Raw genomic sequence first — 72,089 nt, 5'->3', positions numbered from 1 at the left:
GTGACTGGCGAGAAACACTTTCATGGAAAGGGGTGGCTTCCCAAAATTACGAATCTCCAGAAATCTCAGCAAATATTTTTTCACGAAAACTGGATGATACTTTCAGGTAATGATCAGTACACTAAGGCGACTTGGTTCCCCAAATATCGTTATTCTATGTTGAAGCGTTCGTTTCCAGTAACAGTTTGAATTTTAGGTTTCACTCTGTTTTCTCCTATATTGATATATGTATTTGGAACTCTGAATCCAACAAGGTTTGTGCTAGGTTCTTGAAACTTGACACAATAAAGTAGTTTCACGTTCTATCTATATGTTTTGTTTCCTCTTGATGTAGCCCTAACAGTGACTGGCGAGAAACACTTTCATGGATAGGGGTTGCCAGGCTTCCCAAATATATGAATCTCCAGAAATCTCAGTAAATATTTTTTCACCCAAACAGGATGATACTTTCAGGTAATGATCAGTACACTAAGGCGACTTGGTTTCCCAAATTTCGTTTTTCTATGTTAAAGCGTTCGTTTCCAGTAACAGTTTGAATTTTTAGGTTTCACTCTGTTTTCTCCTATATTGATAGATGTATTTGGAAGTCTAAATCCAACACGGTTTGTGCTAGCTTCTTGAAACTTGACACAATAAAGTAGTTTCACGTTCTATCTCTATGTTTTGTTTCCTCTTGATGTAGCCCTAAGCAGTGACTGGCGAGAAACACTTTCATGGAAAGGGGTTGCCAGGCTTCCCAAAATTACGAATCTCCAGAAATCTCAGCAAATATTTTTTCACCCAAACTGGATGATACTTTCAGGTAATGATCAGTACACTAAGGCGACTTGGTTCCCCAAATTTCGTTTTTCTATGTTAAAGCGTTCGTTTCCAGTAACAGTTTGAATTTTTAGGTTTCACTCTGTTTTCTCCTATATTGATAGATGTATTTGGGAGTCTAAAACCAACACGGTTTGTGCTAGCTTCTTGAAACTTGACACAATAAAGTAGTTTCACGTTCTATCTCTATGATTTGTTTCCTCTTGATGTAGCCCTAAGCAGTGACTGGCGAGAACCACTTTCATGGAAAGGGGTGGCTTCCCAAAATTACGAATCTCCAGAAATCTCAGCAAATATTTTTTCACCCAAACTGGATGATACTTTCAGGTAATGATCAGTACACTAAGGCGACTTGGTTCTCCAAATTTCGTTTTTCTATGTTGAAGCGTTAGTTTCCAGTAACAGTTTGAATTTTTAGGTTTCACTCTGTTTTCTCCTATATTGATAGATATATTTGGAACTCTAAATCCAACACGGTTTGTGCTAGCTTCTTGAAACTTGACACAATAAAGTAGTTTCACGTTCTATCTCTAGGTTTTGTTTCCTCTTGATGTAGCCCTAACAGTGACTGGCGAGAAACACTTTCATGGAAAGTGGTTGCCAGGCTTCCCAAATATACGAATCTCCAGAAATCTCAGCAAATATTTTTTCACCCAAACTGGATGATACTTTCAGGTAATGATCAGTACACTAAGGCGACTTGGTTCCCCAAATGTCGTTCTTCTATGTTGAAGCGTTCGTTTCCAGTAACAGTTTGAATTTTTAGGTTTCACTCTGTTTTCTCCTATATTGATAGATGTATTTGGAACTCTAAATCCAACACGGTTTGTGCTAGCTTCTTGAAACTTGACACAATAAAGTAGTTTCACGTTCTATCTCTACGTTTTGTTTCCTCTTGATGTAGCCCTAACAGTGACTGGCGAGAAACACTTTCATGGAAAGGGGTTGCCAGGCTTCCCAAATATACGAATCTCCAGAAATCTCAGGAAATATTTTTTCACCCAAACAGGATGATACTTTCAGGTAATGATCAGTACACTAAGGCGACTTGGTTCCCCAAATTTCGTTATTCTATGTTAAAGCGTTCGTTTCCAGTAACAGTTTGAATTTTTAGGTTTCACACTGTTTTCTCCTATATTGATAGATGTATTTGGAACTGTGAATCCAACACGGTTTGTGCTAGCTTCTTGAAACTTGACACAATAAAGTAGTTTCACGTTCTATCTCTATGTTTTGTTTCCTCTTGATGTAGCCCTAAGCAGTGACTGGCGAGAAACACTTTCATGGAAAGGGGTGGCTTCCCAAAATTACGAATCTCCAGAAATCTCAGCAAATATTTTTTCACCCAAACTGGATGATACTTTCAGGTAATGATCAGTACACTAAGGCGACTTGGTTCCCCAAATTTCGTTCTTCTATGTTGAAGCGTTCGTTTCCAGTAACAGTTTGAATTTTAGGTTTCACTCTGTTTTCTCCTATATTGATATATGTATTTGGAACTCTGAATCCAACAATATTTGTGCTAGGTTCTTGAAACTTGACACAATAAAGTAGTTTCACGTTCTATCTATATGTATTGTTTCCTCTTGATGTAGCCCTAACAGTGACTGGCGAGAAACACTTTCATGGATAGGGGTTGCCAGGCTTCCCAAATATATGAATCTCCAGAAATCTCAGTAAATATTTTTTCACCCAAACAGGATGATACTTTCAGGTAATGATCAGTACACTAAGGCGACTTGGTTCCCCAAATTTCGTTATTCTATGTTAAAGCGTTCGTTTCCAGTAACAGTTTGAATTTTTAGGTTTCACACTGTTTTCTCCTATATTGATAGATGTATTTGGAACTCTAAATCCAACACGGTTTGTGCTAGCTTCTTGAAACTTGACACAATAAAGTAGTTTCACGTTCTATCTCTATGTTTTGTTTCCTCTTGATGTAGCCCTAAGCAGTGACTGGCGAGAAACACTTTCATGGAAAGGGGTGGCTTCCCAAAATTACGAATCTCCAGAAATCTCAGCAAATATTTTTTCACGAAAACTGGATGATACTTTCAGGTAATGATCAGTACACTAAGGCGACTTGGTTCCCCAAATATCGTTATTCTATGTTGAAGCGTTCGTTTCCAGTAACAGTTTGAATTTTAGGTTTCACTCTGTTTTCTCCTATATTGATATATGTATTTGGAACTCTGAATCCAACAAGGTTTGTGCTAGGTTCTTGAAACTTGACACAATAAAGTAGTTTCACGTTCTATCTATATGTTTTGTTTCCTCTTGATGTAGCCCTAACAGTGACTGGCGAGAAACACTTTCATGGATAGGGGTTGCCAGGCTTCCCAAATATATGAATCTCCAGAAATCTCAGTAAATATTTTTTCACCCAAACAGGATGATACTTTCAGGTAATGATCAGTACACTAAGGCGACTTGGTTTCCCAAATTTCGTTTTTCTATGTTAAAGCGTTCGTTTCCAGTAACAGTTTGAATTTTTAGGTTTCACTCTGTTTTCTCCTATATTGATAGATGTATTTGGAAGTCTAAATCCAACACGGTTTGTGCTAGCTTCTTGAAACTTGACACAATAAAGTAGTTTCACGTTCTATCTCTATGTTTTGTTTCCTCTTGATGTAGCCCTAAGCAGTGACTGGCGAGAAACACTTTCATGGAAAGGGGTTGCCAGGCTTCCCAAAATTACGAATCTCCAGAAATCTCAGCAAATATTTTTTCACCCAAACTGGATGATACTTTCAGGTAATGATCAGTACACTAAGGCGACTTGGTTCCCCAAATTTCGTTTTTCTATGTTAAAGCGTTCGTTTCCAGTAACAGTTTGAATTTTTAGGTTTCACTCTGTTTTCTCCTATATTGATAGATGTATTTGGGAGTCTAAAACCAACACGGTTTGTGCTAGCTTCTTGAAACTTGACACAATAAAGTAGTTTCACGTTCTATCTCTATGTTTTGTTTCCTCTTGATGTAGCCCTAAGCAGTGACTGGCGAGAACCACTTTCATGGAAAGGGGTGGCTTCCCAAAATTACGAATCTCCAGAAATCTCAGCAAATATTTTTTCACCCAAACTGGATGATACTTTCAGGTAATGATCAGTACACTAAGGCGACTTGGTTCTCCAAATTTCGTTCTTCTATGTTGAAGCGTTCGTTTCCAGTAACAGTTTGAATTTTAGGTTTCACTCTGTTTTCTCCTATATTGATAGATGTATTTGGAACTCTGAATCCAACAAGGTTTGTGCTAGGTTCTTGAAACTTGACACAATAAAGTAGTTTCACGTTCTATCTCTATGTTTTGTTTCCTCTTGATGTAGCCCTAACAGTGACTGGCGAGAAACACTTTCATGGAAAGGGGTTGCCAGGCTTCCCAAATATAAGAATCTCCAGAAGTCTCAGGAAATATTTTTTCACCCAAACAGGATGATACTTTCAGGTAATGATCAGTACACTACGGCGACTTGGTTCCCCAAATTTCGTTTTTCTATGTTAAAGCGTTCGTTTCCAGTAACAGTTTGAATTTTTAGCTTTCACTCTGTTTTCTCCTATATTGAAAGATGTATTTGGAAGTCTTAATCCAACACGGTTTGTGCTAGCTTCTTGAAACTTGACACAATAAAGTAGTTTCACGTTCTATCTCTATGTTTTGTTTCCTCTTGATGTAGCCCTAAGCAGTGACTGGCGAGAAACACTTTCATGGAAAGGGGTTGCCAGGCTTCTCAAAATTACGAATCTCCAGAAATCTCAGCAAATATTTTTTCACCCAAACTGGATGATACTTTCAGGTAATGATCAGTACACTAAGGCGACTTGGTTCCCCAAATGTCGTTCTTCTATGTTGAAGCGTTCGTTTCCAGTAACAGTTTGAATTTTTAGGTTTCACTCTGTTTTCTCCTATATTGATAGATGTATTTGGAACTCTAAATCCAACACGGTTTGTGCTAGCTTCTTGAAACTTGACACAATAAAGTAGTTTCACGTTCTATCTCTATGTTTTGTTTCCTCTTGATGTAGCCCTAACAGTGACTGGCGAGAAACACTTTCATGGAAAGGGGTTGCCAGGCTTCCCAAATATACGAATCTCCAGAAATTTCAGGAAATATTTTTTCACCCAAACAGGATGATACTTTCAGGTAATGATCAGTACACTAAGGCGACTTGGTTCCCCAAATTTTGTTTTTCTATGTTAAAGCGTTCGTTTCCAGTAACAGTTTGAATTTATAGGTTTCACTCTGTTTTCTCCTATATTGATAGATGTATTTGGAACTCTAAATCCAACACGGTTTGTGGTAGCTTCTTGAAACTTGACACAATAAAGTAGTTTCAAGTAATATCTCTATGTTTTGTTTCCTCTTGATGTAGCCGTAAGCAGTGACTGGCGAGAAACACTTTCATGGAAAGGGGTTGCCAGGCTTACCAAAATTACGAATCTCCAGAAATCTCAGCAAATATTTTTTCACCCAAACTGGATGATACTTTCAGGTAATGATCACTACACTAACGCGACTTGGTTCCCCAAATTTCGTTCTTCTATGTTGAAGCGTTCATTTCCAGTAACAGTTTGAATTTTTAGGTTTCACTCTGTTTTCTCCTATATTGATAGATGTATTTGGAACTCTAAATCCAACACGGTTTGTGCTAGCTTCTTGAAACTTGACACAATAAAGTAGTTTCACGTTCTATCTCTATGTTTTGTTTCCTCTTGATGTAGCCCTAAGCAGTGACTGGCGAGAAACACTTTCATGGAAAGGGGTGGCTTCCCAAAATTACGAATCTCCAGAAATCTCAGCAAATATTTTTTCACCCAAACTGGATGATACTTTCAGGTAATGATCAGTACACTAAGGCGACTTGGTTCACCAAATTTCGTTCTTCTATGTTGAAGCGTTCGTTTCCAGTAACAGTTTGAATTTTAGGTTTCACTCTGTTTTCTCCTATATTGATAGATGTATTTGGAACTCTGAATCCAACAAGGTTTGTGCTAGGTTCTTGAAACTTGACACAATAAAGTAGTTTCACGTTCTATCTCTATGTTCTGTTTCCTCTTGATGTAGCCCTAACAGTGACTGGCGAGAAACACTTTCATGGAAAGGGGTTGCCAGGCTTCCCAAATATATGAATCACCAGAAATCTCAGGAAATATTTTTTCATTAAAACAGGATGATACTTTCAGGTAATGATCAGTACTTTAAGGCGACTTGGTTCCCCAAATTTCGTTCTTCTATGTTGAAGCGTTCGTTTCCAGTAACAGTTTGAATTTTAGGTTTCACTCTGTTTTCTCCTATACTGATAGATGTATTTGGAACTCTGAATCCAACAAGGCTTGTGCTAGGTTCTTGAAACTTGACACAATAAAGTAGTTTCACGTTCTATCTCTATGTTTTGTTTCCTCTTGATGTAGCCCTAACAGTGACTGGCGAGAAACACTTTCATGGAAAGGGGTTGCCAGGCTTCCCAAATATATGAATCTCCAGAAATCTCAGGAAATATTTTTTCACCCAAACAGGATGATACTTTCAGGTAATGATCAGTACACTAAGGCGACTTGGTTCCCCAAATTTCGTTTTTCTATGTTAAAGCGTTCGTTTCCAGTAACAGTTTGAATTTTTAGATTTCACTCTGTTTTCTCCTATATTGATAGATGTATTTGGAACTCTGAATCCAACACGGTTTGTGCTAGCTTCTTGAAACTTGACACAATAAAGTAGTTTCACGTTCTATCTCTATGTTTTGTTTCCTCTTGATGTAGCCCTAAGCAGTGACTGGCGAGAAACACTTTCATGGAAAGGGGTTGCCAGGCTTCTCAAATATACGAATCTCCAGAAATCTCAGCAAATATTTTTTCACCCAAACTGGATGATACTTTCAGGTAATGATCAGTACACTAAGGCGACTTGGTTCCCCAAATGTCGTTCTTCTATGTTGAAGCGTTCGTTTCCAGTAACAGTTTGAATTTTTAGGTTTCACTCTGTTTTCTCCTATATTGATAGATGTATTTGGAACTCTAAATCCAACACGGTTTGTGCTAGCTTCTTGAAACTTGACACAATAAAGTAGTTTCACGTTCTATCTCTATGTTTTGTTTCCTCTTGATGTAGCCCTAAGCAGTGACTGGCGAGAAACACTTTCATGGAAAGGGGTTGCCAGGCTTCCCAAAATTACGAATCTCCAGAAATCTCAGCAAATATTTTTTCACCCAAACTGGATGATACTTTCAGGTAATGATCACTACACTAACGCGACTTGGTTCCCCAAATTTCGTTCTTCTATGTTGAAGCGTTCATTTCCAGTAACAGTTTGAATTTTTAGGTTTCACTCTGTTTTCTCCTATATTGATAGATGTATTTGGAACTCTAAATCCAACACGGTTTGTGCTAGCTTCTTGAAACTTGACACAATAAAGTAGTTTCACGTTCTATCTCTATGTTTTGTTTCCTCTTGATGTAGCCCTAAGCAGTGACTGGCGAGAAACACTTTCATGGAAAGGGGTGGCTTCCCAAAATTACGAATCTCCAGAAATCTCAGCAAGTATTTTTTCACCCAAACTGGATGATACTTTCAGGTAATGATCAGTACACTAAGGCGACTTGGTTCACCAAATTTCGTTCTTCTATGTTGAAGCGTTCGTTTCCAGTAACAGTTTGAATTTTAGGTTTCACTCTGTTTTCTCCTATATTGATAGATGTATTTGGAACTCTGAATCCAACAAGGTTTGTGCTAGGTTCTTGAAACTTGACACAATAAATTAGTTTCACGTTCTATCTCTATGTTCTGTTTCCTCTTGATGTAGCCCTAACAGTGACTGGCGAGAAACACTTTCATTGAAAGGGGTTGCCAGGCTTCCCAAATATATGAATCTCCAGAAATCTCAGGAAATATTTTTTCATTAAAACAGGATGATACTTTCAGGTAATGATCAGTACTTTAAGGCGACTTGGTTCCCCAAATTTCGTTCTTCTATGTTGAAGCGTTCGTTTCCAGTAACAGTTTGAATTTTAGGTTTCACTCTGTTTTCTCCTATATTGATAGATGTATTTGGAACTCTGAATCCAACAAGGTTTGTGCTAGGTTCTTGAAACTTGACACAATAAAGTAGTTTCACGTTCTATCTCTATGTTTTGTTTCCTCTTGATGTAGCCCTAACAGTGACTGGCGAGAAACACTTTCATCGAAAGGGGTTGCCAGGCTTCCCAAAATTACGAATCTCCAGAAATCTCAGCAAATATTTTTTCACCCAAACTGGATGATACTTTCAGGTAATGATCAGTACACTAAGGCGACTTGGTTCCCCAAATTTCGTTCTTCTATGTTGAAGCGTTCGTTTCCAGTAACAGTTTGAATTTTTAGGTTTCACTCTGTTTTCTCCTATATTGATAGATGTATTTGGAACTCTAAATCCAACACGGTTTGTGCTAGCTTCTTGAAACTTGACACAATAAAGTAGATTCACATTCTATCTCTATGTTTTTTTTTTCCTCTTGATGTAGCCCTAAGCAGTGACTGGCGAGAAACACTTTCATGGAAACGGTTTGCTTCCCAAAATTACGAATCTCCAGAAATCTCAGCAAATATTTTTTCACCCAAACTGGATGATACTTTCAGGTAATGATCAGTACTTTAAGGCGACTTGGATCCCCAAATTTCGTTCTTCTATGTTGAAGCGTTCGTTTCCAGTAACAGTTTGAATTTTAGGTTTCACTCTGTTTTCTCCTATACTGATAGATGTATTTGGAACTCTGAATCCAACAAGGTTTGTGCTAGGTTCTTGAAACTTGACACAATAAAGTAGTTTCACGTTCTATCTATATGTTTTGTTTCCACTTGATGTAGCCCTAACAGTGACTGGCGAGAAACACTTTCATGGAAAGGGGTTGCCAGCCTTCCCAAATATATGAATCTCCAGAAATCTCAGGAAATATTTTTTCACCCAAACAGGATGATACTTTCAGGTAATGATCAGTACACTAAGGCGACTTGGTTCCCCAAATTTCGTTTTTCTATGTTAAAGCGTTCGTTTCCAGTAACAGTTTGAATTTTTAGATTTCACTCTGTTTTCTCCTATATTGATAGATGTATTTGGAACTGTGAATCCAACACGGTTTGTGCTAGCTTCTTGAAACTTGACACAATAAAGTAGTTTCACGTTCTATCTCTATGTTTTGTTTCCTCTTGATGTAGCCCTAAGCAGTGACTGGCGAGAAACACTTTCATGGAAAGGGGTTGCCAGGCTTCTCAAATATACGAATCTCCAGAAATCTCAGCAAATATTTTTTCACCCAAACTGGATGATACTTTCAGGTAATGATCAGTACACTAAGGCGACTTGGTTCCCCAAATGTCGTTCTTCTATGTTGAAGCGTTCGTTTCCAGTAACAGTATGAATTTTTAGGTTTCACTCTGTTTTCTCCTATATTGATAGATGTATTTGGAACTCTAAATCCAACACGGTTTGTGCTAGCTTCTTGAAACTTGACACAATAAAGTAGTTTCACGTTCTATCTCTATGTTTTGTTTCCTCTTGATGTAGCCCTAAGCAGTGACTGGCGAGAAACACTTTCATGGAAAGGGGTTGCCAGGCTTACCAAAATTACGAATCTCCAGAAATCTCAGCAAATATTTTTTCACCCAAACTGGATGATACTTTCAGGTAATGATCACTACACTAACGCGACTTGGTTCCCCAAATTTCGTTCTTCTATGTTGAAGCGTTCATTTCCAGTAACAGTTTGAATTTTTAGGTTTCACTCTGTTTTCTCCTATATTGATAGATGTATTTGGAACTCTAAATCCAACACGGTTTGTGCTAGCTTCTTGAAACTTGACACAATAAAGTAGTTTCACGTTCTATCTCTATGTTTTGTTTCCTCTTGATGTAGCCCTAAGCAGTGACTGGCGAGAAACACTTTCATGGAAAGGGGTGGCTTCCCAAAATTACGAATCTCCAGAAATCTCAGCAAGTATTTTTTCACCCAAACTGGATGATACTTTCAGGTAATGATCAGTACACTAAGGCGACTTGGTTCACCAAATTTCGTTCTTCTATGTTGAAGCGTTTGTTTCCAGTAACAGTTTGAATTTTAGGTTTCACTCTGTTTTCTCCTATATTGATAGATGTATTTGGAACTCTGAATCCAACAAGGTTTGTGCTAGGTTCTTGAAACTTGACACAATAAATTAGTTTCACGTTCTATCTCTATGTTCTGTTTCCGCTTGATGTAGCCCTAACAGTGACTGGCGAGAAACACTTTCATGGAAAGGGGTTGCCAGGCTTCCCAAATATATGAATCTCCAGAAATCTCAGGAAATATTTTTTCATTAAAACAGGATGATACTTTCAGGTAATGATCAGTACTTTAAGGCGACTTGGTTCCCCAAATTTCGTTCTTCTATGTTGAAGCGTTCGTTTCCAGTAACAGTTTGAATTTTAGGTTTCACTCTGTTTTCTCCTATATTGATAGATGTATTTGGAACTCTGAATCCAACAAGGTTTGTGCTAGGTTCTTGAAACTTGACACAATAAAGTAGTTTCACGTTCTATCTCTATGTTTTGTTTCCTCTTGATGTAGCCCTAACCGTGACTGGCGAGAAACACTTTCATGGAAAGGGGTTGCCAGGCTTCCCAAAATTACGAATCTCCAGAAATCTCAGCAAATATTTTTTCACCCAAACTGGATGATACTTTCAGGTAATGATCAGTACACTAAGGCGACTTGGTTCCCCAAATTTCGTTCTTCTATGTTGAAGCGTTCGTTTCCAGTAACAGTTTGAAATTTTAGGTTTCACTCTGTTTTCTCCTATATTGATAGATGTATTTGGAACTCTAAATCCAACACGGTTTGTGCTAGCTTCTTGAAACTTGACACAATAAAGTAGATTCACATTCTATCTCTATGTTTTTTTTTTCCTCTTGATGTAGCCCTAAGCAGTGACTGGCGAGAAACACTTTCATGGAAACGGTTTGCTTCCCAAAATTACGAATCTCCAGAAATCTCAGCAAATATTTTTTCACCCAAACTGGATGATACTTTCAGGTAATGATCAGTACTTTAAGGCGACTTGGATCCCCAAATTTCGTTCTTCTATGTTGAAGCGTTCGTTTCCAGTAACAGTTTGAATTTTAGGTTTCACTCTGTTTTCTCCTATACTGATAGATGTATTTGGAACTCTGAATCCAACAAGGTTTGTGCTAGGTTCTTGAAACTTGACACAATAAAGTAGTTTCACGTTCTATCTATATGTTTTGTTTCCTCTTGATGTAGCCCTAACAGTGACTGGAGAGAAACACTTTCATGGAAAGGGGTTGCCAGGCTTCCCAAATATATGAATCTCCAGAAATCTCAGGAAATATTTTTTCACCCAAACAGGATGATACTTTCAGGTAATGATCAGTACACTAAGGCGACTTGGTTCCCCAAATTTCGTTTTTCTATGTTAAAGCGTTCGTTTCCAGTAACAGTTTGAATTTTTAGATTTCACTCTGTTTTCTCCTATATTGATAGATGTATTTGGAACTCTGAATCCAACACGGTTTGTGCTAGCTTCTTGAAACTTGACACAATAAAGTAGTTTCACGTTCTATCTCTATGTTTTGTTTCCTCTTGATGTAGCCCTAAGCAGTGACTGGCGAGAAACACTTTCATGGAAAGTGGTTGCCAGGCTTCTCAAATATACGAATCTCCAGAAATCTCAGCAAATATTTTTTCACCCAAACTGGATGATACTTTCAGGTAATGATCAGTACACTAAGGCGACTTGGTTCCCCAAATGTCGTTCTTCTATGTTGAAGCGTTCGTTTCCAGTAACAGTTTGAATTTTTAGGTTTCACTCTGTTTTCTCCTATATTGATAGATGTATTTGGAACTCTAAATCCAACACGGTTTGTGCTAGCTTCTTGAAACTTGACACAATAAAGTAGTTTCACGTTCTATCTCTATGTTTTGTTTCCTCTTGATGTAGCCCTAAGCAGTGACTGGCGAGAAACACTTTCATGGAAAGGGGTGGCTTCCCAAAATTACGAATCTCCAGAAATCTCAGCAAGTATTTTTTCACCCAAACTGGATGATACTTTCAGGTAATGATCAGTACACTAAGGCGACTTGGTTCACCAAATTTCGTTCTTCTATGTTGAAGCGTTCGTTTCCAGTAACAGTTTGAATTTTAGGTTTCACTCTGTTTTCTCCTATATTGATAGATGTATTTGGAACTCTGAATCCAACAAGGTTTGTGCTAGGTTCTTGAAACTTGACACAATAAAGTAGTTTCACGTTCTATCTATATGTTTTGTTTCCTCTTGATGTAGCCCTAACAGTGACTGGCGAGAAACACTTTCATGGAGAGGGGTTGCCAGGCTTCCCAAATATATGAATCTCCAGAAATCTCAGGAAATATTTTTTCACCCAAACAGGATGATACTTACAGGTAATGATCAGTACACTAAGGCGACTTGGTTCCCCAAATTTCGTTTTTCTATGTTAAAGCGTTCGTTTCCAGTAACAGTTTGAATTTTTAGATTTCACTCTGTTTTCTCCTATATTGATAGATGTATTTGGAACTCTGAATCCAACACGGTTTCTGCTAGCTTCTTGAAACTTGACACAATAAAGTAGTTTCACGTTCTATCTCTATGTTTTGTTTCCTCTTGATGTAGCCCTAAGCAGTGACTGGCGAGAAACACTTTCATGGAAAGGGGTTGCCAAGCTTCTCAAATATACGAATCTCCAGAAATCTCAGCAAATATTTTTTCACCCAAACTGGATGATACTTTCAGGTAATGATCAGTACACTAAGGCGACTTGGTTCCCCAAATGTCGTTCTTCTATGTTGAAGCGTTCGTTTCCAGTAACAGTTTGAATTTTTAGGTTTCACTCTGTTTTCTCCTATATTGATAGATGTATTTGGAACTCTAAATCCAACACGGTTTGTGCTAGCTTCTTGAAACTTGACACAATAAAGTAGTTTCACGTTCTATCTCTATGTTTTGTTTCCTCTTGATGTAGCCCTAAGCAGTGACTGGCGAGAAACACTTTCATGGAAAGGGGTTGCCAGGCTTACCAAAATTACGAATCTCCAGAAATCTCAGCAAATATTTTTTCACCCAAACTGGATGATACTTTCAGGTAATGATCACTACACTAACGCGACTTGGTTCCCCAAATTTCGTTCTTCTATGTTGAAGCGTTCATTTCCAGTAACAGTTTGAATTTTTAGGTTTCACTCTGTTTTCTCCTATATTGATAGATGTATTTGGAACTCTAAATCCAACACGGTTTGTGCTAGCTTCTTGAAACTTGACACAATAAAGTAGTTTCACGTTCTATCTCTATGTTTTGTTTCCTCTTGATGTAGCCCTAAGCAGTGACTGGCGAGAAACACTTTCATGGAAAGGGGTGGCTTCCCAAAATTACGAATCTCCAGAAATCTCAGCAAGTATTTTTTCACCCAAACTGGATGATACTTTCAGGTAATGATCAGTACACTAAGGCGACTTGGTTCACCAAATTTCGTTCTTCTATGTTGAAGCGTTCGTTTCCAGTAACAGTTTGAATTTTAGGTTTCACTCTGTTTTCTCCTATATTGATATATGTATTTGGAACTCTGAATCCAACAAGGTTTAAGCTAGGTTCTTGAAACTTGACACAATAAAGTAGTTTCACGTTCTATCTATATGTATTGTTTCCTCTTGATGTAGCCCTAACAGTGACTGGCGAGAAACACTTTCATGGATAGGGGTTGCCAGGCTTCCCAAATATATGAATCTCCAGAAATCTCAGTAAATATTTTTTCACCCAAACAGGATGACACTTTCAGGTAATGATCAGTACACTAAGGCGACTTGGTTCCCCAAATTTCGTTATTCTATGTTAAAGCGTTCGTTTCCAGTAACAGTTTGAATTTTTAGGTTTCACACTGTTTTCTCCTATATTGATAGATGTATTTGGAACTCTAAATCCAACACGGTTTGTGCTAGCTTCTTGAAACTTGACACAATAAAGTAGTTTCACGTTCTATCTCTATGTTTTGTTTCCTCTTGATGTAGCCCTAAGCAGTGACTGGCGAGAAACACTCTCATGGAAAGGGGTGGCTTCCCAAAATTACGAATCTCCAGAAATCTCAGCAAATATTTTTTCACGAAAACTGGATGATACTTTCAGGTAATGATCAGTACACTAAGGCGACTTGGTTCCCCAAATATCGTTATTCTATGTTGAAGCGTTCGTTTCCAGTAACAGTTTGAATTTTAGGTTTCACTCTGTTTTCTCCTATATTGATATATGTATTTGGAACTCTGAATCCAACAAGGTTTGTGCTAGGTTCTTGAAACTTGACACAATAAAGTAGTTTCACGTTCTATCTATATGTTTTGTTTCCTCTTGATGTAGCCCTAACAGTGACTGGCGAGAAACACTTTCATGGATAGGGGTTGCCAGGCTTCCCAAATATATGAATCTCCTGAAATCTCAGTAAATATTTTTTCACCCAAACAGGATGATACTTTCAGGTAATGATCAGTACACTAAGGCGACTTGGTTCCCCAAATTTCGTTTTTCTATGTTAAAGCGTTCGTTTCCAGTAACAGTTTGAATTTTTAGCTTTCACTCTGTTTTCTCCTATATTGATAGATGTATTTGGAAGTCTTAATCCAACACGGTTTGTGCTAGCTTCTTGAAACTTGACACAATAAAGTAGTTTCACGTTCTATCTCTATGTTTTGTTTCCTCTTGATGTAGCCCTAAGCAGTGACTGGCGAGAAACACTTTCATGGAAAGGGGTTGCCAGGCTTCTCAAAATTACGAATCTCCAGAAATCTCAGCAAATATTTTTTCACCCAAACTGGATGATACTTTCAGGTAATGATCAGTACACTAAGGCGACTTGGTTCCCCAAATGTCGTTCTTCTATGTTGAAGCGTTCGTTTCCAGTAACAGTTTGAATTTTTAGGTTTCACTCTGTTTTCTCCTATATTGATAGATGTATTTGGAACTCTAAATCCAACACGGTTTGTGCTAGCTTCTTGAAACTTGACACAATAAAGTAGTTTCACGTTCTATCTCTATGTTTTGTTTCCTCTTGATGTAGCCCTAACAGTGACTGGCGAGAAACACTTTCATGGAAAGGGGTTGCCAGGCTTCCCAAATATACGAATCTCCAGAAATTTCAGGAAATATTTTTTCACCCAAACAGGATGATACTTTCAGGTAATGATCAGTACACTAAGGCGACTTGGTTCCCCAAATTTTGTTTTTCTATGTTAAAGCGTTCGTTTCCAGTAACAGTTTGAATTTATAGGTTTCACTCTGTTTTCTCCTATATTGATAGATGTATTTGGAACTCTAAATCCAACACGGTTTGTGCTAGCTTCTTGAAACTTGACACAATAAAGTAGTTTCACGTAATATCTCTATGTTTTGTTTCCTCTTGATGTAGCCGTAAGCAGTGACTGGCGAGAAACACTTTCATGGAAAGGGGTTGCCAGGCTTACCAAAATTACGAATCTCCAGAAATCTCAGCAAATATTTTTTCACCCAAACTGGATGATACTTTCAGGTAATGATCACTACACTAACGCGACTTGGTTCCCCAAATTTCGTTCTTCTATGTTGAAGCGTTCATTTCCAGTAACAGTTTGAATTTTTAGGTTTCACTCTGTTTTCTCCTATATTGATAGATGTATTTGGAACTCTAAATCCAACACGGTTTGTGCTAGCTTCTTGAAACTTGACACAATAAAGTAGTTTCACGTTCTATCTCTATGTTTTGTTTCCTCTTGATGTAGCCCTAAGCAGTGACTGGCGAGAAACACTTTCATGGAAAGGGGTGGCTTCCCAAAATTACGAATCTCCAGAAATCTCAGCAAATATTTTTTCACCCAAACTGGATGATACTTTCAGGTAATGATCAGTACACTAAGGCGACTTGGTTCACCAAATTTCGTTCTTCTATGTTGAAGCGTTCGTTTCCAGTAACAGTTTGAATTTTAGGTTTCACTCTGTTTTCTCCTATACTGATAGATGTATTTGGAACTCTGAATCCAACAAGGTTTGTGCTAGGTTCTTGAAACTTGACACAATAAAGTAGTTTCACGTTCTATCTATATGTTTTGTTTCCTCTTGATGTAGCCCTAACAGTGACTGGCGAGAAACACTTTCATGGAAAGGGGTTGCCAGGCTTCCCAAATATATGAATCTCCAGAAATCTCAGGAAATATTTTTTCACCCAAACAGGATGATACTTTCAGGTAATGATCAGTACATTAAGGCGACTTGGTTCCCCAAATTTCGTTTTTCTATGTTAAAGCGTTCGTTTCCAGTAACAGTTTGAATTTTTAGATTTCACTCTGTTTTCTCCTATATTGATAGATGTATTTGGAACTCTGAATCCAACACGGTTTGTGCTAGCTTCTTGAAACTTGACACAATAAAGTAGTTTCACGTTCTATCTCTATGTTTTGTTTCCTCTTGATGTAGCCCTAAGCAGTGACTGGCGAGAAACACTTTCATGGAAAGGGGTTGCCAGGCTTCTCAAATATACGAATCTCCAGAAATCTCAGCAAATATTTTTTCACCCAAACTGGATGATACTTTCAGGTAATGATCAGTACACTAAGGCGACTTGGTTCCCCAAATGTCGTTCTTCTATGTTGAAGCGTTCGTTTCCAGTAACAGTTTGAATTTTTAGGTTTCACTCTGTTTTCTCCTATATTGATAGATGTATTTGGAACTCTAAATCCAACACGGTTTGTGCTAGCTTCTTGAAACTTGACACAATAAAGTAGTTTCACGTTCTATCTCTATGTTTTGTTTCCTCTTGATGTAGCCCTAAGCAGTGACTGGCGAGAAACACTTTCATGGAAAGGGGTTGCCAGGCTTACCAAAATTACGAATCTCCAGAAATCTCAGCAAATATTTTTTCACCCAAACTGGATGATACTTTCAGGTAATGATCACTACACTAACGCGACTTGGTTCCCTAAATTTCGTTCTTCTATGTTGAAGCGTTCATTTCCAGTAACAGTTTGAATTTTTAGGTTTCACTCTGTTTTCTCCTATATTGATAGATGTATTTGGAACTCTAAATCCAACACGGTTTGTGCTAGCTTCTTGAAACTTGACACAATAAAGTAGTTTCACGTTCTATCTCTATGTTTTGTTTCCTCTTGATGTAGCCCTAAGCAGTGACTGGCGAGAAACACTTTCATGGAAAGGGGTGGCTTCCCAAAATTACGAATCTCCAGAAATCTCAGCAAGTATTTTTTCACCCAAACTGGATGATACTTTCAGGTAATGATCAGTACACTAAGGCGACTTGGTTCACCAAATTTCGTTCTTCTATGTTGAAGCGTTCGTTTCCAGTAACAGTTTGAATTTTAGGTTTCACTCTGTTTTCTCCTATATTGATATATGTATTTGGAACTCTGAATCCAACAAGGTTTGTGCTAGGTTCTTGAAACTTGACACAATAAAGTAGTTTCACGTTCTATCTATATGTTTTGTTTCCTCTTGATGTAGCCCTAACAGTGACTGGCGAGAAACACTTTCATGGATAGGGGTTGCCAGGCTTCCCAAATATATGAATCTCCAGAAATCTCAGTAAATATTTTTTCACCCAAACAGAATGATACTTTCAGGTAATGATCAGTACACTAAGGCGACTTGGTTCCCCAAATTTCGTTTTTCTATGTTAAAGCGTTCGTTTCCAGTAACAGTTTGAATTTTTAGCTTTCACTCTGTTTTCTCCTATATTGATAGATGTATTTGGAAGTCTTAATCCAACACGGTTTGTGCTAGCTTCTTGAAACTTGACACAATAAAGTAGTTTCACGTTCTATCTCTATGTTTTGTTTCCTCTTGATGTAGCCCTAAGCAGTGACTGGCGAGAAACACTTTCATGGAAAGGGGTTGCCAGGCTTCTCAAAATTACGAATCTCCAGAAATCTCAGCAAATATTTTTTCACCCAAACTGGATGATACTTTCAGGTAATGATCAGTACACTAAGGCGACTTGGTTCCCCAAATGTCGTTCTTCTATGTTGAAGCGTTCGTTTCCAGTAACAGTTTGAATTTTTAGGTTTCACTCTGTTTTCTCCTATATTGATAGATGTATTTGGAACTCTAAATCCAACACGGTTTGTGCTAGCTTCTTGAAACTTGACACAATAAAGTAGTTTCACGTTCTATCTCTATGTTTTGTTTCCTCTTGATGTAGCCCTAACAGTGACTGGCGAGAAACACTTTCATGGAAAGGGGTGGCTTCCCAAAATTACGAATCTCCAGAAATCTCAGCAAATATTTTTTCACCCAAACTGGATGATACTTTCAGGTAATGATCAGTACACTAAGGCGACTTGGTTCACCAAATTTCGTTCTTCTATGTTGAAGCGTTCGTTTCCAGTAACAGTTTGAATTTTAGGTTTCACTCTGTTTTCTCCTATATTGATAGATGTATTTGGAACTCTGAATCCAACAAGGTTTTTGCTAGGTTCTTGAAACTTGACACAATAAAGTAGTTTCACGTTCTATCTCTATGTTCTGTTTCCTCTTGATGTAGCCCTAACAGTGACTGGCGAGAAACACTTTCATGGAAAGGGGTTGCCAGGCTTCCCAAATATATGAATCACCAGAAATCTCAGTAAATATTTTTTCATTAAAACAGGATGATACTTTCAGGTAATGATCAGTACTTTAAGGCGACTTGGTTCCCCAAATTTCGTTCTTCTATGTTGAAGCGTTCGTTTCCAGTAACAGTTTGAATTTTAGGTTTCACTCTGTTTTCTCCTATACTGATAGATGTATTTGGAACTCTGAATCCAACAAGGTTTGTGCTAGGTTCTTGAAACTTGACACAATAAAGTAGTTTCACGTTCTATCTATATGTTTTGTTTCCTCTTGATGTAGCCCTAACAGTGACTGGCGAGAAACACTTTCATGGAAAGGGGTTGCCAGGCTTCCCAAATATATGAATCTCCAGAAATCTCAGGAAATATTTTTTCACCCAAACAGGATGATACTTTCAGGTAATGATCAGTACACTAAGGCGACTTGGTTCCCCAAATTTCGTTTTTCTATGTTAAAGCGTTCGTTTCCAGTAACAGTTTGAATTTTTAGATTTCACTCTGTTTTCTCCTATATTGATAGATGTATTTGGAACTCTGAATCCAACACGGTTTGTGCTAGCTTCTTGAAACTTGACACAATAAAGTAGTTTCACGTTCTATCTCTATGTTTTGTTTCCTCTTGATGTAGCCCTAAGCAGTGACTGGCGAGAAACACTTTCATGGAAAGGGGTTGCCAGGCTTCTCAAATATACGAATCTCCAGAAATCTCAGCAAATATTTTTTCACCCAAACTGGATGATACTTTCAGGTAATGATCAGTACACTAAGGCGACTTGGTTCCCCAAATGTCGTTCTTCTATGTTGAAGCGTTCGTTTCCAGTAACAGTTTGAATTTTTAGGTTTCACTCTGTTTTCTCCTATATTGATAGATGTATTTGGAACTCTAAATCCAACACGGTTTGTGCTAGCTTCTTGAAACTTGACACAATAAAGTAGTTTCACGTTCTATCTCTATGTTTTGTTTCCTCTTGATGTAGCCCTAAGCAGTGACTGGCGAGAAACACTTTCATGGAAAGGGGTTGCCAGGCTTACCAAAATTACGAATCTCCAGAAATCTCAGCAAATATTTTTTCACCCAAACTGGATGATACTTTCAGGTAATGATCACTACACTAACGCGACTTGGTTCCCTAAATTTCGTTCTTCTATGTTGAAGCGTTCATTTCCAGTAACAGTTTGAATTTTTAGGTTTCACTCTGTTTTCTCCTATATTGATAGATGTATTTGGAACTCTAAATCCAACACGGTTTGTGCTAGCTTCTTGAAACTTGACACAATAAAGTAGTTTCACGTTCTATCTCTATGTTTTGTTTCCTCTTGATGTAGCCCTAAGCAGTGACTGGCGAGAAACACTTTCATGGAAAGGGGTGGCTTCCCAAAATTACGAATCTCCAGAAATCTCAGCAAGTATTTTTTCACCCAAACTGGATGATACTTTCAGGTAATGATCAGTACACTAAGGCGACTTGGTTCACCAAATTTCGTTCTTCTATGTTGAAGCGTTCGTTTCCAGTAACAGTTTGAATTTTAGGTTTCACTCTGTTTTCTCCTATATTGATAGATGTATTTGGAACTCTGAATCCAACAAGGTTTGTGCTAGGTTCTTGAAACTTGACACAATAAATTAGTTTCACATTCTATCTCTATGTTCTGTTTCCTCTTGATGTAGCCCTAACAGTGACTGGCGAGAAACACTTTCATGGAAAGGGGTTGCCAGGCTTCCCAAATATATGAATCTCCAGAAATCTCAGGAAATATTTTTTCATTAAAACAGGATGATACTTTCAGGTAATGATCAGTACTTTAAGGCGACTTGGTTCCCCAAATTTCGTTCTTCTATGTTGAAGCGTTCGTTTCCAGTAACAGTTTGAATTTTAGGTTTCACTCTGTTTTCTCCTATATTGATAGATGTATTTGGAACTCTGAATCCAACAAGGTTTGTGCTAGGTTCTTGAAACTTGACACAATAAAGTAGTTTCACGTTCTATCTCTATGTTTTGTTTCCTCTTGATGTAGCCCTAACAGTGACTGGCGAGAAACACTTTCATCGAAAGGGGTTGCCAGGCTTCCCAAAATTACGAATCTCCAGAAATCTCAGCAAATATTTTTTCACCCAAACTGGATGATACTTTCAGGTAATGATCAGTACACTAAGGCGACTTGGTTCCCCAAATTTCGTTCTTCTATGTTGAAGCGTTCGTTTCCAGTAACAGTTTGAATTTTTAGGTTTCACTCTGTTTTCTCCTATATTGATAGATGTATTTGGAACTCTAAATCCAACACGGTTTGTGCTAGCTTCTTGAAACTTGACACAATAAAGTAGATTCACATTCTATCTCTATGTTTTTTTTTTCCTCTTGATGTAGCCCTAAGCAGTGACTGGCGAGAAACACTTTCATGGAAACGGTTTGCTTCCCAAAATTACGAATCTCCAGAAATCTCAGCAAATATTTTTTCACCCAAACTGGATGATACTTTCAGGTAATGATCAGTACTTTAAGGCGACTTGGATCCCCAAATTTCGTTCTTCTATGTTGAAGCGTTCGTTTCCAGTAACAGTTTGAATTTTAGGTTTCACTCTGTTTTCTCCTATACTGATAGATGTATTTGGAACTCTGAATCCAACAAGGTTTGTGCTAGGTTCTTGAAACTTGACACAATAAAGTAGTTTCACGTTCTATCTATATGTTTTGTTTCCTCTTGATGTAGCCCTAACAGTGACTGGAGAGAAACACTTTCATGGAAAGGGGTTGCCAGGCTTCCCAAATATATGTATCTCCAGAAATCTCAGGAAATATTTTTTCACCCAAAAAGGATGATACTTTCAGGTAATGATCAGTACACTAAGGCGACTTGGTTCCCCAAATTTCGTTTTTCTATGTTAAAGCGTTCGTTTCCAGTAACAGTTTGAATTTTTAGATTTCACTCTGTTTTCTCCTATATTGATAGATGTATTTGGAACTCTGAATCCAACACGGTTTGTGCTAGCTTCTTGAAACTTGACACAATAAAGTAGTTTCACGTTCTATCTCTATGTTTTGTTTCCTCTTGATGTAGCCCTAAGCAGTGACTGGCGAGAAACACTTTCATGGAAAGGGGTTGCCAGGCTTCTCAAATATACGAATCTCCAGAAATCTCAGCAAATATTTTTTCACCCAAACTGGATGATACTTTCAGGTAATGATCAGTACACTAAGGCGACTTGGTTCCCCAAATGTCGTTCTTCTATGTTGAAGCGTTCGTTTCCAGTAACAGTTTGAATTTTTAGGTTTCACTCTGTTTTCTCCTATATTGATAGATGTATTTGGAACTCTAAATCCAACACGGTTTGTGCTAGCTTCTTGAAACTTGACACAATAAAGTAGTTTCACGTTCTATCTCTATGTTTTGTTTCCTCTTGATGTAGCCCTAAGCAGTGACTGGCGAGAAACACTTTCATGGAAAGGGGTGGCTTCCCAAAATTACGAATCTCCAGAAATCTCAGCAAGTATTTTTTCACCCAAACTGGATGATACTTTCAGGTAATGATCAGTACACTAAGGCGACTTGGTTCACCAAATTTCGTTCTTCTATGTTGAAGCGTTCGTTTCCAGTAACAGTTTGAATTTTAGGTTTCACTCTGTTTTCTCCTATATTGATAGATGTATTTGGAACTCTGAATCCAACAAGGTTTGTGCTAGGTTCTTGAAAATTGACACAATAAAGTAGTTTCACGTTCTATCTATATGTTTTGTTTCCTCTTGATGTAGCCCTAACAGTGACTGGCGAGAAACACTTTCAAGGAAAGGGGTTGCCAGGCTTCCCAAATATATGAATCTCCAGAAATCTCAGGAAATATTTTTTCACCCAAACAGGATGATACTTTCAGGTAATGATCAGTACACTAAGGCGACTTGGTTCCCCAAATTTCGTTTTTCTATGTTAAAGCGTTCGTTTCCAGTAACAGTTTGAATTTTTAGATTTCACTCTGTTTTCTCCTATATTGATAGATGTATTTGGAACTCTGAATCCAACACGGTTTCTGCTAGCTTCTTGAAACTTGACACAATAAAGTAGTTTCACGTTCTATCTCTATGTTTTGTTTCCTCTTGATGTAGCCCTAAGCAGTGACTGGCGAGAAACACTTTCATGGAAAGGGGTTGCCAGGCTTCTCAAATATACGAATCTCCAGAAATCTCAGCAAATATTTTTTCACCCAAACTGGATGATACTTTCAGGTAATGATCAGTACACTAAGGCGACTTGGTTCCCCAAATGTCGTTCTTCTATGTTGAAGCGTTCGTTTCCAGTAACAGTTTGAATTTTTAGGTTTCACTCTGTTTTCTCCTATATTGATAGATGTATTTGGAACTCTAAATCCAACACGGTTTGTGCTAGCTTCTTGAAACTTGACACAATAAAGTAGTTTCACGTTCTATCTCTATGTTTTGTTTCCTCTTGATGTAGCCCTAAGCAGTGACTGGCGAGAAACACTTTCATGGAAAGGGGTTGCCAGGCTTACCAAAATTACGAATCTCCAGAAATCTCAGCAAATATTTTTTCACCCAAACTGGATGATACTTTCAGGTAATGATCACTACACTAACGCGACTTGGTTCCCCAAATTTCGTTCTTCTATGTTGAAGCGTTCATTTCCAGTAACAGTTTGAATTTTTAGGTTTCACTCTGTTTTCTCCTATATTGATAGATGTATTTGGAACTCTAAATCCAACACGGTTTGTGCTAGCTTCTTGAAACTTGACACAATAAAGTAGTTTCACGTTCTATCTCTATGTTTTGTTTCCTCTTGATGTAGCCCTAAGCAGTGACTGGCGAGAAACACTTTCATGGAAAGGGGTGGCTTCCCAAAATTACGAATCTCCAGAAATCTCAGCAAGTATTTTTTCACCCAAACTGGATGATACTTTCAGGTAATGATCAGTACACTAAGGCGACTTGGTTCACCAAATTTCGTTCTTCTATGTTGAAGCGTTCGTTTCCAGTAACAGTTTGAATTTTAGGTTTCACTCTGTTTTCTCCTATATTGATAGATGTATTTGGAACTCTGAATCCAACAAGGTTTGTGCTAGGTTCTTGAAACTTGACACAATAAAGTAGTTTCACGTTCTATCTCTATGTTCTGTTTCCTCTTGATGTAGCCCTAACAGTGACTGGCGAGAAACACTTTCATGGAAAGGGGTTGCCAGGCTTCCCAAATATATGAATCTCCAGAAATCTCAGGAAATATTTTTTCATTAAAACACGATGATACTTTCAGGTAATGATCAGTACTTTAAGGCGACTTGGTTCCCCAAATTTCGTTCTTCTATGTTGAAGGGTTCGTTTCCAGTAACAGTTTGAATTTTAGGTTTCACTCTGTTTTCTCCTATATTGATAGATATATTTGGAACTCTGAATCCAACAAGGTTTGTGCTAGGTTCTTGAAACTTGACACAATAAAGTAGTTTCACGTTCTATCTCTATGTTTTGTTTCCTCTTGATGTAGCCCTAACAGTGACTGGCGAGAAACACTTTCATCGAAAGGGGTTGCCAGGCTTCCCAAAATTACGAATCTCCAGAAATCTCAGCAAATATTTTTTCACCCAAACTGGATGATACTTTCAGGTAATGATCAGTACACTAAGGCGACTTGGTTCCCCAAATGTCGTTCTTCTATGTTGAAGCGTTCGTTTCCAGTAACAGTTTGAATTTTTAGGTTTCACTCTGTTTTCTCCTATATTGATAGATGTATTTGGAACTCTAAATCCAACACGGTTTGTGCTAGCTTCTTGAAACTTGACACAATAAAATAGATTCACATTCTATCTCTATGTTTTTTTTTTCCTCTTGATGTAGCCCTAAGCAGTGACTGGCGAGAAACACTTTCATGGAAACGGTTTGCTTCCCAAAATTACGAATCTCCAGAAATCTCAGCAAATATTTTTTCACCCAAACTGGATGATACTTTCAGGTAATGATCAGTACACTAAGGCGACTTGGTTCCCCAAATTTTGTTCTTCTATGTTGAAGCATTAGTTTCCAGTAACAGTTTGAATTTTAGGTTTCACTCTGTTTTCTCCTATATTGATAGATGTATTTGGAACTCTAAATCCAACAAGGTTTGTGCTAGGTTCTTGAAACTTGACACAATAAAGTAGTTTCACGATCTATCTATATGTTTTGTTTCCTCTTGATGTAGCCCTAACAGTGACTGGCGAGAAACACTTTCAGGGAAAGAAGTTGCCAGGCTTCCCAAATATATGAATCTCCAGAAATCTCAGGAAATATTTTTTCACCCAAACAGGATGATACTTTCAGGTAACGATCAGTACACTAATGCGACTTGGTTCCCCGACTTTCGTTTTTCTATGTTAAAGCGTTCGTTTCCAGTAACAGTTTGAATTTTTAGGTTTCACTCTGTTTTCTCCTATATTGATAGATGTATTTGGAAGTCTAAATCCAACACGGTTTGTGCTAGCTTCTTGAAACTTGACACAATAAAGTAGTTTCACGTTCTATCTCTATGTTTTGTTTCCTCTTGATGTAGCCATAGGCAGTGACTGGCGAGAAACACTTTCATGGAAAGGGGTTGCCAGGCTTCCCAAAATTACGAATCTCCAGAAATCTCAGCAAATATTTTTTCACCCAAACTGGATGATACTTTCAGGTAATGATCACTACACTAACGCGACTTGGTTCCCCAAATTTCGTTCTTCTATGTTGAAGCGTTCGTTTCCAGTAACAGTTTGAATTTTTAGGTTTCACTCTGTTCTCTCCTATATTGATAGATGTATTTGGAACTCTAAATCCAACACGGTTTGTGCTAGCTTCTTGAAACTTGACACAATAAAGTAGTTTCACGTTCTATCTCTATGTTTTGTTTCCTCTTGATGTAGCCCTAAGCAGTGACTGGCGAGAAACACTTTCATGGAAAGGGGTTGCCAGGATTCCCAAAATTACGAATCTCCAGAAATCTCAGCAAATATTTTTTCAACCAAACTGGATGATACTTTCAGGTAATGATCAGTACAATAAGGTGACTTGGTTCCCCAAATGTCGTTTTTCTATGTTGAAGCGTTCGTTTCCAGTAACAGTTTGAATTTTTAGGTTTCACTCTGTTTTCTCCTATATTGATAGATGTATTTGGAACTCTAAATCCAACACGGTTTGTGCTAGCTTCTTGAAACTTGACACAATAAAGTAGTTTCACGTTCTATCTCTATGTTTTGTTTCCTCTTGATGTAGCCCTAAGCAGTGACTGGCGAGAAACACTTTCATGGAAAGGGGTGGCTTCCCAAAATTACGAATCTCCAGAAATCTCAGCAAGTATTTTTTCACCCAAACTGGATGATACTTTCAGGTAATGATCAGTACACTAAGGCGACTTGGTTCACCAAATTTCGTTCTTCTATGTTGAAGCGTTCGTTTCCAGTAACAGTTTGAATTTTAGGTTTCACTCTGTTTTCTCCTATATTGATAGATGTATTTGGAACTCTGAATCCAACAAGGTTTGTGCTAGGTTCTTGAAACTTGACACAATAAAGTAGTTTCACGTTCTATCTCTATGTTCTGTTTCCTCTTGATGTAGCCCTAACAGTGACTGGCGAGAAACACTTTCATGGAAAGGGGTTGCCAGGCTTCCCAAATATATGAATCTCCAGAAATCTCAGGAAATATTTTTTCATTAAAACACGATGATACTTTCAGGTAATGATCAGTACTTTAAGGCGACTTGGTTCCCCAAATTTCGTTCTTCTATGTTGAAGGGTTCGTTTCCAGTAACAGTTTGAATTTTAGGTTTCACTCTGTTTTCTCCTATATTGATAGATATATTTGGAACTCTGAATCCAACAAGGTTTGTGCTAGGTTCTTGAAACTTGACACAATAAAGTAGTTTCACGTTCTATCTCTATGTTTTGTTTCCTCTTGATGTAGCCCTAACAGTGACTGGCGAGAAACACTTTCATCGAAAGGGGTTGCCAGGCTTCCCAAAATTACGAATCTCCAGAAATCTCAGCAAATATTTTTTCACCCAAACTGGATGATACTTTCAGGTAATGATCAGTACACTAAGGCGACTTGGTTCCCCAAATGTCGTTCTTCTATGTTGAAGCGTTCGTTTCCAGTAACAGTTTGAATTTTTAGGTTTCACTCTGTTTTCTCCTATATTGATAGATGTATTTGGAACTCTAAATCCAACACGGTTTGTGCTAGCTTCTTGAAACTTGACACAATAAAATAGATTCACATTCTATCTCTATGTTTTTTTTTTCCTCTTGATGTAGCCCTAAGCAGTGACTGGCGAGAAACACTTTCATGGAAACGGTTTGCTTCCCAAAATTACGAATCTCCAGAAATCTCAGCAAATATTTTTTCACCCAAACTGGATGATACTTTCAGGTAATGATCAGTACACTAAGGCGACTTGGTTCCCCAAATTTTGTTCTTCTATGTTGAAGCATTAGTTTCCAGTAACAGTTTGAATTTTAGGTTTCACTCTGTTTTCTCCTATATTGATAGATGTATTTGGAACTCTAAATCCAACAAGGTTTGTGCTAGGTTCTTGAAACTTGACACAATAAAGTAGTTTCACGATCTATCTATATGTTTTGTTTCCTCTTGATGTAGCCCTAACAGTGACTGGCGAGAAACACTTTCAGGGAAAGAAGTTGCCAGGCTTCCCAAATATATGAATCTCCAGAAATCTCAGGAAATATTTTTTCACCCAAACAGGATGATACTTTCAGGTAACGATCAGTACACTAATGCGACTTGGTTCCCCGACTTTCGTTTTTCTATGTTAAAGCGTTCGTTTCCAGTAACAGTTTGAATTTTTAGGTTTCACTCTGTTTTCTCCTATATTGATAGATGTATTTGGAAGTCTAAATCCAACACGGTTTGTGCTAGCTTCTTGAAACTTGACACAATAAAGTAGTTTCACGTTCTATCTCTATGTTTTGTTTCCTCTTGATGTAGCCATAGGCAGTGACTGGCGAGAAACACTTTCATGGAAAGGGGTTGCCAGGCTTCCCAAAATTACGAATCTCCAGAAATCTCAGCAAATATTTTTTCACCCAAACTGGATGATACTTTCAGGTAATGATCACTACACTAACGCGACTTGGTTCCCCAAATTTCGTTCTTCTATGTTGAAGCGTTCGTTTCCAGTAACAGTTTGAATTTTTAGGTTTCACTCTGTTCTCTCCTATATTGATAGATGTATTTGGAACTCTAAATCCAACACGGTTTGTGCTAGCTTCTTGAAACTTGACACAATAAAGTAGTTTCACGTTCTATCTCTATGTTTTGTTTCCTCTTGATGTAGCCCTAAGCAGTGACTGGCGAGAAACACTTTCATGGAAAGGGGTTGCCAGGATTCCCAAAATTACGAATCTCCAGAAATCTCAGCAAATATTTTTTCAACCAAACTGGATGATACTTTCAGGTAATGATCAGTACAATAAGGTGACTTGGTTCCCCAAATGTCGTTTTTCTATGTTGAAGCGTTCGTTTCCAGTAACAGTTTGAATTTTTAGGTTTCACTCTGTTTTCTCCTATATTGATAGATGTATTTGGAACTCTAAATCCAACACGGTTTGTGCTAGCTTCTTGAAACTTGACACAATAAAGTAGTTTCACGTTCTATCTCTATGTTTTGTTTCCTCTTGATGTAGCACTAACAGTGACTGGCGAGAAACACTTTCATGGAAAGGGGTTGCCAGGCTTCCCAAATATACGAATCTCCAGAAATCTCAGCAAATATTTTTTCTCCCAAACTGGATGATACTTTCAGGTAATGATCAGTACACTAAGGTGACTTGGTTCCCCAAATGTCGTTCTTCTATGTTGAAGCGTTCGTTTCCAGTAACAGTTTGAATTTTTAGGTTTCACTCTGTTTTCTCCTATATTGATAGATGTATTTGGAACTCTAAATCCAACACGGTTTGTGCTAGCTTCTTGAAACTTGACACAGTAAAGTAGTTTCATGTTCTATCTCTATGTTTTGTTTCCTCTTTATGTAGCCCTAAGCAGTGACTGGCGAGAAACACTTTCATGGAAATTGGTTGCCAGGTTTCCCAAAATTACGAATCTCCAGAAATCTCAGCAAATATTTTTTCACCCAAACTGGATGATACTTTCAGGTAATGATCAGTACACTAAGACGACTTGGTTCCCCAAATGTCGTTCTTCTATGTTGAAGCGTTCGTTTCCAGTAACAGTTTGAATTTTTAGGTTTTACTCTGTTTTCTCCTATATTGATAGATGTATTTGGAACTCTAAATCCAACACGGTTTGTGCTAGCTTCTTGAAGCTTGACACAATAAAGTAGTTTCACGTTCTATCTCTATGTTTTGTTTCCTCTTGATGTAGCCCTGACAGTGACTGGCGAGAAACACTTTCATGGAAAGGGGTTGCCAGGCTTCCCAAATATATGAATCTCCAGAAATCTCAGGAAATATTTTTTCACCCAAACAGGATGATACTTTCAGGTAATGATCAGTACACTAAGGCGACTTGGTTCCCCAAATTTCGTTCTTCTATGTTAAAGCGTTCGTTTCCAGTAAAAGTTTGAATTTTTAGGTTTCACTCTGTTTTCTCCTATATTGATAGATGTATTTGGAACTCTAAATCCAACACGGTTTGTGCTAGCTTCTTGAAACTTGACACAATAAAGTAGTTTCACGTTCTATCTCTATGTTTTGTTTCCTCTTGATGTAGCCCTAACAGTGACTGGCGAGAAACACTTTCATGGAAAGGGGTTGCCAGGCTTCCCAAATATACGAATCTCCAGAAATCTCAGCAAGTATTTTTTCACCCAAACTGGATGATACTTTCAGGTAATGATCAGTACACTAAGGCGACTTGGTTCCCCAAATGTCGTTTTTCTATGTTAAAGCGTTCATTTCCAGTAACAGTTTGAATTTTTAGGTTTCACTCTGTTTTCTCCTATATTGATAGATGTATTTGGAACTCTAAATCCAACACGGTTTGTGCTAGCTTCTTGAAACTTGACACAATAAAGTAGTTTCACGTTCTATCTCTATGTTTTGTTTCCTCTTGATGTAGCCCTAAGCAGTGACTGGCGAGAAACACTTTCATGAAAAGGGGTTGCAAGGCTTCCCAAAATTACGAATCTCCAGAAATCTCAGCAAATATTTTTTCACCCAAACTGGATGATACTTTCAGGTAATGATCAGTACACTAAGGCGACTTGGTTCCCCAAATGTCGTTTTTGTATGTTGAAGCGTTCGTTTCCAGTAACAGTTTGAATTTTTAGGTTTCACTCTTTTTTCTCCTATATTGATAGATGTATTTGGAACTCTAAATCCAACACGGTTTGTGCTAGCTTCTTGAAACTTGACAGAATAAAGTAGTTTCACGTTCTATCTCTATGTTTTGTTTCCTCTTGATGTACCCTTAGCAGTGACTGGCGAGAAACAATTTCATGGAAAGGGGTTGCCAGGCTTCCCAAATATACGAATCTCCAGAAATCTCAGCAAATATTTTTTCACCCAAACTGGATGATACTTTCAGGTAATGATCACTACACTAAGGCGACTTGGTTCCCCAAATGTCGTTCTTCTATGTTGAGGCGTTCGTTTCCAGTAACAGTTTGAATTTTCAGGTTTCACTCTGTTTTCTCCTATATTGATAGATGTATTTGGAACTCTAAATCCAACACGGTTTGTGCTAGCTTCTTGAAACTTGACACAATAAAGTAGTTTCACGTTCTATCTCTATGTTTTGTTTCCTCTTGATGTAGCCCTAACAGTGACTGGCGAGAAACACTTTCATGGAAAGGGGTTGCCAGGCTTCCCAAATATACGAATCTGCAGAAATCTCAGGAAATATTTTTTCACTCAAACTGGATGATACTTTCAGGTAATGATCACTACACTAACGCGACTTGGTTCCCCAAATTTCGTTCTTCTATGTTGAAGCGTTTGTTTCCAGTAACAGTTTGAATTTTAGGTTTCACTCTGTTTTCTCCTATATTGATAGATGTATTTCGAACTCTGAATCCAACAAGGTTTCTGCTAGGTTCTTGAAACTTGACACAATAAAGTAGTTTCACGTTCTATCTATATGTTTTGTTTCTTCTTGATGTAGCCCTAACAGTGACTGGTGAGAAACACTTTCATGGAAAGGGGTTGCCAGGCTTCCCAAATATATGAATCTCCAGAAATCTCAGGAAATATTTTTTCACCCAAACAGGATGATACTTTCAGGTAATGATCAGTACACTAAGGCGACTTGGTTCCCCAAATTTCGTTTTTCTATGTTAAAGCGTTCGTTTCCAGTAAAAGTTTGAATTTTTAGGTTTCACTCTGTTTTCTCCTATATTGATAGATGTATTTGGAAGTCTAAATCCAACACGGTTTGTGCTAGCTTCTTGAAACTTGACACAATAAAGTAGTTTCACGTTCTATCTCTATGTTTTGTTTCCTCTTGATATAGCCCTAAGCAGTGACTGGCGAGAAACACTTTCATGAAAAGGGGTTGCCAGGCTTCCCAAATATACGAATCTCCAGAAATCTCAGCAAATATTTTTTCACCCAAACTGGATGATACTTTCAGGTAATGATCACTACACTAACGCGACTTGGTTCCCCAAATGTCGTTCTTCTATGTTGAAGCGTTCGTTTCCAGTAACAGTTTGAATTTTTAGGTTTCACTCTGTTTTCTCCTATATTGATAGATGTATTTGGAACTCTAAATCCAACACGGTTTGTGCTAGCTTCTTGAAACTTGACACAATAAAGTAGTTTCACGTTCTATCTCTATGTTTTGTTTCCCCTTGATGTAGCCCTAAGCAGTGACTGGCGAAAAACACTTTCATGGAAAGGGGTTGCAAGGCTTCCCAAAATTACGAATCTCCAGAAATCTCAGCAAATATTTTTTCACCCAAACTGGATGATACTTTCAGGTAATGATCAGTACACTAAGGCGACTTAGTTCCCCAAATGTCGTTTTTGTATGTTGAAGCGTTCGTTTCCAGTAACAGTTTGAATATTTAGGTTTCACTCTGTTTTCTCCTATATTGATAGATGTATTTGGAACTCTAAATCCAACACGGTTTGTGCTAGCTTCTTGAAACTTGACACAATAAAGTAGTTTCACGTTCTATCTCTATGTTTTGTTTCCTCTTGATGTAGCCCTAACAGTGACTGGCGAGAAACACTTTCATGGAAAGGGGTTGCCAGGCTTCCCAAATATACGAATCTGCAGAAATCTCAGGAAATATTTTTTCACTCAAACTGGATGATACTTTCAGGTAATGATCACTACACTAACGCGACTTGGTTCCCCAAATTTCGTTCTTCTATGTTGAAGCGTTTGTTTCCAGTAACAGTTTGAATTTTAGGTTTCACTCTGTTTTCTCCTATATTGATAGATGTATTTCGAACTCTGAATCCAACAAGGTTTGTGCTAGGTTCTTGAAACTTGACACAATAAAGTAGTTTCACGTTCTATCTATAGGTTTTGTTTCTTCTTGATGTAGCCCTAACAGTGACTGGTGAGAAACACTTTCATGGAAAGGGGTTGCCAGGCTTCCCAAATATATGAATCTCCAGAAATCTCAGGAAATATTTTTTCACCCAAACAGGATGATACTTTCAGGTAATGATCAGTACACTAAGGCGACTTGGTTCCCCAAATTTCGTTTTTCTATGTTAAAGCGTTCGTTTCCAGTAAAAGTTTGAATTTTTAGGTTTCACTCTGTTTTCTCCTATATTGATAGATGTATTTGGAAGTCTAAATCCAACACGGTTTGTGCTAGCTTCTTGAAACTTGACACAATAAAGTAGTTTCACGTTCTATCTCTATGTTTTGTTTCCTCTTGATATAGCCCTAAGCAGTGACTGGCGAGAAACACTTTCATGAAAAGGGGTTGCCAGGCTTCCCAAATATACGAATCTCCAGAAATCTCAGCAAATATTTTTTCACCCAAACTGGATGATACTTTCAGGTAATGATCACTACACTAACGCGACTTGGTTCCCCAAATGTCGTTCTTCTATGTTGAAGCGTTCGTTTCCAGTAACAGTTTGAATTTTTAGGTTTCACTCTGTTTTCTCCTATATTGATAGATGTATTTGGAACTCTAAATCCAACACGGTTTGTGCTAGCTTCTTGAAACTTGACACAATAAAGTAGTTTCACGTTCTATCTCTATGTTTTGTTTCCCCTTGATGTAGCCCTAAGCAGTGACTGGCGAAAAACACTTTCATGGAAAGGGGTTGCAAGGCTTCCCAAAATTACGAATCTCCAGAAATCTCAGCAAATATTTTTTCACCCAAACTGGATGATACTTTCAGGTAATGATCAGTACACTAAGGCGACTTAGTTCCCCAAATGTCGTTTTTGTATGTTGAAGCGTTCGTTTCCAGTAACAGTTTGAATATTTAGGTTTCACTCTGTTTTCTCCTATATTGATAGATGTATTTGGAACTCTAAATCCAACACGGTTTGTGCTAGCTTCTTGAAACTTGACACAATAAAGCAGTTTCATGTTCTATCTCTATGTTTTGTTTCCTCTTGATGTACCCTAAGCAGTGACTGGCGAGAAACAATTTCATAGAAAGGGGTTGCCAGGCTTCCCAAATATACGAATCTCCAGAAATCTCAGCAAATATTTTTTCACCCAAACTGGATGATACTTTCAGGTAATGATCACTACACTAATGCAACTTGGTTCCCCAAATTTCGTTCTTCCATGTTGAAGCGTTCGTTTCCAGTAACAGTTTGAATTTTTAGGTTTCACTCTGATTTCTCCTATATTGATAGATGTATTTGGAACTCTGAATCCAACAAGGTTTGTGCTAGGTTCTTGAAACTTGACACAATAAAGTAGTTTCACGTTCTATCTCTATGTTTTGTTTCCTCTTGATGTAGCACTAAGCAGTGACTGGCGAGAAACACTTTCATGGAAAGGGGTTGCCAGGCTTCCCAAAATTACGAATCTCCAGAAATCTCAGCAAATATTTTTTCACCCAAACTGGATGATACTTTCAGGTAATGATCAGTACACTAAGGCGACTTGGTTCCCCAAATTTCGTTCTTCTATGTTGAAGCATTAGTTTCCAGTAACAGTTTGAATTTTTAGGTTTCACTCTGTTTTCTCCTATATTGATAGATGTATTTGGAACTCTAAATCCAACACGGTTTGTGCTAGCTTCTTGAAACTTGACACAATAAAGTAGTTTCACGTTCTATCTCTATGTTTTGTTTCCTCTTGATGTAGCCCTAAGCAGTGACTGGCGAGAAACACTTTCATGGAAAGGGGTTGCCAGGCTTCCCAAATATACGAATCTCCAGAAATCTCAGCAAATATTTTTTCACCCAAACTGGATGATACTTTCAGATAATGATCAGTACACTAAGGCGACTTGGTTCCCCAAATGTCGTTCTTCTATGTTGAAGCATTCGTTTCCAGTAGCAGTTTGAATTTTTAGGTTTCACTCTGTTTTCTCCTATATTGATAGATGTATTTGGAACTCTAAATCCAACACGGTTTGTGCTAGCTTCTTGAAACTTGACACAATAAAGTAGTTTCACGTTCTATCTCTAAGTTTTTTTTCCTCTTGATGTAGCCCTAAGCAGTGACTGGCGAGAAACACTTTCATGGAAAGGGGTGGCTTCCCAAATTTACCAATCTCCAGAAATCTCAGCAAATATTTTTTCACCCAAACTGGATGATACTTTCAGGTAATGATTAGTACACTAAGGCGACTTGGTTCCCCAAGTTTCGTTCTTCTATGTTGAAGCGTTCGTTTCCAGTAACAGTTTGAATTTTAGGTTTCACTCTTTTTTCTCCTATATTGATAGATGTATTTGGAACTCTGAATCCAACAAGGTTTGTGCTAGGTTCTTGAAACTTGACACAATAAAGTAGTTTCACGTTCTATCTCTATGTTTTGTTTCCTCTTGATGTAGCCCTAACAGTGACTGGCGAGAAACACTTTCATGGAAAGGGGTTGCCAGGCTTCCCAAATATACGAATCTCCAGAAATCTCAGGAAATATTTTTTCACCCAAACAGGATGATACTTTCAGGTAATGATCAGTACACTAAGGCGACTTGGTTCCCCAAATTTCATTTTTCTATGTTAAAGCGTTCGTTTCCAGTAACAGTTTGAATTTTTAGGTTTCACTCTGTTTTCTCCTATATTGATAGATGTATTTGGAACTCTAAATCCAACACGGTTTGTGCTAGCTTCTTGAAACTTGACACAATAAAGTAGTTTCACGTTCTATCTCTATGTTTTGTTTCCTCTTGATGTAGCTCTAAGCAGTGACTGGCGAGAAACACTTTCATGGAAAGGGGTTGCCAGGCTTCCCAAAATTACGAATCTCCAGAAATCTCAGCAAATATTTTTTCACCCAAACTGGATGATACTTTCAGGTAATGATCAGTACACTAAGGCGACTTGGTTCCCCAAATGTCGTTCTTCTATGTTGAAGCGTTCGTTTCCAGTAACAGTTTGAATTTTTAGGTTTCACTCTGATTTCTCCTATATTGATAAATGTATTTGGAACTCTAAATCCAACACGGTTTGTGCTAGCTTCTTGAAACTTGACACAATAAAGTAGTTTCACGTTCTATCTCTATGTTTTGTTTCCTCTTGATGTAGCCCTAAGCAGTGACTGGCGAGAAACACTTTCATGGAAAGGGGTTACCAGGCTTCCCAAAATTACGAATCTCCAGAAATCTCAGCAAATATTTTTTCACCCAAACTGGATGATACTTTCAGGTAATGATCACTACACTAACGCGACTTGGTTCCCCAAATTTCGTTCTTCTATGTTGAAGCATTCGTTTCCAGTAACAGTTTGAATTTTTAGGTTTCACTCTGTTTTCTCCTATATTGATAGATGTATTTGGAACTCTAAATCCAACACGGTTTGTGCTAGCTTCTTGAAACTTGACACAATAAAGTAGTTTCACGTTCTATCTCTATGTTTTGTTTCCTCTTGATGTAGCCCTAAGCAGTGACTTTGAGAAACCCTTTCATTGAAAGGGGTTGCCAGGATTCCCAAAATTACGAATCTCCAGTTATCTCAGCAAATATTTTTTCAACCAAACTGGATGATACTTTCAGGTAATGATCAGTACACTAAGGTGACTTGGTTCCCCAAATGTCGTTCTTCTATGTTGAAGCGTTCGTTTCCAGTAACAGTTTGAATTTTTAGGTTTCACTCTGTTTTCTCCTATATTGATAGATGTATTTGGAACTCTAAATCCAACACGGTTTGTGCTAGCTTCTTGAAACTTGACACAATAAAGTAGTTTCACGTTCTATCTCTATGTTTTGTTTCCTCTTGATGTAGCCCTAACAGTGACTGGCGAGAAACACTTTCATGGAAAGGGGTTGCCAGGCTTCCCAAATATACGAATCTCCAGAAATCTCAGCAAATATTTTTTCACCCAAACTGGATGATACTTTCAGGTAATGATCAGTACACTAAGGCGACTTGGTTCCCCAAATGTCGTTCTTCTATGTTGAAGCGTTCGTTTCTAGTAACAGTTTGACATTTTAGGTTTCACTCTGTTTTCTCCTATATTGATAGACGTATTTGGAACTCTAAATCCAACACGGTTTGTGCTAGCTTCTTGAAACTTGACACAATAAAGTAGTTTCACGTTCTATCTCTAAGTTTTGTTTCCTCTTGATGTAGCCCTAAGCAGTGACTGGCGAGAAACACTTTCATGGAAAGGGGTTGCCAGGCTTCCCAAATATACGAATCTCCAGAAATCTCAGGAAATATTTTTTCACCCAAACAGGATGATACTTTCAGGTAATGATCAGTACACTAAGGCGACTTGGTTCCCCAAATTTCGTTTTTCTATGTTAAAGCGTTCGTTTCCAGTAACAGTTTGAATTTTTAGCTTTCACTCTGTTTTCTCCTATATTGATAGATGTATTTGGAACTCTAAATCCAACACGGTTTGTGCTAGCTTTTTGAAACTTGACACAATAAAGTAGTTTCACATTCTATCTCTTTGTTTTGTTTCCTCTTGATGTAGTCCTAAGCAGTGACTGGCGAGAAACACTTTCATGGAAAGGGGTTGCCAGGCTTCCCAAAATTACGAATCTCCAGAAATCTCAGCAAATATTTTTTCACCCAAACTGGATGATACTTTCAGGTAATGATCAGTACACTAAGGCGACTTGGTTCCCCAAATGTCGTTCTTCTATGTTGAAGCGTTCGTTTCCAGTAACAGTTTGAATTTTTAGGTTTCACTCTGTTTTCTCCTATATTGATAGATGTATTTGGAACTCTAAATCCAACACGGTTTGTGCTAGCTTCTTGAAACTTGACACAATAAAGTAGTTTCACGTTCTATCTCTATCTTTTGTTTCCTCTTGATGTAGCCCTAAGCAGTGACTGGCGAGAAACACTTTCATGGAAAGGGGTTGCCAGGCTTCCCAAATATACGAATCTCCAGAAATCTCAGCAAATATTTTTTCACCCAAACTGGATGATACTTTCAGGTAATGATCACTACACTAACGCGACTTGGTTCCCCAAATTTCGTTCTTCTATGTTGAAGCGTTCAATTCCAGTAACACTTTGAATTTTTAGGTTTCACTCTGTTTTCTCCTATATTGATAGATGTATTTGGAACTCTAAATCCAACACGGTTTGTGCTAGCTTCTTGAAACTTGACACAATAAAGTAGTTTCACGTTCTATCTCTATGTTTTGTTTCCTCTTGATGTAGCCCTAAGCAGTGACTGGCGAGAAACACTTTCATGGAAAGGGGTTGCAAGGCTTCCCAAAATTACGAATCTCCAGAAATCTCAGCAAATATTTTTTCACCCAAACTGGATGATACTTTCAGGTAATGATCAGTACACTAAGGCGACTTGGTTCCCCAAATTTCGTTCTTCTATGTTGAAAAGTTCGTTTCCAGTAACAGTTTGAATTTTTAGGTTTCACTCTGTTTTCTCCTATATTGATAGATGTATTTGGAACTCTAAATCCAACACGGTTTGTGCTAGTTTCTTGAAACTTGACACAATAAAGTAGTTTCACGTTCTATCTCTATGTTTTGTTTCCTCTTGATGTAGCCCTAAGCAGTGACTTTGAGAAACCCTTTCATTGAAAGGGGTTGCCAGGATTCCCAAAATTACGAATCTCCAGTTATCTCAGCAAATATTTTTTCAACCAAACTGGATGATACTTTCAGGTAATGATCAGTACACTAAGGTGACTTGGTTCCCCAAATGTCGTTCTTCTATGTTGAAGCGTTCGTTTCCAGTAACAGTTTGAATTTTTAGGTTTCACTCTGTTTTCTCCTATATTGATAGATGTATTTGGAACTCTAAATCCAACACGGTTTGTGCTAGCTTCTTGAAACTTGACACAATAAAGTAGTTTCACGTTCTATCTCTATGTTTTGTTTCCTCTTGATGTAGCCCTAACAGTGACTGGCGAGAAACACTTTCATGGAAAGGGGTTGCCAGGCTTCCCAAATATACGAATCTCCAGAAATCTCAGCAAATATTTTTTCACCCAAACTGGATGATACTTTCAGGTAATGATCAGTACACTAAGGCGACTTGGTTCCCCAAATGTCGTTCTTCTATGTTGAAGCGTTCGTTTCTAGTAACAGTTTGACATTTTAGGTTTCACTCTGTTTTCTCCTATATTGATAGACGTATTTGGAACTCTAAATCCAACACGGTTTGTGCTAGCTTCTTGAAACTTGACACAATAAAGTAGTTTCACGTTCTATCTCTAAGTTTTGTTTCCTCTTGATGTAGCCCTAAGCAGTGACTGGCGAGAAACACTTTCATGGAAAGGGGTTGCCAGGCTTCCCAAATATACGAATCTCCAGAAATCTCAGGAAATATTTTTTCACCCAAACAGGATGATACTTTCAGGTAATGATCAGTACACTAAGGCGACTTGGTTCCCCAAATTTCGTTTTTCTATGTTAAAGCGTTCGTTTCCAGTAACAGTTTGAATTTTTAGGTTTCACTCTGTTTTCTCCTATATTGATAGATGTATTTGGAACTCTAAATCCAACACGGTTTGTGCTAGCTTTTTGAAACTTGACACAATAAAGTAGTTTCACATTCTATCTCTATGTTTTGTTTCCTCTTGATGTAGTCCTAAGCAGTGACTGGCGAGAAACACTTTCATGGAAAGGGGTTGCCAGGCTTCCCAAAATTACGAATCTCCAGAAATCTCAGCAAATATTTTTTCACCCAAACTGGATGATACTTTCAGGTAATGATCAGTACACTAAGGCGACTTGGTTCCCCAAATGTCGTTCTTCTATGTTGAAGCGTTCGTTTCCAGTAACAGTTTGAATTTTTAGGTTTCACTCTGTTTTCTCCTATATTGATAGATGTATTTGGAACTCTAAATCCAACACGGTTTGTGCTAGCTTCTTGAAACTTGACACAATAAAGTAGTTTCACGTTCTATCTCTATCTTTTGTTTCCTCTTGATGTAGCCCTAAGCAGTGACTGGCGAGAAACACTTTCATGGAAAGGGGTTGCCAGGCTTCCCAAATATACGAATCTCCAGAAATCTCAGCAAATATTTTTTCACCCAAACTGGATGATACTTTCAGGTAATGATCACTACACTAACGCGACTTGGTTCCCCAAATTTCGTTCTTCTATGTTGAAGCGTTCAATTCCAGTAACACTTTGAATTTTTAGGTTTCACTCTGTTTTCTCCTATATTGATAGATGTATTTGGAACTCTAAATCCAACACGGTTTGTGCTAGCTTCTTGAAACTTGACACAATAAAGTAGTTTCACGTTCTATCTCTATGTTTTGTTTCCTCTTGATGTAGCCCTAAGCAGTGCCTGGCGAGAAACACTTTCATGGAAAGGGGTTGCAAGGCTTCCCAAAATTACGAATCTCCAGAAATCTCAGCAAATATTTTTTCACCCAAACTGGATGATACTTTCAGGTAATGATCAGTACACTAAGGCGACTTGGTTCCCCAAATTTCGTTCTTCTATGTTGAAAAGTTCGTTTCCAGTAACAGTTTGAATTTTTAGGTTTCACTCTGTTTTCTCCTATATTGATAGATGTATTTGGAACTCTAAATCCAACACGGTTTGTGCTAGTTTCTTGAAACTTGACACAATAAAGTAGTTTCACGTTCTATCTCTATGTTTTGTTTCCTCTTGATGTAGCCCTAAGCAGTGACTTTGAGAAACCCTTTCATTGAAAGGGGTTGCCAGGATTCCCAAAATTACGAATCTCCAGTTATCTCAGCAAATATTTTTTCAACCAAACTGGATGATACTTTCAGGTAATGATCAGTACACTAAGGTGACTTGGTTCCCCAAATGTCGTTCTTCTATGTTGAAGCGTTCGTTTCCAGTAACAGTTTGAATTTTTAGGTTTCACTCTGTTTTCTCCTATATTGATAGATGTATTTGGAACTCTAAATCCAACACGGTTTGTGCTAGCTTCTTGAAACTTGACACAATAAAGTAGTTTCACGTTCTATCTCTATGTTTTGTTTCCTCTTGATGTAGCCCTAACAGTGACTGGCGAGAAACACTTTCATGGAAAGGGGTTGCCAGGCTTCCCAAATATACGAATCTCCAGAAATCTCAGCAAATATTTTTTCACCCAAACTGGATGATACTTTCAGGTAATGATCAGTACACTAAGGCGACTTGGTTCCCCAAATGTCGTTCTTCTATGTTGAAGCGTTCGTTTCTAGTAACAGTTTGACATTTTAGGTTTCACTCTGTTTTCTCCTATATTGATAGACGTATTTGGAACTCTAAATCCAACACGGTTTGTGCTAGCTTCTTGAAACTTGACACAATAAAGTAGTTTCACGTTCTATCTCTAAGTTTTGTTTCCTCTTGATGTAGCCCTAAGCAGTGACTGGCGAGAAACACTTTCATGGAAAGGGGTTGCCAGGCTTCCCAAATATACGAATCTCCAGAAATCTCAGGAAATATTTTTTCACCCAAACAGGATGATACTTTCAGGTAATGATCAGTACACTAAGGCGACTTGGTTCCCCAAATTTCGTTTTTCTATGTTAAAGCGTTCGTTTCCAGTAACAGTTTGAATTTTTAGGTTTCACTCTGTTTTCTCCTATATTGATAGATGTATTTGGAACTCTAAATCCAACACGGTTTGTGCTAGCTTTTTGAAACTTGACACAATAAAGTAGTTTCACATTCTATCTCTATGTTTTGTTTCCTCTTGATGTAGTCCTAAGCAGTGACTGGCGAGAAACACTTTCATGGAAAGGGGTTGCCAGGCTTCCCAAAATTACGAATCTCCAGAAATCTCAGCAAATATTTTTTCACCCAAACTGGATGATACTTTCAGGTAATGATCAGTACACTAAGGCGACTTGGTTCCCCAAATGTCGTTCTTCTATGTTGAAGCGTTCGTTTCCAGTAACAGTTTGAATTTTTAGGTTTCACTCTGTTTTCTCCTATATTGATAGATGTATTTGGAACTCTAAATCCAACACGGTTTGTGCTAGCTTCTTGAAACTTGACACAATAAAGTAGTTTCACGTTCTATCTCTATGTTTTGTTTCCTCTTGATGTAGCCCTAAGCAGTGACTTTGAGAAACACTTTCATGGAAAGGGGTTGCCAGGCTTCCCAAAATTACGAATCTCCAGAAATCTCAGCAAATATTTTTTCACCCAAACTGGATGATACTTTCAGGTAATGATCAGTACACTAAGGCGACTTGGTTCCCCAAATGTCGTTCTTCTATGTTGAAGCGTTCGTTTCCAGTAACAGTTTGAATTTTTAGGTTTCACTCTGTTTTCTCCTATATTGATAGATGTATTTGGAACTCTAAATCCAACACGGTTTGTGCTAGCTTCTTGAAACTTGACACAATAAAGTAGTTTCACGTTCTATCTCTATGTTTTGTTTCCTCTTGATGTAGCCCTAACAGTGACTGGCGAGAAACACTTTCATGGAAAGGGGTTGCCAGGCTTCCCAAATATACGAATCTCCAGAAATCTCAGCAAATATTTTTTCACCCAAACTGGATGATACTTTCAGGTAATGATCAGTACACTAAGGCGACTTGGTTCCCCAAATTTCGTTCTTCTATGTTGAAGCGTTCGTTTCCAGTAACAGTTTGAATGTTAGGTTTCACTCTGTTTTCTCCTATATTGATAGATGCATTTGGAACTCTGAATCCAACAAGGTTTGTGCTAGGTTCTTGAAACTTGACACAATAAAGTAGTCTCACGTTCTATCTCTATGTTTTGTTTCCTCTTGATGTAGCCCTAACAGTGACTGGCGAGAAACACTTTTATGGAAAGGGGTTGCCAGGCTTCCCAAATATACGAATCTCCAGAAATCTCAGCAAATATTTTTTCACCCAAACTGGATGATACTTTCAGGTAATGATCAGTACACTAAGGCGACTTGGTTCCCCAAATTTCGTTTTTCTATGTTAAAGCGTTCGTTTCCAGTAACAGTTTGAATTTTTAGGTTTCACTCTGTTTTCTCCTATATTGATAGATGTATTTGGAACTCTAAATCCAACACGGTTTGTGCTAGCTTCTTGAAACTTGACACAATAAAGTAGTTTCACGTTCTATCTCTATCTTTTGTTTCCTCTTGATGTAGCCCTAAGCAGTGACTGGCGAGAAACACTTTCATGGAAAGGGGTTGCCAGGCTTCCCAAATATACGAATCTCCAGAAATCTCAGCAAATATTTTTTCACCCAAACTGGATGATACTTTCAGGTAATGATCACTACACTAACGCGACTTGGTTCCCCAAATTTCGTTCTTCTATGTTGAAGCGTTCAATTCCAGTAACACTTTGAATTTTTAGGTTTCACTCTGTTTTCTCCTATATTGATAGATGTATTTGGAACTCTAAATCCAACACGGTTTGTGCTAGCTTCTTGAAACTTGACACAATAAAGTAGTTTCACGTTCTATCTCTATGTTTTGTTTCCTCTTGATGTAGCCCTAAGCAGTGACTGGCGAGAAACACTTTCATGGAAAGGGGTTGCAAGGCTTCCCAAAATTACGAATCTCCAGAAATCTCAGCAAATATTTTTTCACCCAAACTGGATGATACTTTCAGGTAATGATCAGTACACTAAGGCGACTTGGTTCCCCAAATTTCGTTCTTCTATGTTGAAAAGTTCGTTTCCAGTAACAGTTTGAATTTTTAGGTTTCACTCTGTTTTCTCCTATATTGATAGATGTATTTGGAACTCTAAATCCAACACGGTTTGTGCTAGTTTCTTGAAACTTGACACAATAAAGTAGTTTCACGTTCTATCTCTATGTTTTGTTTCCTCTTGATGTAGCCCTAAGCAGTGACTTTGAGAAACCCTTTCATTGAAAGGGGTTGCCAGGATTCCCAAAATTACGAATCTCCAGAAATCTCAGCAAATATTTTTTCAACCAAACTGGATGATACTTTCAGGTAATGATCAGTACACTAAGGTGACTTGGTTCCCCAAATGTCGTTCTTCTATGTTGAAGCGTTCGTTTCTAGTAACAGTTTGACATTTTAGGTTTCACTCTGTTTTCTCCTATATTGACAGACGTATTTGGAACTCTAAATCCAACACGGTTTGTGCTAGCTTCTTGAAACTTGACACAATAAAGTAGTTTCACGTTCTATCTCTATGTTTTGTTTCCTCTTGATGTAGCCCTAAGCAGTGACTGGCGAGAAACACTTTCATGGAAAGGGGTTGCCAGGCTTCCCAAATATACGAATCTCCAGAAATCTCAGGAAATATTTTTTCACCCAAACAGGATGATACTTTCAGGTAATGATCAGTACACTAAGGCGACTTGGTTCCCCAAATTTCGTTTTTCTATGTTAAAGCGTTCGTTTCCAGTAACAGTTTGAATTTTTAGGTTTCACTCTGTTTTCTCCTATATTGATAGATGTATTTGGAACTCTAAATCCAACACGGTTTGTGCTAGCTTTTTGAAACTTGACACAATAAAGTAGTTTCACGTTCTATCTCTATGTTTTGTTTCCTCTTGATGTAGTCCTAAGCAGTGACTGGCGAGAAACACTTTCATGGAAAGGGGTTGCCAGGCTTCCCAAAATTACGAATCTCCAGAAATCTCAGCAAATATTTTTTCACCCAAACTGGATGATACTTTCAGGTAATGATCAGTACACTAAGGCGACTTGGTTCCCCAAATGTCGTTCTTCTATGTTGAAGCGTTCGTTTCCAGTAACAGTTTGAATTTTTAGGTTTCACTCTGTTTTCTCCTATATTGATAGATGTATTTGGAACTCTAAATCCAACACGGTTTGTGCTAGCTTCTTGAAACTTGACACAATAAAGTAGTTTCACGTTCTATCTCTATGTTTTGTTTCCTCTTGATGTAGCCCTAAGCAGTGACTTTGAGAAACACTTTCATGGAAAGGGGTTGCCAGGCTTCCCAAAATTACGAATCTCCAGAAATCTCAGCAAATATTTTTTCACCCAAACTGGATGATACTTTCAGGTAATGATCAGTACACTAAGGCGACTTGGTTCCCCAAATTTCGTTCTTCTATGTTGAAAAGTTCGTTTCCAGTAACAGTTTGAATTTTTAGGTTTCACTCTGTTTTCTCCTATATTGATAGATGTATTTGGAACTCTAAATCCAACACGGTTTGTGCTAGTTTCTTGAAACTTGACACAATAAAGTAGTTTCACGTTCTATCTCTATGTTTGTTTCCTCTTGATGTAGCCCTAAGCAGTGACTTTGAGAAACCCTTTCATTGAAAGGGGTTGCCAGGATTCCCAAAATTACGAATCTCCAGATATCTCAGCAAATATTTTTTCAACCAAACTGGATGATACTTTCAGGTAATGATCAGTACACTAAGGTGACTTGGTTCCCCAAATGTCGTTCTTCTATGTTGAAGCGTTCGTTTCCAGTAACAGTTTGAATTTTTAGGTTTCACTCTGTTTTCTCCTATATTGATAGATGTATTTGGAACTCTAAATCCAACACGGTTTGTGCTAGCTTCTTGAAACTTGACACAATAAAGTAGTTTCACGTTCTATCTCTATGTTTTGTTTCCTCTTGATGTAGCCCTAACAGTGACTGGCGAGAAACACTTTCATGGAAAGGGGTTGCCAGGCTTCCCAAATATACGAATCTCCAGAAATCTCAGCAAATATTTTTTCACCCAAACTGGATGATACTTTCAGGTAATGATCAGTACACTAAGGCGACTTGGTTCCCCAAATGTCGTTCTTCTATGTTGAAGCGTTCGTTTCTAGTAACAGTTTGACATTTTAGGTTTCACTCTGTTTTCTCCTATATTGATAGACGTATTTGGAACTCTAAATCCAACACGGTTTGTGCTAGCTTCTTGAAACTTGACACAATAAAGTAGTTTCACGTTCTATCTCTAAGTTTTGTTTCCTCTTGATGTAGCCCTAAGCAGTGACTGGCGAGAAACACTTTCATGGAAAGGGGTTGCCAGGCTTCCCAAATATACGAATCTCCAGAAATCTCAGGAAATATTTTTTCACCCAAACAGGATGATACTTTCAGGTAATGATCAGTACACTAAGGCGACTTGGTTCCCCAAATTTCGTTTTTCTATGTTAAAGCGTTCGTTTCCAGTAACAGTTTGAATTTTTAGGTTTCACTCTGTTTTCTCCTATATTGATAGATGTATTTGGAACTCTAAATCCAACACGGTTTGTGCTAGCTTTTTGAAACTTGACACAATAAAGTAGTTTCACATTCTATCTCTATGTTTTGTTTCCTCTTGATGTAGTCCTAAGCAGTGACTGGCGAGAAACACTTTCATGGAAAGGGGTTGCCAGGCTTCCCAAAATTACGAATCTCCAGAAATCTCAGCAAATATTTTTTCACCCAAACTGGATGATACTTTCAGGTAATGATCAGTACACTAAGGCGACTTGGTTCCCCAAATGTCGTTCTTCTATGTTGAAGCGTTCGTTTCCAGTAACAGTTTGAATTTTTAGGTTTCACTCTGTTTTCTCCTATATTGATAGATGTATTTGGAACTCTAAATCCAACACGGTTTGTGCTAGCTTCTTGAAACTTGACACAATAAAGTAGTTTCACGTTCTATCTCTATGTTTTGTTTCCTCTTGATGTAGCCCTAAGCAGTGACTTTGAGAAACACTTTCATGGAAAGGGGTTGCCAGGCTTCCCAAAATTACGAATCTCCAGAAATCTCAGCAAATATTTTTTCACCCAAACTGGATGATACTTTCAGGTAATGATCAGTACACTAAGGCGACTTGGTTCCCCAAATGTCGTTCTTCTATGTTGAAGCGTTCGTTTCCAGTAACAGTTTGAATTTTTAGGTTTCACTCTGTTTTCTCCTATATTGATAGATGTATTTGGAACTCTAAATCCAACACGGTTTGTGCTAGCTTCTTGAAACTTGACACAATAAAGTAGTTTCACGTTCTATCTCTATGTTTTGTTTCCTCTTGATGTAGCCCTAACAGTGACTGGCGAGAAACACTTTCATGGAAAGGGGTTGCCAGGCTTCCCAAATATACGAATCTCCAGAAATCTCAGCAAATATTTTTTCACCCAAACTGGATGATACTTTCAGGTAATGATCAGTACACTGAGGCGACTTGGTTCCCCAAATTTCGTTCTTCTATGTTGAAGCGTTCGTTTCCAGTAACAGTTTGAATGTTAGGTTTCACTCTGTTTTCTCCTATATTGATAGATGCATTTGGAACTCTGAATCCAACAAGGTTTGTGCTAGGTTCTTGAAACTTGACACAATAAAGTAGTCTCACGTTCTATCTCTATGTTTTGTTTCCTCTTGATGTAGCCCTAACAGTGACTGGCGAGAAACACTTTCATGGAAAGGGGTTGCCAGGCTTCCCAAATATACGAATCTCCAGAAATCTCAGCAAATATTTTTTCACCCAAACTGGATGATACTTTCAGGTAATGATCAGTACACTAAGGCGACTTGGTTCCCCAAATTTCGTTTTTCTATGTTAAAGCGTTCGTTTCCAGTAACAGTTTGAATTTTTAGGTTTCACTCTGTTTTCTCCTATATTGATAGATGTATTTGGAACTCTAAATCCAACACGGTTTGTGCTAGCTTCTTGAAACTTGACACAATAAAGTAGTTTCACGTTCTATCTCTATCTTTTGTTTCCTCTTGATGTAGCCCTAAGCAGTGACTGGCGAGAAACACTTTCATGGAAAGGGGTTGCCAGGCTTCCCAAATATACGAATCTCCAGAAATCTCAGCAAATATTTTTTCACCCAAACTGGATGATACTTTCAGGTAATGATCACTACACTAACGCGACTTGGTTCCCCAAATTTCGTTCTTCTATGTTGAAGCGTTCAATTCCAGTAACACTTTGAATTTTTAGGTTTCACTCTGTTTTCTCCTATATTGATAGATGTATTTGGAACTCTAAATCCAACACGGTTTGTGCTAGCTTCTTGAAACTTGACACAATAAAGTAGTTTCACGTTCTATCTCTATGTTTTGTTTCCTCTTGATGTAGCCCTAAGCAGTGACTGGCGAGAAACACTTTCATGGAAAGGGGTTGCAAGGCTTCCCAAAATTACGAATCTCCAGAAATCTCAGCAAATATTTTTTCACCCAAACTGGATGATACTTTCAGGTAATGATCAGTACACTAAGGCGACTTGGTTCCCCAAATTTCGTTCTTCTATGTTGAAAAGTTCGTTTCCAGTAACAGTTTGAATTTTTAGGTTTCACTCTGTTTTCTCCTATATTGATAGATGTATTTGGAACTCTAAATCCAACACGGTTTGTGCTAGTTTCTTGAAACTTGACACAATAAAGTAGTTTCACGTTCTATCTCTATGTTTTGTTTCCTCTTGATGTAGCCCTAAGCAGTGACTTTGAGAAACCCTTTCATTGAAAGGGGTTGCCAGGATTCCCAAAATTACGAATCTCCAGAAATCTCAGCAAATATTTTTTCAACCAAACTGGATGATACTTTCAGGTAATGATCAGTACACTAAGGTGACTTGGTTCCCCAAATGTCGTTCTTCTATGTTGAAGCGTTCGTTTCTAGTAACAGTTTGACATTTTAGGTTTCACTCTGTTTTCTCCTATATTGATAGACGTATTTGGAACTCTAAATCCAACACGGTTTGTGCTAGCTTCTTGAAACTTGACACAATAAAGTAGTTTCACGTTCTATCTCTATGTTTTGTTTCCTCTTGATGTAGCCCTAAGCAGTGACTGGCGAGAAACACTTTCATGGAAAGGGGTTGCCAGGCTTCCCAAATATACGAATCTCCAGAAATCTCAGGAAATATTTTTTCACCCAAACAGGATGATACTTTCAGGTAATGATCAGTACACTAAGGCGACTTGGTTCCCCAAATTTCGTTTTTCTATGTTAAAGCGTTCGTTTCCAGTAACAGTTTGAATTTTTAGGTTTCACTCTGTTTTCTCCTATATTGATAGATGTATTTGGAACTCTAAATCCAACACGGTTTGTGCTAGCTTTTTGAAACTTGACACAATAAAGTAGTTTCACGTTCTATCTCTATGTTTTGTTTCCTCTTGATGTAGTCCTAAGCAGTGACTGGCGAGAAACACTTTCATGGAAAGGGGTTGCCAGGCTTCCCAAAATTACGAATCTCCAGAAATCTCAGCAAATATTTTTTCACCCAAACTGGATGATACTTTCAGGTAATGATCAGTACACTAAGGCGACTTGGTTCCCCAAATGTCGTTCTTCTATGTTGAAGCGTTCGTTTCCAGTAACAGTTTGAATTTTTAGGTTTCACTCTGTTTTCTCCTATATTGATAGATGTATTTGGAACTCTAAATCCAACACGGTTTGTGGTAGCTTCTTGAAACTTGACACAATAAAGTAGTTTCACGTTCTATCTCTATGTTTTGTTTCCTCTTGATGTAGCCCTAAGCAGTGACTTTGAGAAACACTTTCATGGAAAGGGGTTGCCAGGCTTCCCAAAATTACGAATCTCCAGAAATCTCAGCAAATATTTTTTCACCCAAACTGGATGATACTTTCAGGTAATGATCAGTACACTAAGGCGACTTGGTTCCCCAAATGTCGTTCTTCTATGTTGAAGCGTTCGTTTCCAGTAACAGTTTGAATTTTTAGGTTTCACTCTGTTTTCTCCTATATTGATAGATGTATTTGGAACTCTAAATCCAACACGGTTTGTGCTAGCTTCTTGAAACTTGACACAATAAAGTAGTTTCACGTTCTATCTCTATGTTTTGTTTCCTCTTGATGTAGCCCTAACAGTGACTGGCGAGAAACACTTTCATGGAAAGGGGTTGCCAGGCTTCCCATATATACGAATCTCCAGAAATCTCAGCAAATATTTTTTCACCCAAACTGGATGATACTTTCAGGTAATGATCAGTACACTAAGGCGACTTGTTTCCCCAAATTTCGTTCTTCTATGTTGAAGCGTTCGTTTCCAGTAACAGTTTGAATTTTAGGTTTCACTCTGTTTTCTCCTATATTGATAGATGTATTTGGAACTCTGAATCCAACAAGGTTTGTGCTAGGTTCTTGAAACTTGACACAATAAAGTAGTTTCACGTTCTATCTATATGTTTTGTTTCCTCTTGATGTAGCCCTAACAGTGACTGGCGAGAAACACTTTAATGGAAAGGGGTTGCCAGGCTTCCCAAATATATGAATCTCCAGAAATATCAGGAAATATTTTTTCACCCAAAAAGGATGATACTTTCAGGTAATGATCAGTACACTAAGGCGACTTGGTTCCCCAAATTTCGTTTTTCTATGTTAAAGCGTTCGTTTCCAGTAACAGTTTGAATTTTTAGGTTTCACTCTGTTTTCTCCTATATTGATAGATGTATTTGGAAGTCTAAATCCAACACGGTTTGTGCTAGCTTCTTGAAACTTGACACAATAAAGTAGTTTCACGTTCTATCTCTATGTTTTGTTTCCTCTTGATGTAGCCCTAAGCAGTGACTGGCGAGAAACACTTTCATGGAAAGGGGTGGCTTCCCAAAATTACGAATCTCCAGAAATCTCAGCAAATATTTTTTCACCCAAACTGGATGATACTTTCAGGTAATGATCAGTACACTAAGGCGACTTGGTTCCCCAAATATCGTTCTTCTATGTTGAAGCGTTCGTTTCCAGTAACAGTTTGAATTTTAGGTTTCACTCTGTTTTCTCCTATATTGATAGATGTATTTGGAACTCTGAATCCAACAAGGTTTGTGCTAGGTTCTTGAAACTTGACACAATAAAGTAGTTTCACGTTCTATCTATATGTTTTGTTTCCTCTTGATGTAGCCCTAACAGTGACTGGCGAGAAACACTTTCATTGATAGGGGTTGCCAGGCTTCCCAAATATATGAATCTCCAGAAATCTCAGTAAATATTTTTTCACCCACAGGATGATACTTTCAGGTAATGATCAGTACACTAAGGCGACTTGGTTCCCCAAATGTCGTTCTTCTATGTTGAAGCGTTCGTTTCCAGTAACAGTTTGACTTTTTAGGTTTCACTCTGTTTTCTCCTATATTGATAGATGTATTTGGAACTCTAAATCCAACACGGTTTGTGCTAGCTTCTTGAAACTTGACACAATAAAGTAGTTTCACGTTCTATCTCTATGTTTTGTTTCCTCTTGATGTAGCCCTAACAGTGACTGGCGAGAAACACTTTCATGGAAAGGGGTTGCCAGGCTTCCCAAAATTACGAATCTCCAGAAATCTCAGCAAATATTTTTTCACCCAAACTGGATGATACTTTCAGGTAATGATCAGTACACTAAGGCGACTTGGTTCCCCAAATTTCGTTCTTCTATGTTGAAGCGTTCGTTTCCAGTAACAGTTTGAATTTTTAGGTTTCACTCTGTTCTCTCCTATATTGATAGATGTATTTGGAACTCTAAATCCAACACGGTTTGTGCTAGCTTCTTGAAACTTGACACAATAAAGTAGTTTCACGTTCTATCTCTATGTTTTGTTTCCTCTTGATGTAGCCCTAAGCAGTGACTGGCGAGAAACACTTTCATGGAAAGGGGTTGCCAGGATTCCCAAAATTACGAATCTCCAGAAATCTCAGCAAATATTTTTTCAACCAAACTGGATGATACTTTCAGGTAATGATCAGTACACGAAGGCGACTTGGTTCCCCAAATATCGTTCTTCTATGTTGAAGCGTTCGTTTCCAGTAACAGTTTGAATTTTAGGTTTCACTCTGTTTTCTCCTATATTGATAGATGTATTTGGAACTCTGAATCCAACAAGGTTTGTGCTAGGTTCTTGAAACTTGACACAATAAAGTAGTTTCACGTTCTATCTATATGTTTTGTTTCCTCTTAATGTAGCCCTAACAGTGACTGGCGAGAAACACTTTCATGGATAGGGGTTGCCAGGCTTCCCAAAATTACGAATCTCCAGAAATCTCAGGAAATATTTTTTCACCCAAACAGGATGATACTTTCAGGTAATGATCACTACACTAACGCGACTTGGTTCCCCAAATTTCGTTTTTCTATGTTAAAGCGTTCGTTTCCAGTAACAGTTTGAATTTTTAGGTTTCACTCTGTTTTCTCTTATATTGATAGATATATTTGGAAGTCTAAATCCAACACGGTTTGTGCTAGCTTCTTGAAACTTGACACAATAAAGTAGTTTCACGTTCTATCTCTATGTTTTGTTTCCTCTTGATGTAGTCCTAAGCAGTGACTGGCGAGAAACACTTTCATGGAAAGGGGTTGCCAGGCTTCCCAAAATTACGAATCTCCAGAAATCTCAGCAAATATTTTTTCACCCAAACAGGATGATACTTTCAGGTAATGATCAGTACACTAAGGCGACTTGGTTCCCCAAATGTCGTTCTTCTATGTTGAAGCGTTCGTTTCCAGTAACAGTTTGAATTTTTAGGTTTCACTCTGTTTTCTCCTATATTGATAGATGTATTTGGAACTCTAAATCCAACACGGTTTGTGCTAGCTTCTTGAAACTTGACACAATAAAGTAGTTTCACGTTCTATCTCTATGTTTTGTTTCCTCTTGATGTAGCCCTAAGCAGTGACTTTGAGAAACACTTTCATGGAAAGGGGTTGCCAGGCTTCCCAAAATTACGAATCTCCAGAAATCTCAGCAAATATTTTTTCACCCAAACTGGATGATACTTTCAGGTAATGATCAGTACACTAAGGCGACTTGGTTCCCCAAATTTCGTTCTTCTATGTTGAAGCGTTCGTTTCCAGTAACTGTTTGAATTTTTAGGTTTCACTCTGTTCTCTCCTATATTGATAGATGTATTTGGAACTCTAAATCCAACACGGTTTGTGCTAGCTTCTTGAAACTTGACACAATAAAGTAGTTTCACGTTCTATCTCTATGTTTTGTTTCCTCTTGATGTAGCCCTAAGCAGTGACTGGCGAGAAACACTTTCATGCAAAGGGGTTGCCAGGATTCCCAAAATTACGAATCTCCAGAAATCTCAGCAAATATTTTTTCAACCAAACTGGATGATACTTTCAGGTAATGATCAGTACACTAAGGCGACTTGGTTCCCCAAATTTCGTTTTTCTATGTTAAAGCGTTCGTTTCCAGTAACAGTTTGAAATTTTAGGTTTCACTCTGTTTTCTCCTATATTGATAGATGTATTTGGAACTCTAAATCCAACACGGTTTGTGCTAGCTTCTTGAAACTTGACACAATAAAGTAGTTTCACGTTCTATCTTTATCTTTTGTTTCCTCTTGATGTAGCCCTAAGCAGTGACTGGCGAGAAACACTTTCATGGAAAGGGGTTGCCAGGCTTCCCAAATATACGAATCTCCAGAAATCTCAGCAAATATTTTTTCACCCAAACTGGATGATACTTTCAGGTAATGATCACTACACTAACGCGACTTGGTTCCCCAAATTTCGTCCTTCTATGTTGAAGCGTTCAATTCCAGTAACACTTTGAATTTTTAGGTTTCACTCTGTTTTCTCCTATATTGATAGATGTATTTGGAACTCTAAATCCAACACGGTTTGTGCTAGCTTCTTGAAACTTGACACAATAAAGTAGTTTCACGTTCTATCTCTATGTTTTGTTTCCTCTTGATGTAGCCCTAAGCAGTGACTGGCGAGAAACACTTTCATGGAAAGGGGTTGCCAGGCTTCCCAAAATTACGAATCTCCAGAAATCTCAGCAAATATTTTTTCACCCAAACTGGATGATACTTTCAGGTAATGATCAGTACACTAAGGCGACTTGGTTCCCCAAATTTCGTTCTTCTATGTTGAAAAGTTCGTTTCCAGTAACAGTTTGAATTTTTAGGTTTCACTCTGTTTTCTCCTATATTGATAGATGTATTTGGAACTCTAAATCCAACACGGTTTGTGCTAGCTTCTTGAAACTTGACACAATAAAGTAGTTTCACGTTCTATCTCTATGTTTTGTTTCCTCTTGATGTAGCCCTAAGCAGTGACTTTGAGAAACCCTTTCATTGAAAGGGGTTGCCAGGATTCCCAAAATTACGAATCTCCAGAAATCTCAGCAAATATTTTTTCAACCAAACTGGATGATACTTTCAGGTAATGATCAGTACACTAAGGTGACTTGGTTCCCCAAATGTCGTTCTTCTATGTTGAAGCGTTCGTTTCCAGTAACAGTTTGAATTTTTAGGTTTCACTCTGTTTTCTCCTATATTGATAGATGTATTTGGAACTCTAAATCCAACACGGTTTGTGCTAGCTTCTTGAAACTTGACACAATAAAGTAGTTTCACGTTCAATCTCTATGTTTTGTTTCCTCTTGATGTAGCCCTAACAGTGACTGGCGAGAAACACTTTCATGGAAAGGGGTTGCCAGGCTTCCCAAATATACGAATCTCCAGAAATCTCAGCAAATATTTTTTCACCCAAACTGGATGATACTTTCAGGTAATGATCAGTACACTAAGGCGACTTGGTTCCCCAAATGTCGTTCTTCTATGTTGAAGCGTTCGTTTCTAGTAACAGTTTGACATTTTAGGTTTCACTCTGTTTTCTCCTATATTGATAGACGTATTTGGAACTCTAAATCCAACACGGTTTGTGCTAGCTTCTTGAAACTTGACACAATAAAGTAGTTTCACGTTCTATCTCTATGTTTTGTTTCCTCTTGATGTAGCCCTAAGCAGTGACTGGCGAGAAACACTTTAATGGAAAGGGGTTGCCAGGCTTCCCAAATATACGAATCTCCAGAAATCTCAGGAAATATTTTTTCACCCAAACAGGATGATACTTTCAGGTAATGATCAGTACACTAAGGCGACTTGGTTCCCCAAATTTCGTTTTTCTATGTTAAAGCGTTCGTTTCCAGTAACAGTTTGAATTTTTAGGTTTCACTCTGTTTTCTCCTATATTGATAGATGTATTTGGAACTCTAAATCCAACACGGTTTGTGCTAGCTTTTTGAAACTTGACACAATAAAGTAGTTTCACGTTCTATCTCTATGTTTTGTTTCTTCTTGATGTAGTCCTAAGCAGTGACTGGCGAGAAACACTTTCATGGAAAGGGGTTGCCAGGCTTCCCAAAATTACGAATCTCCAGAAATCTCAGCAAATATTTTTTCACCCAAACTGGATGATACTTTCAGGTAATGATCAGTACACTAAGGCGACTTGGTTCCCCAAATGTCGTTCTTCTATGTTGAAGCGTTCGTTTCCAGTAACAGTTTGAATTTTTAGGTTTCACTCTGTTTTCTCCTATATTGATAGATGTATTTGGAACTCTAAATCCAACACGGTTTGTGCTAGCTTCTTGAAACTTGACACAATAAAGTAGTTTCACGTTCTATCTCTATGTTTTGTTTCCTCTTGATGTAGCCCTAAGCAGTGACTTTGAGAAACACTTTCATGGAAAGGGGTTGCCAGGCTTCCCAAAATTAAGAATCTCCAGAAATCTCAGCAAATATTTTTTCACCCAAACTGGATGATACTTTCAGGTAATGATCAGTACACTAAGGCGACTTGGTTCCCCAAATGTCGTTCTTCTATGTTGAAGCGTTCGTTTCCAGTAACAGTTTGAATTTTTAGGTTTCACTCTGTTTTCTCCTATATTGATAGATGTATTTGGAACTCTAAATCCAACACGGTTTGTGCTAGCTTCTTGAAACTTGACACAATAAAGTAGTTTCACGTTCTATCTCTATGTTTTGTTTCCTCTTGATGTAGCCCTAAGCAGTGACTGGCGAGAAACACTTTCATGGAAAGGGGTTGCCAGGATTCCCAAAATTACGAATCTCCAGAAATCTCAGCAAATATTTTTTCAACCAAACTGGATGATACTTTCAGGTAATGATCAGTACACTAAGGTGACTTGGTTCCCCAAATGTCGTTCTTCTATGTTGAAGCGTTCGTTTCCAGTAACAGTTTGAATTTTTAGGTTTCACTCTGTTTTCTCCTATATTGATAGATGTATTTGGAACTCTAAATCCAACACGGTTTGTGCTAGCTTCTTGAAACTTGACACAATAAAGTAGTTTCACGTTCTATCTCTATGTTTTGTTTCCTCTTGATGTAGCCCTAACAGTGACTGGCGAGAAACACTTTCATGGAAAGGGGTTGCCAGGCTTCCCAAATATACGAATCTCCAGAAATCTCAGCAAATATTTTTTCACCCAAACTGGATGATACTTTCAGGTAATGATCAGTACACTAAGGCGACTTGGTTCCCCAAATTTCGTTCTTCTATGTTGAAGCGTTCGTTTCCAGTAACAGTTTGAATTTTTAGGTTTCACTCTGTTCTCTCCTATATTGATAGATGTATTTGGAACTCTAAATCCAACACGGTTTGTACTAGCTTCTTGAAACTTGACACAATAAAGTAGTTTCACGTTCTATCTCTATGTTTTGTTTCCTCTTGATGTAGCCCTAAGCAGTGACTGGCGAGAAACACTTTCATGGAAAGGGGTTGCCAGGATTCCCAAAATTACGAATCTCCAGAAATCTCAGCAAATATTTTTTCAACCAAACTGGATGATACTTTCAGGTAATGATCAGTACACGAAGGCGACTTGGTTCCCCAAATATCGTTCTTCTATGTTGAAGCGTTCGTTTCCAGTAACAGTTTGAATTTTAGGTTTCACTCTGTTTTCTCCTATATTGATAGATGTATTTGGAACTCTGAATCCAACAAGGTTTGTGCTAGGTTCTTGAAACTTGACACAATAAAGTAGTTTCACGTTCTATCTATATGTTTTGTTTCCTCTTGATGTAGCCCTAACAGTGACTGGCGAGAAACACTTTCATGGATAGGGGTTGCCAGGCTTCCCAAAATTACGAATCTCCAGAAATCTCAGGAAATATTTTTTCACCCAAACAGGATGATACTTTCAGGTAATGATCAGTACACTAAGGCGACTTGGTTCCCCAAATTTCGTTTTTCTATGTTAAAGCGTTCGTTTCCAGTAACAGTTTGAATTTTTAGGTTTCACTCTGTTTTCTCCTATATTGATAGATATATTTGGAAGTCTAAATCCAACACGGTTTGTGCTAGCTTCTTGAAACTTGACACAATAAAGTAGTTTCACGTTCTATCTCTATGTTTTGTTTCCTCTTGATGTAGTCCTAAGCAGTGACTGGCGAGAAACACTTTCATGGAAAGGGGTTGCCAGGCTTCCCAAAATTACGAATCTCCAGAAATCTCAGCAAATATTTTTTCACCCAAACAGGATGATACTTTCAGGTAATGATCAGTACACTAAGGCGAGTTGGTTCCCCAAATGTCGTTCTTCTATGTTGAAGCGTTCGTTTCCAGTAACAGTTTGAATTTTTAGGTTTCACTCTGTTTTCTCCTATATTGATAGATGTATTTGGAACTCTAAATCCAACACGGTTTGTGCTAGCTTCTTGAAACTTGACACAATAAAGTAGTTTCACGTTCTATCTCTATGTTTTGTTTCCTCTTGATATAGCCCTAAGCAGTGACTTTGAGAAACACTTTCATGGAAAGGGGTTGCCAGGCTTCCCAAAATTACGAATCTCCAGAAATCTCAGCAAATATTTTTTCACCCAAACTGGTTGATACTTTCAGGTAATGATCAGTACACTAAGGCGACTTGGTTCCCCAAATTTCGTTCTTCTATGTTGAAGCGTTCGTTTCCGGTAACTGTTTGAATTTTTAGGTTTCACTCTGTTCTCTCCTATATTGATAGATGTATTTGGAACTCTAAATCCAACACGGTTTGTGCTAGCTTCTTGAAACTTGACACAATAAAGTAGTTTCACGTTCTATCTCTATGTTTTGTTTCCTCTTGATGTAGCCCTAAGCAGTGACTGGCGAGAAACACTTTCATGGAAAGGGGTTGCCAGGATTCCCAAAATTACGAATCTCCAGAAATCTCAGCAAATATTTTTTCAACCAAACTGGATGATACTTTCAGGTAATGATCAGTACACTAAGGCGACTTGGTTCCCCAAATTTCGTTTTTCTATGTTAAAGCGTTCATTTCCAGTAACAGTTTGAATTTTTAGGTTTCACTCTGTTTTCTCCTATATTGATAGATGTATTTGGAACTCTAAATCCAACACGGTTTGTGCTAGCTTCTTGAAACTTGACACAATAAAGTAGTTTCACGTTCTATCTCTATCTTTTGTTTCCTCTTGATGTAGCCCTAAGCAGTGACTGGCGAGAAACACTTTCATGGAAAGGGGTTGCCAGGCTTCTCAAATATACGAATCTCCAGAAATCTCAGCAAATATTTTTTCACCCAAACTGGATGATACTTTCAGGTAATGATCACTACACTAACGCGACTTGGTTCCCCAAATTTCGTTCTTCTATGTTGAAGCGTTCAATTCCAGTAACACTTTGAATTTTTAGGTTTCACTCTGTTTTCTCCTATATTGATAGATGTATTTGGAACTCTAAATCCAACACGGTTTGTGCTAACTTCTTGAAACTTGACACAATAAAGTAGTTTCACGTTCTATCTCTATGTTTTGTTTCCTCTTGATGTAGCCCTAAGCAGTGACTGGCGAGAAACACTTTCATGGAAAGGGGTTGCCAGGCTTCCCAAAATTACGAATCTCCAGAAATCTCAGCAAATATTTTTTCACCCAAACTGGATGATACTTTCAGGTAATGATCAGTACACTAAGGCGACTTGGTTCCCCAAATTTCGTTCTTCTATGTTGAAAAGTTCGTTTCCAGTAACAGTTTGAATTTTTAGGTTTCACTCTGTTTTCTCCTATATTGATAGATGTATTTGGAACTCTAAATCCAACACGGTTTGTGCTAGCTTCTTGAAACTTGACACAATAAAGTAGTTTCACGTTCTATCTCTATGTTTTGTTTCCTCTTGATGTAGCCCTAAGCAGTGACTTTGAGAAACCCTTTCATTGAAAGGGGTTGCCAGGATTCCCAAAATTACGAATCTCCAGAAATCTCAGCAAATATTTTTTCAACCAAACTGGATGATACTTTCAGGTAATGATCAGTACACTAAGGTGACTTGGTTCCCCAAATGTCGTTCTTCTATGTTGAAGCGTTCGTTTCCAGTAACAGTTTGAATTTTTAGGTTTCACTCTGTTTTCTCCTATATTGATAGATGTATTTGGAACTCTAAATCCAACACGGTTTGTGCTAGCTTCTTGAAACTTGACACAATAAAGTAGTTTCACGTTCAATCTCTATGTTTTGTTTCCTCTTGATGTAGCCCTAACAGTGACTGGCGAGAAACACTTTCATGGAAAGGGGTTGCCAGGCTTCCCAAATATACGAATCTCCAGAAATCTCAGCAAATATTTTTTCACCCAAACTGGATGATACTTTCAGGTAATGATCAGTACACTAAGGCGACTTGGTTCCCCAAATGTCGTTCTTCTATGTTGAAGCGTTCGTTTCTAGTAACAGTTTGACATTTTAGGTTTCACTCTGTTTTCTCCTATATTGATAGACGTATTTGGAACTCTAAATCCAACACGGTTTGTGCTAGCTTCTTGAAACTTGACACAATAAAGTAGTTTCACGTTCTATCTCTATGTTTTGTTTCCTCTTGATGTAGCCCTAAGCAGTGACTGGCGAGAAACACTTTAATGGAAAGGGGTTGCCAGGCTTCCCAAATATACGAATCTCCAGAAATCTCAGGAAATATTTTTTCACCCAAACAGGATGATACTTTCAGGTAATGATCAGTACACTAAGGCGACTTGGTTCCCCAAATTTCGTTTTTCTATGTTAAAGCGTTCGTTTCCAGTAACAGTTTGAATTTTTAGGTTTCACTCTGTTTTCTCCTATATTGATAGATGTATTTGGAACTCTAAATCCAACACGGTTTGTGCTAGCTTTTTGAAACTTGACACAATAAAGTAGTTTCACGTTCTATCTCTATGTTTTGTTTCTTCTTGATGTAGTCCTAAGCAGTGACTGGCGAGAAACACTTTCATGGAAAGGGGTTGCCAGGCTTCCCAAAATTACGAATCTCCAGAAATCTCAGCAAATATTTTTTCACCCAAACTGGATGATACTTTCAGGTAATGATCAGTACACTAAGGCGACTTGGTTCCCCAAATGTCGTTCTTCTATGTTGAAGCGTTCGTTTCCAGTAACAGTTTGAATTTTTAGGTTTCACTCTGTTTTCTCCTATATTGATAGATGTATTTGGAACTCTAAATCCAACACGGTTTGTGCTAGCTTCTTGAAACTTGACACAATAAAGTAGTTTCACGTTCTATCTCTATGTTTTGTTTCCTCTTGATGTAGCCCTAAGCAGTGACTTTGAGAAACACTTTCATGGAAAGGGGTTGCCAGGCTTCCCAAAATTAAGAATCTCCAGAAATCTCAGCAAATATTTTTTCACCCAAACTGGATGATACTTTCAGGTAATGATCAGTACACTAAGGCGACTTGGTTCCCCAAATGTCGTTCTTCTATGTTGAAGCGTTCGTTTCCAGTAACAGTTTGAATTTTTAGGTTTCACTCTGTTTTCTCCTATATTGATAGATGTATTTGGAACTCTAAATCCAACACGGTTTGTGCTAGCTTCTTGAAACTTGACACAATAAAGTAGTTTCACGTTCTATCTCTATGTTTTGTTTCCTCTTGATGTAGCCCTAAGCAGTGACTGGCGAGAAACACTTTCATGGAAAGGGGTTGCCAGGATTCCCAAAATTACGAATCTCCAGAAATCTCAGCAAATATTTTTTCAACCAAACTGGATGATACTTTCAGGTAATGATCAGTACACTAAGGTGACTTGGTTCCCCAAATGTCGTTCTTCTATGTTGAAGCGTTCGTTTCCAGTAACAGTTTGAATTTTTAGGTTTCACTCTGTTTTCTCCTATATTGATAGATGTATTTGGAACTCTAAATCCAACACGGTTTGTGCTAGCTTCTTGAAACTTGACACAATAAAGTAGTTTCACGTTCTATCTCTATGTTTTGTTTCCTCTTGATGTAGCCCTAACAGTGACTGGCGAGAAACACTTTCATGGAAAGGGGTTGCCAGGCTTCCCAAATATACGAATCTCCAGAAATCTCAGCAAATATTTTTTCACCCAAACTGGATGATACTTTCAGGTAATGATCAGTACACTAAGGCGACTTGGTTCCCCAAATTTCGTTCTTCTATGTTGAAGCGTTCGTTTCCAGTAACAGTTTGAATTTTTAGGTTTCACTCTGTTCTCTCCTATATTGATAGATGTATTTGGAACTCTAAATCCAACACGGTTTGTACTAGCTTCTTGAAACTTGACACAATAAAGTAGTTTCACGTTCTATCTCTATGTTTTGTTTCCTCTTGATGTAGCCCTAAGCAGTGACTGGCGAGAAACACTTTCATGGAAAGGGGTTGCCAGGATTCCCAAAATTACGAATCTCCAGAAATCTCAGCAAATATTTTTTCAACCAAACTGGATGATACTTTCAGGTAATGATCAGTACACGAAGGCGACTTGGTTCCCCAAATATCGTTCTTCTATGTTGAAGCGTTCGTTTCCAGTAACAGTTTGAATTTTAGGTTTCACTCTGTTTTCTCCTATATTGATAGATGTATTTGGAACTCTGAATCCAACAAGGTTTGTGCTAGGTTCTTGAAACTTGACACAATAAAGTAGTTTCACGTTCTATCTATATGTTTTGTTTCCTCTTGATGTAGCCCTAACAGTGACTGGCGAGAAACACTTTCATGGATAGGGGTTGCCAGGCTTCCCAAAATTACGAATCTCCAGAAATCTCAGGAAATATTTTTTCACCCAAACAGGATGATACTTTCAGGTAATGATCAGTACACTAAGGCGACTTGGTTCCCCAAATTTCGTTTTTCTATGTTAAAGCGTTCGTTTCCAGTAACAGTTTGAATTTTTAGGTTTCACTCTGTTTTCTCCTATATTGATAGATATATTTGGAAGTCTAAATCCAACACGGTTTGTGCTAGCTTCTTGAAACTTGACACAATAAAGTAGTTTCACGTTCTATCTCTATGTTTTGTTTCCTCTTGATGTAGTCCTAAGCAGTGACTGGCGAGAAACACTTTCATGGAAAGGGGTTGCCAGGCTTCCCAAAATTACGAATCTCCAGAAATCTCAGCAAATATTTTTTCACCCAAACAGGATGATACTTTCAGGTAATGATCAGTACACTAAGGCGAGTTGGTTCCCCAAATGTCGTTCTTCTATGTTGAAGCGTTCGTTTCCAGTAACAGTTTGAATTTTTAGGTTTCACTCTGTTTTCTCCTATATTGATAGATGTATTTGGAACTCTAAATCCAACACGGTTTGTGCTAGCTTCTTGAAACTTGACACAATAAAGTAGTTTCACGTTCTATCTCTATGTTTTGTTTCCTCTTGATATAGCCCTAAGCAGTGACTTTGAGAAACACTTTCATGGAAAGGGGTTGCCAGGCTTCCCAAAATTACGAATCTCCAGAAATCTCAGCAAATATTTTTTCACCCAAACTGGATGATACTTTCAGGTAATGATCAGTACACTAAGGCGACTTGGTTCCCCAAATTTCGTTCTTCTATGTTGAAGCGTTCGTTTCCGGTAACTGTTTGAATTTTTAGGTTTCACTCTGTTCTCTCCTATATTGATAGATGTATTTGGAACTCTAAATCCAACACGGTTTGTGCTAGCTTCTTGAAACTTGACACAATAAAGTAGTTTCACGTTCTATCTCTATGTTTTGTTTCCTCTTGATGTAGCCCTAAGCAGTGACTGGCGAGAAACACTTTCATGGAAAGGGGTTGCCAGGATTCCCAAAATTACGAATCTCCAGAAATCTCAGCAAATATTTTTTCAACCAAACTGGATGATACTTTCAGGTAATGATCAGTACACTAAGGCGACTTGGTTCCCCAAATTTCGTTTTTCTATGTTAAAGCGTTCATTTCCAGTAACAGTTTGAATTTTTAGGTTTCACTCTGTTTTCTCCTATATTGATAGATGTATTTGGAACTCTAAATCCAACACGGTTTGTGCTAGCTTCTTGAAACTTGACACAATAAAGTAGTTTCACGTTCTATCTCTATCTTTTGTTTCCTCTTGATGTAGCCCTAAGCAGTGACTGGCGAGAAACACTTTCATGGAAAGGGGTTGCCAGGCTTCCCAAATATACGAATCTCCAGAAATCTCAGCAAATATTTTTTCACCCAAACTGGATGATACTTTCAGGTAATGATCACTACACTAACGCGACTTGGTTCCCCAAATTTCGTTCTTCTATGTTGAAGCGTTCAATTCCAGTAACACTTTGAATTTTTAGGTTTCACTCTGTTTTCTCCTATATTGATAGATGTATTTGGAACTCTAAATCCAACACGGTTTGTGCTAACTTCTTGAAACTTGACACAATAAAGTAGTTTCACGTTCTATCTCTATGTTTTGTTTCCTCTTGATGTAGCCCTAAGCAGTGACTGGCGAGAAACACTTTCATGGAAAGGGGTTGCCAGGCTTCCCAAAATTACGAATCTCCAGAAATCTCAGCAAATATTTTTTCACCCAAACTGGATGATACTTTCAGGTAATGATCAGTACACTAAGGCGACTTGGTTCCCCAAATTTCGTTCTTCTATGTTGAAAAGTTCGTTTCCAGTAACAGTTTGAATTTTTAGGTTTCACTCTGTTTTCTCCTATATTGATAGATGTATTTGGAACTCTAAATCCAACACGGTTTGTGCTAGCTTCTTGAAACTTGACACAATAAAGTAGTTTCACGTTCTATCTCTATGTTTTGTTTCCTCTTGATGTAGCCCTAAGCAGTGACTTTGAGAAACCCTTTCATTGAAAGGGGTTGCCAGGATTCCCAAAATTACGAATCTCCAGAAATCTCAGCAAATATTTTTTCAACCAAACTGGATGATACTTTCAGGTAATGATCAGTACACTAAGGTGACTTGGTTCCCCAAATGTCGTTCTTCTATGTTGAAGCGTTCGTTTCCAGTAACAGTTTGAATTTTTAGGTTTCACTCTGTTTTCTCCTATATTGATAGATGTATTTGGAACTCTAAATCCAACACGGTTTGTGCTAGCTTCTTGAAACTTGACACAATAAAGTAGTTTCACGTTCTATCTCTATGTTTTGTTTCCTCTTGATGTAGCCCTAACAGTGACTGGCGAGAAACACTTTCATGGAAAGGGGTTGCCAGGCTTCCCAAATATACGAATCTCCAGAAATCTCAGCAAATATTTTTTCACCCAAACTGGATGATACTTTCAGGTAATGATCAGTACACTAAGGCGACTTGGTTCCCCAAATGTCGTTCTTCTATGTTGAAGCGTTCGTTTCTAGTAACAGTTTGACATTTTAGGTTTCACTCTGTTTTCTCCTATATTGATAGACGTATTTGGAACTCTAAATCCAACACGGTTTGTGCTAGCTTCTTGAAACTTGACACAATAAAGTAGTTTCACGTTCTATCTCTATGTTTTGTTTCCTCTTGATGTAGCCCTAAGCAGTGACTGGCGAGAAACACTTTCATGGAAAGGGGTTGCCAGGCTTCCCAAATATACGAATCTCCAGAAATCTCAGGAAATATTTTTTCACCCAAACAGGATGATACTTTCAGGTAATGATCAGTACACTAAGGCGACTTGGTTCCCCAAATTTCGTTTTTCTATGTTAAAGCGTTCGTTTCCAGTAACAGTTTGAATTTTTAGGTTTCACTCTGTTTTCTCCTATATTGATAGATGTATTTGGAACTCTAAATCCAACACGGTTTGTGCTAGCTTTTTGAAACTTGACACAATAAAGTAGTTTCACGTTCTATCTCTATGTTTTGTTTCCTCTTGATGTAGTCCTAAGCAGTGACTGGCGAGAAACACTTTCATGGAAAGGGGTTGCCAGGCTTCCCAAAATTACGAATCTCCAGAAATCTCAGCAAATATTTTTTCACCCAAACTGGATGATACTTTCAGGTAATGATCAGTACACTAAGGCGACTTGGTTCCCCAAATGTCGTTCTTCTATGTTGAAGCGTTCGTTTCCAGTAACAGTTTGAATTTTTAGGTTTCACTCTGTTTTCTCCTATATTGATAGATGTATTTGGAACTCTAAATCCAACACGGTTTGTGCTAGCTTCTTGAAACTTGACACAATAAAGTAGTTTCACGTTCTATCTCTATGTTTTGTTTCCTCTTGAAGTAGCCCTAAGCAGTGACTTTGAGAAACACTTTCATGGAAAGGGGTTGCCAGGCTTCCCAAAATTACGAATCTCCAGAAATCTCAGCAAATATTTTTTCACCCAAACTGGATGATACTTTCAGGTAATGATCAGTACACTAAGGCGACTTGGTTCCCCAAATGTCGTTCTTCTATGTTGAAGCGTTCGTTTCCAGTAACAGTTTGAATTTTTAGGTTTCACTCTGTTTTCTCCTATATTGATAGATGTATTTGGAACTCTAAATCCAACACGGTTTGTGCTAGCTTCTTGAAACTTGACACAATAAAGTAGTTTCACGTTCTATCTCTATGTTTTGTTTCCTCTTGATGTAGCCCTAAGCAGTGACTGGCGAGAAACACTTTCATGGAAAGGGGTTGCCAGGATTCCCAAAATTACGAATCTCCAGAAATCTCAGCAAATATTTTTTCAACCAAACTGGATGATACTTTCAGGTAATGATCAGTACACTAAGGTGACTTGGTTCCCCAAATGTCGTTCTTCTATGTTGAAGCGTTCGTTTCCAGTAACAGTTTGAATTTTTAGGTTTCACTCTGTTTTCTCCTATATTGATAGATGTATTTGGAACTCTAAATCCAACACGGTTTGTGCTAGCTTCTTGAAACTTGACACAATAAAGTAGTTTCACGTTCTATCTCTATGTTTTGTTTCCTCTTGATGTAGCCCTAACAGTGACTGGCGAGAAACACTTTCATGGAAAGGGGTTGCCAGGCTTCCCAAATATACGAATCTCCAGAAATCTCAGCAAATATTTTTTCACCCAAACTGGATGATACTTTCAGGTAATGATCAGTACACTAAGGCGACTTGGTTCCCCAAATGTCGTTCTTCTATGTTGAAGCGTTCGTTTCTAGTAACAGTTTGACATTTTAGGTTTCACTCTGTTTTCTCCTATATTGATAGACGTATTTGGAACTCTAAATCCAACACGGTTTGTGCTAGCTTCTTGAAACTTGACACAATAAAGTAGTTTCACGTTCTATCTCTATGTTTTGTTTCCTCTTGATGTAGCCCTAAGCAGTGACTGGCGAGAAACACTTTCATGGAAAGGGGTTGCCAGGCTTCCCAAATATACGAATCTCCAGAAATCTCAGGAAATATTTTTTCACCCAAACAGGATGATACTTTCAGGTAATGATCAGTACACTAAGGCGACTTGGTTCCCCAAATTTCGTTTTTCTATGTTAAAGCGTTCGTTTCCAGTAACAGTTTGAATTTTTAGGTTTCACTCTGTTTTCTCCTATATTGATAGATGTATTTGGAACTCTAAATCCAACACGGTTTGTGCTAGCTTTTTGAAACTTGACACAATAAAGTAGTTTCACGTTCTATCTCTATGTTTTGTTTCCTCTTGATGTAGTCCTAAGCAGTGACTGGCGAGAAACACTTTCATGGAAAGGGGTTGCCAGGCTTCCCAAAATTACGAATCTCCAGAAATCTCAGCAAATATTTTTTCACCCAAACTGGATGATACTTTCAGGTAATGATCAGTACACTAAGGCGACTTGGTTCCCCAAATGTCGTTCTTCTATGTTGAAGCGTTCGTTTCCAGTAACAGTTTGAATTTTTAGGTTTCACTCTGTTTTCTCCTATATTGATAGATGTATTTGGAACTCTAAATCCAACACGGTTTGTGCTAGCTTCTTGAAACTTGACACAATAAAGTAGTTTCACGTTCTATCTCTATGTTTTGTTTCCTCTTGAAGTAGCCCTAAGCAGTGACTTTGAGAAACACTTTCATGGAAAGGGGTTGCCAGGCTTCCCAAAATTACGAATCTCCAGAAATCTCAGCAAATATTTTTTCACCCAAACTGGATGATACTTTCAGGTAATGATCAGTACACTAAGGCGACTTGGTTCCCCAAATGTCGTTCTTCTATGTTGAAGCGTTCGTTTCCAGTAACAGTTTGAATTTTTAGGTTTCACTCTGTTTTCTCCTATATTGATAGATGTATTTGGAACTCTAAATCCAACACGGTTTGTGCTAGCTTCTTGAAACTTGACACAATAAAGTAGTTTCACGTTCTATCTCTATGTTTTGTTTCCTCTTGATGTAGCCCTAAGCAGTGACTGGCGAGAAACACTTTCATGGAAAGGGGTTGCCAGGATTCCCAAAATTACGAATCTCCAGAAATCTCAGCAAATATTTTTTCAACCAAACTGGATGATACTTTCAGGTAATGATCAGTACACTAAGGTGACTTGGTTCCCCAAATGTCGTTCTTCTATGTTGAAGCGTTCGTTTCCAGTAACAGTTTGAATTTTTAGGTTTCACTCTGTTTTCTCCTATATTGATAGATGTATTTGGAACTCTAAATCCAACACGGTTTGTGCTAGCTTCTTGAAACTTGACACAATAAAGTAGTTTCACGTTCTATCTCTATGTTTTGTTTCCTCTTGATGTAGCCCTAACAGTGACTGGCGAGAAACACTTTCATGGAAAGGGGTTGCCAGGCTTCCCAAATATACGAATCTCCAGAAATCTCAGCAAATATTTTTTCACCCAAACTGGATGATACTTTCAGGTAATGATCAGTACACTAAGGCGACTTGGTTCCCCAAATGTCGTTCTTCTATGTTGAAGCGTTCGTTTCTAGTAACAGTTTGAAATTTTAGGTTTCACTCTGTTTTCTCCTATATTGATAGACGTATTTGGAACTCTAAATCCAACACGGTTTGTGCTAGCTTCTTGAAACTTGACACAATAAAGTAGTTTCACGTTCTATCTCTATGTTTTGTTTCCTCTTGATGTAGCCCTAACAGTGACTGGCGAGAAACACTTTCATGGAAAGGGGTTGCCAGGCTTCCCAAATATACGAATCTCCAGAAATCTCAGCAAATATTTTTTCACCCAAACAGGATGATACTTTCAGGTAATGATCAGTACACTAAGGCGACTTGGTTCCCCAAATTTCGTTTTTCTATGTTAAAGCGTTCGTTTCCAGTAACAGTTTGAATTTTTAGGTTTCACTCAGTTTTCTCCTATATTGATAGATGTATTTGGAACTCTAAATCCAACACGGTTTGTGCTAGCTTCTTGAAACTTGACACAATAAAGTAGTTTCACGTTCTATCTCTATGTTTTGTTTCCTCTTGATGTAGCCCTAACAGTGACTGGCGAGAAACACTTTCATGGAAAGGGGTTGCCAGGCTTCCCAAATATACGAATCTCCAGAAATCTCAGCAAATATTTTTTCACCCAAACTGGATGGTACTTTCAGGTAATGATCAGTACACTAAGGCGACTTGGTTCCCCAAATTTCGTTCTTCTATGTTGAAGCGTTCGTTTCTAGTAACAGTTTGAATTTTTAGGTTTCACTCTGTTTTCTCCTATATTGATAGATGTATTTGGAAGTCTAAATCCAACACGGTTTGTGCTAGCTTCTTGAAACTTGACACAATAAAGTAGTTTCACGTTGTATCTCTATGTTTTGTTTCCTCTTGATGTAGCCCTAAGCAGTGACTGGCGAGAAACACTTTCAAGGAAAGGGGTTGCCAGGCTTCCCAAAATTACGAATCTCCAGAAATCTCAGCAAATATTTTTTCACCCAAACTGGATGATACTTTCAGGTAATGATCACTACACTAACGCGACTTGGTTCCCCAAATGTCGTTCTTCTATGTTGAAGCGTTCGTTTCCAGTAACAGTTTGAATTTTTAGGTTTCACTCTGCTTTCTCCTATATTGATAGATGTATTTGGAACTCTAAATCCAACACGGTTTGTGCTAGCTTCTTGAAACTTGACACAATAAAGTAGTTTCACGTTCTATCTCTATGTTTTGTTTCCTCTTGATGTAGCCCTAACAGTGACTGGCGAGAAACACTTTCATGGAAAGGGGTTGCCAGGCTTCCCAAAATTACGAATCTCCAGAAATCTCAGCAAATATTTTTTCACCCAAACTGGATGATACTTTCAGGTAATGATCAGTACACTAAGGCGACTTGGTTCCCCAAATTTCGTTCTTCTATGTTGAAGCGTTCGTTTCCAGTAACAGTTTGAATTTTAGGTTTCACTCTGTTTTCTCCTATATTGATAGATGTATTTGGAACTCTGAATCCAACAAGGTTTGTGCTAGGTTCTTGAAACTTGACACAATAAAGTAGTTTCACGTTCTATCTATATGTTTTGTTTCCTCTTCATGTAGCCCTAACAGTGACTGGCGAGAAACACTTTAATGGAAAGGGGTTGCCAGGCTTCCCAAATATATGAATCTCCAGAAATATCAGGAAATATTTTTTCACCCAAAAAGGATGATACTTTCAGGTAATGATCAGTACACTAAGGCGACTTGGTTCCCCAAATTTCGTTTTTCTATGTTAAAGCGTTCGTTTCCAGTAACAGTTTGAATTTTTAGGTTTCACTCTGTTTTCTCCTATATTGATAGATGTATTTGGAAGTCTAAATCCAACACGGTTTGTGCTAGCTTCTTGAAACTTGACACAATAAAGTAGTTTCACGTTCTATCTCTATGTTTTGTTTCCTCTTGATGTAGCCCTAAGCAGTGACTGGCGAGAAACACTTTCATGGAAAGGGGTGGCTTCCCAAAATTACGAATCTCCAGAAATCTCAGCAAATATTTTTTCACCCAAACTGGATGATACTTTCAGGTAATGATCAGTACACTAAGGCGACTTGGTTCCCCAAATATCGTTCTTCTATGTTGAAGCGTTCGTTTCCAGTAACAGTTTGAATTTTAGGTTTCACTCTGTTTTCTCCTATATTGATAGATGTATTTGGAACTCTGAATCCAACAAGGTTTGTGCTAGGTTCTTGAAACTTGACACAATAAAGTAGTTTCACGTTCTATCTATATGTTTTGTTTCCTCTTGATGTAGCCCTAACAGTGACTGGCGAGAAACACTTTCATGGATAGGGGTTGCCAGGCTTCCCAAATATATGAATCTCCAGAAATCTCAGTAAATATTTTTTCACCCACAGGATGATACTTTCAGGTAATGATCAGTACACTAAGGCGACTTGGTTCCCCAAATGTCGTTCTTCTATGTTGAAGCGTTCGTTTCCAGTAACAGTTTGACTTTTTAGGTTTCACTCTGTTTTCTCCTATATTGATAGATGTATTTGGAACTCTAAATCCAACACGGTTTGTGCTAGCTTCTTGAAACTTGACACAATAAAGTAGTTTCACGTTCTATCTCTATGTTTTGTTTCCTCTTGATGTAGCCCTAACAGTGACTGGCGAGAAACACTTTCATGGAAAGGGGTTGCCAGGCTTCCCAAAATTACGAATCTCCAGAAATCTCAGCAAATATTTTTTCACCCAAACTGGATGATACTTTCAGGTAATGATCAGTACACTAAGGCGACTTGGTTCCCCAAATTTCGTTCTTCTATGTTGAAGCGTTCGTTTCCAGTAACAGTTTGAATTTTTAGGTTTCACTCTGTTCTCTCCTATATTGATAGATGTATTTGGAACTCTAAATCCAACACGGTTTGTGCTAGCTTCTTGAAACTTGACACAATAAAGTAGTTTCACGTTCTATCTCTATGTTTTGTTTCCTCTTGATGTAGCCCTAAGCAGTGACTGGCGAGAAACACTTTCATGGAAAGGGGTTGCCAGGATTCCCAAAATTACGAATCTCCAGAAATCTCAGCAAATATTTTTTCAACCAAACTGGATGATACTTTCAGGTAATGATCAGTACACGAAGGCGACTTGGTTCCCCAAATATCGTTCTTCTATGTTGAAGCGTTCGTTTCCAGTAACAGTTTGAATTTTAGGTTTCACTCTGTTTTCTCCTATATTGATAGATGTATTTGGAACTCTGAATCCAACAAGGTTTGTGCTAGGTTCTTGAAACTTGACACAATAAAGTAGTTTCACGTTCTATCTCTATGTTTTGTTTCCTCTTGATGTAACCTAACAGTGACTGGCGAGAAACACTTTCATGGATAGGGGTTGCCAGGCTTCCCAAAATTACGAATCTCCAGAAATCTCAGGAAATATTTTTTCACCCAAACAGGATGATACTTTCAGGTAATGATCAGTACACTAAGGCGACTTGGTTCCCCAAATTTCGTTTTTCTATGTTAAAGCGTTCGTTTCCAGTAACAGTTTGAATTTTTAGGTTTCACTCTGTTTTCTCCTATATTGATAGATATATTTGGAAGTCTAAATCCAACACGGTTTGTGCTAGCTTCTTGAAACTTGACACAATAAAGTAGTTTCACGTTCTATCTCTATGTTTTGTTTCCTCTTGATGTAGTCCTAAGCAGTGACTGGCGAGAAACACTTTCATGGAAAGGGGTTGCCAGGCTTCCCAAAATTACGAATCTCCAGAAATCTCAGCAAATATTTTTTCACCCAAACAGGATGATACTTTCAGGTAATGATCAGTACACTAAGGCGACTTGGTTCCCCAAATGTCGTTCTTCTATGTTGAAGCGTTCGTTTCCAGTAACTGTTTGAATTTTTAGGTTTCACTCTGTTCTCTCCTATATTGATAGATGTATTTGGAACTCTAAATCCAACACGGTTTGTGCTAGCTTCTTGAAACTTGCCACAATAAAGTAGTTTCACGTTCTATCTCTATGTTTTGTTTCCTCTTGATGTAGCCCTAAGCAGTGACTGGCGAGAAACACTTTCATGGAAAGGGGTTGCCAGGATTCCCAAAATTACGAATCTCCAGAAATCTCAGCAAATATTTTTTCAACCAAACTGGATGATACTTTCAGGTAATGATCAGTACACTAAGGTGACTTGGTTCCCCAAATGTCGTTCTTCTATGTTGAAGCGTTCGTTTCCAGTAACAGTTTGAATTTTTAGGTTTCACTCTGTTTTCTCCTATATTGATAGATGTATTTGGAACTCTAAATCCAACACGGTTTGTGCTAGCTTCTTGAAACTTGACACAATAAAGTAGTTTCACGTTCTATCTCTATGTTTTGTTTCCTCTTGATGTAGCCCTAAGCAGTGACTTTGAGAAACCCTTTCATTGAAAGGGGTTGCCAGGATTCCCAAAATTACGAATCTCCAGAAATCTCAGCAAATATTTTTTCAACCAAACTGGATGATACTTTCAGGTAATGATCAGTACACTAAGGTGACTTGGTTCCCCAAATGTCGTTCTTCTATGTTGAAGCGTTCGTTTCCAGTAACAGTTTGAATTTTTAGGTTTCACTCTGTTTTCTCCTATATTGATAGATGTATTTGGAACTCTAAATCCAACACGGTTTGTGCTAGCTTCTTGAAACTTGACACAATAAAGTAGTTTCACGTTCTATCTCTATGTTTTGTTTCCTCTTGATGTAGCCCTAACAGTGACTGGCGAGAAACACTTTCATGGAAAGGGGTTGCCAGGCTTCCCAAATATACGAATCTCCAGAAATCTCAGCAAATATTTTTTCACCCAAACTGGATGATACTTTCAGGTAATGATCAGTACACTAAGGCGACTTGGTTCCCCAAATGTCGTTCTTCTATGTTGAAGCGTTCGTTTCTAGTAACAGTTTGACATTTTAGGTTTCACTCTGTTTTCTCCTATATTGATAGACGTATTTGGAACTCTAAATCCAACACGGTTTGTGCTAGCTTCTTGAAACTTGACACAATAAAGTAGTTTCACGTTCTATCTCTATGTTTTGTTTCCTCTTGATGTAGCCCTAAGCAGTGACTGGCGAGAAACACTTTCATGGAAAGGGGTTGCCAGGCTTCCCAAATATACGAATCTCCAGAAATCTCAGGAAATATTTTTTCACCCAAACAGGATGATACTTTCAGGTAATGATCAGTACACTAAGGCGACTTGGTTCCCCAAATTTCGTTTTTCTATGTTAAAGCGTTCGTTTCCAGTAACAGTTTGAATTTTTAGGTTTCACTCTGTTTTCTCCTATATTGATAGATGTATTTGGAACTCTAAATCCAACACGGTTTGTGCTAGCTTTTTGAAACTTGACACAATAAAGTAGTTTCACGTTCTATCTCTATGTTTTGTTTCCTCTTGATGTAGTCCTAAGCAGTGACTGGCGAGAAACACTTTCATGGAAAGGGGTTGCCAGGCTTCCCAAAATTACGAATCTCCAGAAATCTCAGCAAATATTTTTTCACCCAAACTGGATGATACTTTC

Source organism: Spermophilus citellus (genome assembly GCF_964194105.1).
Source record: "Spermophilus citellus genome assembly, chromosome: 7".
In the NCBI taxonomy this organism is placed as follows: domain Eukaryota; kingdom Metazoa; phylum Chordata; class Mammalia; order Rodentia; family Sciuridae; genus Spermophilus; species Spermophilus citellus.
This window is presented reverse-complemented; position numbering follows the sequence as displayed.